General features: G+C 45.1%; 2 protein-coding genes across 2 annotated transcripts; one reads left to right on the top strand and one right to left on the bottom strand.

Moving 5' to 3' along the window:
• Positions 1-33,791: 33,791 nt before the first annotated feature.
• On the top strand, positions 33,792-42,310 carry LOC136466875 (serine/threonine-protein phosphatase PP2A-1 catalytic subunit-like). Its single transcript, XM_066465390.1, has 6 exons — positions 33,792-34,130; positions 35,114-35,228; positions 36,535-36,643; positions 36,730-36,807; positions 41,207-41,398; positions 41,701-42,310. The coding sequence occupies exons 1-6, from the start codon at positions 33,878-33,880 to the stop codon at positions 41,872-41,874; spliced, it is 921 nt and encodes a 306-aa protein (XP_066321487.1). The 5' UTR covers positions 33,792-33,877; the 3' UTR covers positions 41,875-42,310.
• On the bottom strand, positions 35,374-47,609 carry LOC136466874 (protein CLP1 homolog). Its single transcript, XM_066465389.1, has 11 exons — positions 47,363-47,609; positions 47,204-47,272; positions 46,989-47,090; positions 45,784-46,025; positions 45,533-45,671; positions 45,381-45,437; positions 44,368-44,502; positions 43,866-44,101; positions 43,044-43,088; positions 42,893-42,967; positions 35,374-35,410 (listed from the first exon to the last, which is right to left on the bottom strand). Exons 1-11 carry the CDS (start codon positions 47,567-47,569, stop codon positions 35,395-35,397), a joined length of 1,323 nt encoding a protein of 440 aa, XP_066321486.1. The 5' UTR covers positions 47,570-47,609; the 3' UTR covers positions 35,374-35,394.
• Positions 47,610-72,089: the final 24,480 nt, after the last annotated feature.

Below are 72,089 nucleotides of genomic sequence, written 5' to 3'. Positions count from 1 at the left end.
TAAGAAGAGGGTCAAGGACCATCTCGCCGCCCTCCAAATTCTAAAGGAGAGGGGCGTCAAGGGATCGGGGATCATCGGTGCCTACCATACGCGGAGGGTGGCACCATTGATGAGCCACGCACTTCCCCTGTACCTGATGGGGAGAAAGGTCCTTGTGTGGTTTTGGTAATTGAGTGACAACCCTAGGTGGACTAATTGTGTTTATTTGAGATACATAGGTGATTAGTCCATAAGTACATGTATGTGAGCAACATATGCCGTGAAGGTGAAAATGGTTTGGAGATGTTGCAAAGCTCACACATGTGATGATGAAGGAGCTTATTGCACATGAGACATGACATTGAATCATATGATCAAGGTGAAGAAGATCAAGATAAGACTTGGCTTGATGGACCGGTTGCAAGCGTGAAGGACAAGTCATAGGCTTTGGAGCGATGGACCGCGTGGCGGTGAAGTTTGAGCAAGACTTGGCGCCGATAGACGAAGGCAACGGTGAAAAGCAAGTGAAGTCAAGATCGATGAACCAATATGATCACGTGATGATATGAAGTGGATCATATCATCGTTGATCATGTTGGTGCATGTGTTGCATCGATATTGAGAAGATGGAATAGAATGCGGAAGGCAAAGGTATAACCTAGGGCATTTCATTTCATCGGTCATAGGTGTGTAGAGAAGTTTATGACCGGGTTTAGGATAGATGGCCATACTATCAAGAGAGGCAAACTTGTTTGCATATCGGTCATCTAGTGCCACTCGAGTGATCTAACTTTGCATCATCGCTAGGATTAAGTGGCGTGGCAAGTTGAGTGGCTAATCCTTTGAAAAATGATTGTGAAAATGCAAACACACATACACATGGTGGTGTACACTTGGTGGTGTTGGCACATTTATAAAGGAGATGAAGTTGGAGTTGATGTGGATCAACTCAGCGATGGAACGGAGGTGAGAAGGGTTCAAAACTCCACCGGCGGAGTGTCCGATGGTGCCATCGGTGCCCTATACAGAAAAGACACGGTCTCACAGAGTGCACCGGACACTGGTCACGTAGTGACCGGACACTAGGGTCCTACGTCTGATCAGTGGCAGCAGAGCGCGCATAGGCATCGATCTTCGACCAGACGCTGGCACTGAAAGTGATCGAACGCTGGCAGGGTGCGTCCGATCAGGCTGACATACGATGGCGTAGATGACAAAGAAAAGTTGGAGAAGGACCGAACACTGATGCTACATCCGATCGTGACCGACCGAACACGTCCGATCGCGACTGGAACCTTACTAGAAATGACCGGATGCTAGGGTCAGTGTCCGGTCACTTTGAGCAGCTGCGTCCGGTCATCACTTGACCGTTGAGATCAAGCGACTAAGGTTGAACGGAGGCGACACATGGCGAGCATCCATTGACCGGCGCGTCCGGTCAACCCAAAAAATGGCCAGTGAAGGGGTAACGGCTAGTTTAGCCTGTGGGGCTATAAATAGAAGGGGATCTCGGACATGGCTGGTGCTGAGCACCTCGGGGGACTTTGTGTCCATGCTTGAGAGTGCTTGGGAGCCCTCCATCTCACATATGCTTGATAGTGATCATCCGATTGTGTGAGAGAGCGATTCTAGTGCAATTGCATCATGAGGTTGCATCGAGTGACACTAGGTGATCGAGTTGTAAGCCAATGGTGCTTGTTACTCTTAGAGGTTGCCACCTCCTAGATGGCTTGGTGGTGGTCTCCGTCGAAGCCCGCAAGAAGCTTGTGCGGTGCTCCAGAGAAGAGCTTTGTGAGGGGCATTGTGCTCGCCCCGTGGGAGCCGCGAAGAGCAACTCTAGTAAAGCATGTCATTGAGCTACCATCACTTTTGGGGTAGGTTCTTGCGGTGCCCGACGTGCGGGCTTGGCAGGTGATGCCAATTAGCCACCGAACCACCAAGTGAGTGGTCGACACAACGGGGACTAGCGTGTTGGCAAGCACGTGAACCTCAGGAGAAAAATCATCATGTCAACCTTGTTCTTCCCGTTGGTTTGCAATCCTCTTTCACAAGCTTGTATTTATATTTCATATACATTGTGCTTGTGTAGTTGCTCTTGTAATTAGTTAGTTTGTGTAGCTTACTAGTTACCTTCTTGCTTGTGTAGCATAGAAGTAGCTCCCTTGCGTGGCTAATTTGGTTTGTGTAACCTTGTTAGTCACATTACTTAGTTTGTGTAGCTAAGTAATTGTGCTCTCTAATTTGGCATTGGTTGCCTTGTTATTGAGCATTGCTAGTGAGCTTAGGTGGCTTTGTGCTTTTGCTTACTAGCTTGTGTAGGGGTTCCCTTGTTGCTTGAAGTACTAGTGGCATAGGTTTGTGTGACCTTGCTTCTAGAATTGGTTAGGTGAGCTCTAGCTAGCCCGGCACCTTTGTTGCTTAATTAGTATCTTTGGAAGGTGCTAGAGAACATAAATAAAGGGGTGTAGTCTTGGCTAGACCGATAAATTTAATTCCACACTTGTTTCGCTTAGCCAACGTGATTAATTTTAGAAAGAACTATTCACCCCCCTCTAGTCCACCATCTCGACCTCACATGGGGCCCGGAGCATCGCTCGAAGGGACGGCGCTTGTCGACGAAGCGCTCCCCCCCTCCAAAGTGGCGCAGCACATTAAGGAGGCAATGGAGCCATTGAAGGACAACACCGATGTTGTCCTTGATTTCGTGTATCCAGTGCCTGGGCATCCCCCAATGTGGTCGGAACCGGGGTTCATCGACTTCGTAAGTTCTCTTTTCCCATGCCTCCTTTTCACTTGAATTTCTGACCCCTTGATGCTGACCTCGGGATAGCGGGACCAGTCGAAGAGACTCATCTTTAGGGATGGCCCGACTCCGCTGTAGAAGGACCAGATCATGGCGATGGCGCATTGCACCATGGTCGAGTGGGATAGGAAGATGAGGGAACTCAAGAGGAAGAAGATGCTATGGAAGCAATAAGCATGGGAGCAAGGAGAGGAGACAGGCAGTGACGACGACGATGAGGAGTTTAACAAGGTAGTTACCGATGTGGAGTGGGATATCATGGAGGGTGAGGATTCGCTGACATGCACCCACTCGTCCACATAGGGACCCTTCCTGTTCCATGCGGGGGGAAGGGAGTTCGTGAGGCTGGTGGAGACGGGCCAAATCATAGGCCCATCCTCAGGACCGATGGGAGTAGGTGGATCCGTTGCTGCGCTCGGGGTGCCGGTGGAGGGGGGTGGCTCCGCTACCGTGCCCCATGAGCTGATGGGGGTGGGTGGATCTGCCACCATGCCTGAGGTGCCGACAGAGAGGGGTGGCTCCGCCACCATGCCCTTGGAGACAAGGGAGATGAGCCCCTCTGCCTAGGAGCAGGGGGCAGGCTCAAAACGGTCCCGCCTAGATGAGTTGGAGCAGGAATCTAGGGGTTCATCCCCAAAACGTTCGTACCGTCCAACCGCGCCAGCGTAAGTCACCGACTTCTTTGTTTTTCCTGTTTTTCCTATTTTCTATTATTTAGTGTGACCTATGCCTTTTAACTCTTGCAGAGTCTTGAGATGGGGCCGCTCTTTGGCACTGGCACCCAAGAAGAGCATTGCTCTTCAGGCGGGAGGGACGTCATCGCCCAATGTCGCTCCTGTTTTGGGCAGCAGCGGTGCCGATGTTGCGGTCTTGTCAGCCGGTCAGGCACTGCCAGTGGTGGCGCCCGTGCCCTCGACGGGTCAGGCGGGCGCCGGGGCTGAAGAAGCACCCTCGGGGGTCACCGAGCAGACGACAGTGGAGGTGACTCCGCCACCTATGTTGGAGCGGACGGAGCCACCACCCGCACTTATGGCACCCTCTGTGGTGGGCGCAGCGCCGTAAGTCAAAGCCCCAGCATTGCAAGGGGAGGTGGCCACGACTGTGACAAGCCAAGCGCAGCTGGACATAGCCACGGTGTTGTCTGAGGGAGCAACACAATTCGTGCAACCGGCGGCCCAGGTGGTGGCACCCGAGGCAGGCCAGACAGAGGAGGACACGGTCGGAGGGTCCTCGGGCATCATGGCGGTGGTGGAGAGGATCAGCGGGGGGTTGCCCTTGGCCCTGATGTTGGGGGCAGCCACTCGCCCATGCGGGGTGAGCCGCGCGCTCCAATGGAGGGCTCCTCAAGACCCAACATCGACTCTCTTCTCGCTCGACGATGCTGCCGAGAGCATGGAGCGGGAGTGTCTCGATGTTGGGTTCTTGGCTATGATGGATGCCTTGAGCCAGGCTAGGGGCGTCCTGCGTGATGTCATCGTTCCCACTGGCCAGGTATCTACTTGATCTTTCCTCTCGCTTTCTTCTTTCTTCATGTATTTTTGTATTTTTGACACTGGTCTTCTATTCAGTCCCTCATTGCTCATAGCCAGGAAAAGTCCCGGTTCCTCCATGAGCAGAAGGTGGAATGGGACTGCCTCACTGAGGAAGCCCGACTGCAGGAAGCATGCTGCCGCCCAATAGCGGGAAGCCAAGGCAAGTCGGGACACGGAGGAGATCCATGGGATGTTCTAGGATCTATCGGCGAGGGTGCAACAGGACGAGAAGGCGGTCACCAGGGTCTGAAAGGAGCAGGATGAGCTGCTCTAGAAGGACGCCGAGGCTAGCCAGCGGGCCATCGAGCTCCTAGAGGAGATGGAGAGGGAGTGGGACCTCAAGCTGGAAGTCGAGGAAAGGTTCGTGGCCCTGCAGCAGAGGGTGAATCTAGACACCAAGGTGATTGCCCGGCTACGTAGGGAGCAAGACGAGCTATGCCAGACTGCAGAAAGACTCTGCTCGGAGCATGGCACGGTCTGCGAGGAGCGTGATCAGGCCATCCGAGAGCGCAACGAGGCGCGTTAGGTGGTCAGCTCCCTCCGGGTGGATCTTGGAGCCACGGTGACCCAAAGGCTGGAGGTCGAGAGCATCTCTGCTGGGCTAGGCATGGAGATTGCCGAGGTGCGGGGGATTATTCAGGCCGAGAGTGATGATCATGATCTTTTGTGTGCCGCCATCAAGGTGGTCTTTGATGACCTGGGGATGGCATGGCCGGAGGAAACCGGCTCACTCATGGTCCGTGCTGTCGATATCACGGCGCAGGTGCACCAGCTTGAGGAGGACGCCTTTCACGCTAGGATCACCCAAGCCTTTACTGTTGCCTGCTATCATTATGATCAGGAAATCAACTTGGAGGCAATGAGCCTTGGCTTTGTGCCTGGCTATAAAAACTTCGAGCTGGATGAGATTGAGAAGGCGGTGACTCCTATTGTGCGGAACCTGGCGAATAGGCTGAAAGACATAGTTCTCCCTCCGAGGAAGTAGTTAGTTGAATAAGTTTGATAAACATTTATCTGTAATATGTGGACAAGTGTTGGTGCTTTTGTGTCCAAGAACAGATTCATGATTTCGTTTAACAATTTTGTTTCGTTTGTTTGAGCTTACTTTCTTCCCTTTTGCATTCGAGAAAAAATGTTTATGCGATCCAATCTTTTTGTTCGTTAAGACTATAGGGCTCGAGGTGTATAAGGGGAAATTTCGATTATGCTGGTGAGCAAAGTTACCGTAGCCATCGAGGCATGGGTTTTTTTGTAGTCTTACCAGGCATGCTCATTTATCTGTTCCCACGAACCTTGCCGCTAACCTTAACGTGAGGAAGAGGTCTGACACAATGACTGTTTCGAAAAAGGAGGCATTCATACCTTTATTAGCCCCCGAGTGAGATCCAACCTCTTGCGGTTGGTGGGGCCAAATGTTACTGGAGACCAAAGTGAGGGTAGCGAACTTACTCTTGTATTCACATGTACCCCTTACTTAGGATTTTGGTGATCATTTCATGACCGTGCGTTTGGTCTTATTACTGGCCTGGCCTTACCCGAGCCCTTGCGCGTGGTGGGGGTTCGGTCAAGGATCGGCTTGTTTTGTGACTGTCGCCCCATCTATAGTTTCCACAACTAGGGGGTTGAGGTGACGTCACTTACCTTGACGGCTCGAGTGACGTGCCTGATGAGCTCGCTAATGGGGGTGTTCGAATGAAATCCGATCCTGTTGCTTTGCTACAGGGTTGGCAAAGCCCTCGGTTGGCGTTCCGTTGCTCCTTGACCTTCCTTCCAATAGATTCCCCCTCAATGGGGATTCTATGGGATCGGCTAAAGGCTGGATTGAACAAGAAGATTGAGATGACCCTATCCGTCTCAATGCGGGTTGGGAAAAGGCCGTTGAGGCTCATCTGTGTTTTCTCCCCTGGCTCTTGTTTAACGTGAGGTGGCCTCGGACCCTTCGTGGGTTAGTCTTCGAACCTCGGTCTCTTGATCTCGGATCAAGCGGTTCAAGCCCTCGAGCCCCTTAGGGTCTGATAGGGGTCGGCCGTGTTTCGCGTGTCACCCCGTCCTCGGTTTCCACAATCGGAGGGGCTGAGTCGATGACACTTGCCTCGATGGCTTGAATGTCGCGCTCAATGAGCTCGCTAACGGGTATGTTCATGTGGAATCCGGGTCCATCATTCACTGACGGGGTCGGTAGAGCCCTCATGTGGCATTCCACTACTTCTTAACCCGTCTCCCAGTAGATGCCCGAGCCGTTCGATAGGCTTAGGTGGCCCGTTGGCCTCTCCTCGACAGAGATTCTGTGGGTTTGGCTTGAGGTTAGAATTGAACGAGAAAGGTCAGGATGTCCCTGTCCGCTTCTGAGCAGGGTCGGGCAAGGTTGCTGGGGCTCATCTCAGTTTTTCTGCCCTGGCTTTGTTTGATGCAAGGCGGCCTCGAGCCCTTTGTGGGCCAGCCTTCAAACCTCGATTAGTTGCCGCTCATATCGAATGAGGTGGGCACCGCTTCATGACACGACACGAAGCGTTGAGATGCGACGATCGCATATGCAACGTTTGGATGTATGGGTTTAATGTATGATTTAATTGAAACAAAAGCGGGGGTTGGTAATGTAACCTTGGTGGTATGAGCGACGGGAAGCTCTTACCGGATGTTCATGCCAGGTTCAAGTTCGATGTTCATGACGGGGTAGGTGTAACCTGCACGAGCATCATAAATTTTTGTTTCTGTCTCTCGGTGGTGATTCGAGCCGTTCAATTGAGTTTAAGCGACCTGATAGCTTCTCCTTGAAGGAGATTCTACACATGAACCCCTCCAAACCCTTCTCAAGAAGGTGGATGCAAAAGCTTGGGGTACGGGGATCTGTGCATTTGATTATGCTGGTGAACAAAAACACCATAGCCGCCGGGGCGTAGGGTCTAGCGGTTCATCCAGTTTTACTCAAAGTTTTACACCCGCACCCCATGTCTCTGGTTTTTAAACATGAGGAGGGGTCAGGCGATGAGGATATCTAACCAAGTAGACACTCTTGGCAGCCCCTGAGCGATGTCCGTGCCCCTACCATTGCTGAGGTCGGAGGCTCGATAATGAAATTAACACGCAAAGTAAGTAAACAGAGGTGCTTATCTTTCAGCGATCGTTCGTTCATCATTTTACCTAGGCCGTCTGATCGACCTAGGAGGCCCATTAGGCCCCCTGAATGGGGGTTCTGTCGTCGGGTCATTCCATGGTCCTGCCTGGGAAAGTGGAGAGTCGCCTGCATGCGGGTGTGCCCTAATTCTCAGGCCTAGTGCGCGGTAGTGGTGGGCCATGCCCAGGCAACATCCTGTTTGACCAGGTGACGTCTTGTCAACCAGAGCCCATCCCGTCGGTCTAGGCGTGTCCCCTCGGATTCCTGTCAGCATCAATTTCTCATCTGCATTGAATAGAGGAAGGGAGAGAGTTTTTTGTCCCAACCTTTCGCCTTTCCTCAGTTGTTGCACCTCTTCCTTAAATAGGGAGGGGGAGGAGAGTTCTCATCCCTTTTCTTTGCCTATTCCTGAGCCGCTACCTCTCCTCCTTTATCCTTCTCGCCGAGCGCATTCGTATGTCACGGTGATTCCTAAGTGAGAGAGGGTAATGCGAAGGAGAGGAGAACTCATAGATCCGTTCGTGAGTCTAGAGTGCGATGTCGAGCTGGTGGTCATCCAACATAGATGAGATGGTGCTAGCCACCTTTATCGAGAAGGGGTCGCTGCTGCCGAAGGAGGAGGCACACTGGAGGGTGCTGAGCATCGTAGGCTTTGCCGTCGTCCATGAGGCCTTCGTCGGGATGGAGCCGTACGCGAAGCTCTTCCGGTGAAGCTTCTCCGAGCGAGTCTTGTTGGTGGGGAGGCCATCTAGGACTGCATCAATGGGGGGTTTTGCCCTTGCAGCTGCTCAGATCGGCCAGTTCATGAAGCCCGATGAGATGTTAGAGACATCCATCGGCCATGGCGGCCTTTCTTTGGCAGGGAGCGGCCCCCGTCTAGGTGCCGTTGTTAGGGTTGTGGTTGATCATGATGGTGTAGTCCCTGGATGCCCTAGCAAATTTACCACAGTCACCAACGCGGTGCTTGACGTTGTAGATGATGGTGCCCTCGAGGATCCCATGGAGCGGTAGGACGTCGCCGATGGAGAGCATGGCGCGGCGACCGTAGTAGTGTTCATAGTAGAACTGGTTAGAAACTATAATCGAATAAGTTGTGGGGGAGCCCCTGAGTGAACGATCTTTTGTATTTATGAATACATCAGTCCTTTTCGTGATGAAATCACTTTGTAAGCGATGAATTTGTGCGAAAAATGAACAAGTTTTCAACTTTCATTACGGCAAACAACTTTTCAGCTCTTCTCCCTCTTTTTGTAAAAGAGGTTTGGTGCCTTTCGACCCTTCTCATAGTTAAGGTCGCAAAAAACTCAGAGTGTGGGTGAGCCAATTCTGATCATGCTAGTGAACAAGGAGGCCATAGCCACTAGGGCATTGGTTTCCCACAGTCCTACCAGTTATACCCAGATTTTGTTTCCAAAATCCTAGTCCTTAGGACTTGCCATGATAAAAGGGGGGAAACTCAGAGAATGTTTACAAAGATAATACAGAGAGTGTTTGTAAGATAAACGTACTTATATCAGCCCCCGAGTGAGGTCTGACCCCTCGCACTTTGCAGGGGTCGGATGTCACTAAAGATCGATGATTTTTGAAGACAAAAACTGATAAGAAAAAGTATGTATTTATTTAAAGGTAAAAACGACGTAGCTGCTCAATATTTCAGGCGTTGGTGAAGACCTCGTCGTCGATGGTTTTCAACTTATAGGCGCCTGGCTGGAGTACTTCTGTGATGACGTATGGCCCCTCCTAGGGTGGGGAGAGCTTGTGACGGTCCTTGTTGCTCTGTACGAGGCGGAGAACCAGGTCCCCAACATTGAAGGCTCGGTCCCGCACCCATTGGCTGTGGTACCAACGCAACGCCTGTTGGTACTTGGCTGAATGGAGGAGGGCAATGTCGCAAGCTTCGTCTAGCTGGTCCATGGCATCTTGGTGGGATGCCTTGGCTCCCTGTTCGTCGTATGCTCTGATTCTTGGCACTCTATAGTTGAGGTCAGTTGTGAGGATGGCCTCGGAACCGTAGACCATGATGAAAGGCGTGTAGCCGGTGGCTCGGCTGGGAGTTGTCCTTAGGCTCCAGAGCACCGCAGGGAGCTCGGTGACCCAGTGTGCGCCGAACTTGTTCAACCGGTTGAGGATCCTAGGCTTGAGGCCTTGTAGGAGCATGCCGTTTGCGCGCTCGACCTACCTGTTCATTTGGGGGTGCGCGACGGTGGCCTAATCGACCCAAATGTGTTGTTCATCGCAGAATCAAAGGAATTTCTTATCGGTGAACTGTGTGCCATTGTCCGTGATGATGGAGTTCGGTACCCAAAAGCGATGGATGATATCGAGGAAGAATAGCACGGCTTGCTCGGATTTGATCATGGAGATTGGCCGAGCTTCGATCCATTTTGTGAACTTGTCTATGGTGACAAGCAAGTGAGTGTAGCCCCGGGCGCCTTTTTGAGAGGTCTAACCAGATCGAGCCCCCAAACCATGAAGGGCCATGTGATGGGGATCATCTAGAGTGCCTAGGCTAGGAGGTGAGTTTGCCGAGCATAGTACTGGCACCCTTCGTAGGTGCGTACGATCTGCTTGGCATCGGCTACTGCAGTGGGTCAATAGAAGCCCTATCAGAATGCGTTCCAATCAAGGTTCTAGGCGCAGCGTGGTGACCGTAGACCCCACCATGGATATCACTCAGCAGAAGCTTCCCCTATTTGATGGGGATTCAGAGCTGTATGATCCCAGTGTGGCTTCGTTTGTAGAGTTTGTCTTCTACAAGAATGAAGGACTTGGCACAACGTGCGAGCCGTCGTGCTTCCATCTTGTCCGTCGGTAGCGTGTCACAAAGGAGTTGTCAAGGTAGAGTGTTCTCCAGTCGTCTAGAGGGTCGGGCTCTGCCGCTGGATCCTCCTCAAGCTCCAAGACCTCAGGGCTGGACGGAGTTGTCGGTTGGTTAGCCCCCAGGGCTAGATTAGGCAGGCCATCATTGGCCCATTCTGACCCTTCGTAGCGCACCGAGGGTCTATGTTGGTCACTGGCAAAGACACCCATTGGCCCTGGCTCTCGACCGGACACCACTTTTGCAAGCGCGTCGGCCACCTCATTGAGGTGCCATGGGATGTGATTGAGTTCGAGGCCGTCGAACATATCATCCAGTCGTCAGACTTCTTGGCAGTACATAGCCATCTTGGTGTCATGGCAGCTTGACTCCTTCATGACTTGGTTGACGATCAGCTAAGAGTCGCCCCTGATGTTGAGGTGTCAGACACCCAACTCGATGGCGATGCGTAGGCCGTATGAGTGCTTCATACTCGGCCACATTATTTGATGAGGGGAAAAGGAGACAAACCATGTACCTCATGCGGACCTCGAGGGGTGATATGAAGACTAGCCCTATGTTGGCACCCTTCTTCATTAGTGATCTGTTGAAGTACATCATCTAGTACTCTTGATCGACGACCGCCGGTGGTGTTTGGACCTCGGTCCATTCCACGATGAAGTCAGCCAACACCTGGGACTTGATCGCTGTTCGGGAGGCATATGTGATGCCTTGATCCATCAACTTGAGTGCCCACTTCATGGTTCTTCCCATGGCATCCTGGCTCTGGACGACCTCATCGAGGGGGAACGATGTCACGACCGTCACGGGGTGTGACTCGAAGTAGTGGCGTAGCTTCCTCTTGGTGATGAGGACGGCGTATAGGAGCTTCTGGATTTGGGAGTAGCAGGTCTTGGAGTCGGATAGTACCTCGCTGGTGAAGTACATAGGGCACTGCACCTTGAGGGCAAGCCCCTCTTCCTCCCGCTCCACTACCAGAGCGGCGCTAACCACTTGTGTGGTGGCCGCTATGTATAGCAGGAGGGATTCTCCATTGCTTGGAGGAACTAGGATCAGGGGCCTTGTCAGAAGCAGTTTGACCATGTCAAGTGCCTCCTGGGCCTCAGATGTCTACTCGAAGCGGTTGACTTTCTTCAAGAGTTAATAAAGGGGGAGACCTCGTTTGCTGAGGCTCGAGATGAATCAGCTAAGGGCAACAAGGCACCCTGTGATTTGTTGAACCCCCATTATGTTCTGAATCGGGCCCATCCTTGTGATGGCTAAGATCTTCTCCAGGTTGGCTTCGATGCCACGCTCGGAGATGATGAAGCCGAGCAGCATGCCCCTCGGGACCCCGAAAACACATTTCTCTGGATTGAGTTTGATGCCATTCGCTCGGAGTTTCACAAAGTTTTGCTCAAGATCAGCAACGAGATGGTCAGCCTGCTTGGACTTAACCATGATGTCATCAACGTAGGCCTCAACGGTCCACCCGATGAGGCCCCCGTAGCATTTGAGCATACAACACTGGTACGTAGCCCTAGCGTTCTTCAGACCAAATGGCATTGAGACATAGCAGAATGATCCGAAGAGGGTGATGAAAGATGTCACAAGCTGGTCGGACTCTTTCATCGCGATTTGATGGTAGCTAGAGTACGCATCAAGGAAGCAAAGGGCTTTGCACCCCGAGGTAGAGTTGACTATTTGGTCTATGCGTGGCAAAGGGAACAGATCCTTTGGGCACGCCTTGTTGAGGCCCGTATAGTAAACACATATCCTCCATTTCCCGCTCTTTTTTTGTACAAGAACGGGATTAGCTAACCACTCTGGGTATTGTACTTCCCTGATGAATCTGGCTACCGAGAGTTTGCTTATTTCCTTGTTGATGGCCCTGCGTTTCTCCTCATCGAAGCGACGCAGGCGTTGCTTCACTGGTCTAGAGCCTGGATGGATCTTCAAGGTATGCTCGGCGACCTCCCTCAAAATGCCTGGTGTATCCGAGGGTTTTCACGTAAAGATGTCTTTGTTAACACCGAGGAAGTCGACGAACATGCTTTCCTATTTGGAGGAAAGCGTGGTAGCAATGCATACCGTTTTACCCTCAGAGCTGCTAGGATCTATGAGGACCCCCTTGGAGCCCTCTGTCGATTTGAAAGACCTGGTCGACTTCTTCGCGTCGGGCGCTTTTTCGATGACCTCCTCCTTAAGGGTAGCGAGTTCCCCGGAGGCGATGATTGCCGTGGCATGGTGAAAGGTCCTAATATGGCTAGAGGAGGGGTGAATAGCCTATTTAAAAATCTATAAATCAACTAGAGCAATTTGATTAGTATGACAAATAGCGTAATACAAACTTGCTCTAACTCTACAAGGGTTGCAAGCCATCTATCCAACAATTCTAGTTGCAATGATTACTTAGGCACACAAACTTGCTACTCTAAAGATCTCAACTAGATGAATGTAAATAATAAAGCAAGCTCTCAATTATAATTACACTAAAGAGCTTGTATCAACTAGTTTGTAAGAATGTAAATAAGTGAGTAGGGTGATTATACCGCCGTGTAGGGGATGAACCAATCACAAGATGAATATATAGCCAATCACCGGGAGAATGCCAAAGATAAGAGACAATCGATTTTCTCCCGAGGTTCACGTGCTTGCCAACACGCTATGTCCCCATTGTGTCGACCAACACTTGGTGGTTCGGCGGCTAAGAGGTGTTTCACAAACCTCGTCCACATGATAGGACACCGCAAGAACCGACCCACAAGTGAGGTAACTCAATGACATGAGCAATTTATTAGAGTTACCTTTCGGCACTCTGCCGGGGAAGGTACAACTCCCTTTACAATCACCAGAGATGGCCACGAACAATCACCAACTCGTGCCAATCCTCCACCGCTGCTCCAACCATCTAGGTGGTGGCAACCACCAAGAGAAACAAGCGAAATCCACAGCGCAACACGAATACCAAGTGCCTCTAAATGCAATCACTCAAGCAATGCACTTGGATTCTCTCCCAATCTCACAATGATGATGGATCAATGATGGAGATGAGTGGGAGGGCTTTGGCTAAGCTCACAAGGTTGCTATGTCAATGAAAATGTGCAAGAGTTATTGCTTGAGCCGGCCATGGGGCTTTAAATAGAAGCCCCCATCAAATAGAGCCATTGGTTCAAAAAACGGGCTGACTGCGCATCGACCGGATGCTCTGGTCACACTGCACCGAACGCAGCACCGGACACTCCGGTCGTGAATACCGGACGCATTCGGTCGGCATAGCGAACATGTCCTGTAGCTCCCAGACTGCCACGTGTCCTGTTCAAACCAGCCTAGCCGTTGCTGCTCATTTTGTCGACGACCAGACGCTCACACCGGACGCTGAAACACAAATGACCGGACGCTCAGCCGCTGCGTCCGGTCTAGTCTAGTAAGCCTCCTTGCTCGACCGAACGCATCCGGTGATACCGAACAGGATGCTGCCAGCGTCCGATTGGCTGTCCTCCGTATATTACTGTTTCTGATTCACACCAGACGTGTCCGGTGTGGCGACCAGACGCGTCCGATCGCTGAGTCTACCGCCGAATACCGGACGTGTCCGGTCATCATACTGGACACGTCCGGTCACTCTGTAACCAGCGCGACTATCTCCTCTTCAACTCTATCTTCTTCACCCTTGCTCAAATGTGCCAACCACCAAGTGTATCACCTTGTGCACATGTGTTAGCATATTTTCACAAATATTTTCAAGGGTGTTAGTACTCCACTAGATCCTAAATGCATATGCAATGAATTAGAGCATCTAGTGGCACTTTGATAACCGTATTTCGATATGAGTTTCACTCCTCTTAATAGTACGGCTATCTATCCTAAATGTGATCACACTCGCTAAGTGTCTTGATAATCGAAACAAAATGGCTCCTACAATTTTACCTTTGCCTTGAGCCTTTTGTTTTTCTCTTTCTTCTTTTCCAAGTTTAAGCATTTGATCATCACCATGCCATCACCATTGTCATGATCTTCGTCATTGCTTCATCACTTGGAGTAGTGCTACCTATCTCATAATCACTTTGATAAACTAGGTTAGCACTTAGGGTTTCATCAATTAACCAAAACCAAACTAGAGCTTTCAATCTCCCCCTTTTTGGTAATTGATGACAACCCTTTCACAAAGATATGAATTGAGATTTAATTGAATTCACGTTGCTTGCCCAAGCATATTTACCATGTGTAAAAGAATATGGACAAGTTTCATGAACTCCAAATGGTAGTAATTGCTCCCCCTATATATGTGCTAAGAGTTTGGATTGTAGCTTGCACATATGCTTAGATAGGAAATATAGGAGTCAATTTCTACCAAATGATGCTAAGGTATAAGAGATGGACCTTTGAAGCGTGATACCATTCGGAGTGCACCAATATACCATCCTTAGCATCATTAGTGACTAGACATACACAAAAACTAGAATACCCCGTGAGATCAACATTACATGCAAGGGTCTAGTTTCCATAGAATGAACATAAGTCTAGTTACTTTAGCCTAAGCATGCTAGTTTTTCATTTCATCATTCAAACCTATAACTAGCATACACCACACAAGCATGGATATTGAAATTAAGAACTTGTACTATGCAAGCAAATATATGAAATGTTCATTCAAATGCATCATACAAGTTTATGAGCTTGCTCCCCCTACTTGTGTGATCAAAATTTTTAATTGATCCCTTTCCTTTATCATATCTCTCCCCTTATGTCAAATACTCCCCTATCACTCATATCTTATCACTCATATCTTTGTTTCTCTCCCCCTTTATCAACAATTAGCACAAAAGGTGAGCTCAAATTATGGATAGGTTGGGGTGAAACCATGTGAAATGAGGATCATTTTTCCAATTTGGTTCAATCTAGATTACTTGCAAAAGATATTTAACTCGGTTTGATCCAAGGACAAGCTTCTTCACACCTCCAAATAAGGGTTATCTTGTACCATGTTGAGTTAAACACTTATAGCTCATTTTCTAAATCAAACACTAGGTTTATAAGCCCACAAACATGTCATATGCTACCATTAGATCATTTCAAACATACAAGCAATAGTGGTACCATACAAGCATCAAATTCATTTGATTTTCATGAATGAGCCTAGGACATGATAGGAATGACTAGATGCACTAAACAAGTCCTTAGCAATGGATGGATGACATGTCAATCAACTTTACCTTGCTTTGCTCGAAGGAGAGGCATGTCATATAGTGGGGGTGCATCAACACATATTGGAGAAGTCAAGTATGTTCAATTCATTCCTTAGCTTGCAAAACCTCTTCTCATCAAGTGGCTTGGTGAATATGTCGGCAAGTTGATCTTCGGTTCCCACACTCTCTATGCAAATGCCTCCTTTTTGTTGGTGATCTCTTATGAAGTGATGACAGACATCTATGTGCTTTGTTCTTGAGTGTTGAACCGGGTTGTTGGTGAGCTTTACGGCACTTTCATTGTCACATAGCAATGGCACTTGCTTGAACTTGATTCCAAAGTCACTCAAGGTAGCCTTCATCCAAAGTAATTGAGCACAACAACTACTGGCCGAAATGTACTCCGCTTCGGCGGTTGAAAGTGCTACACTATTTTGCTTCTTTGATGACCAAGATACAAGTGATCTTCCCAATAGTTGACATATGTCCAATGTGCTCTTTCTCTCAACTTTGCATCCCGCATAATTGGAATCCGAATATCCAATCAACTCAAATCTTGCTCCTTTGGGATACCATAATCCAACATGTTGTGTATGCTTCAAATACCTCAATATTCTCTTAGTTGCCTTCAAATGACTTTCTCTTGGTGAGGCTTGAAATCTAGCACACATGCATACACTAAACATCACATCCGGTCTTGATGCGGTCACATAGAGTAGGCTTCCAATCATAGACCGATACATCTTTTGATCCACCATGTTGCCACTAGCATCACTATCTAAGCTTCCACTTGTTCCCATTGGTGTACTAATAGCTTTACTCTCATCCATGTCAAACTTCTTGAGCATGTCCTTGATATACTTGCCTTGACTCACAAATGTGCCATTCTTCATTTTCTTGATTTGAAGACCAAGGAAGTAACTAAGCTCTCCAATCATAGACATCTCAAACTCACTTGCCATCATCTTGCCAAACTCCTCACAAAATTCTTGATTTGTTGATCCAAAGATGATATCATCAACATAGATTTGCATTACAAACAAGTCATTTCCAAGCTTCTTGGTGAAGAGAGTGGTGTCAACCTTTCCCATCTTGAATCCCTTAGAGAGTAGGAAATCCCTCAATCTCTCATACCATGCTCTAGGTGCTTGCTTCAATCCATACAAAGCCTTTCTCAACTTGTAGACATGGTTGGGTTTCTTCTCATCTTCAAAACCGGGAGGTTGCTCAACATACACAAGCTCATTGATGTACCCATTGAGAAATGAACTTTTCACATTCATTTGGTACAACTTGATGTTGTGGGCACAAGCATAGGCTAACAAGATCCTAATTGCTTCCAATCTTGCAACCAGGGCATATGTTTTTCCAAAGTCAAGACCTTCAACTTGAGTGTAACCTTGAGCAACTAATCTTGCTTTGTTCCTTATTACTATCCCATCTTGATCTTGCTTGTTCCGAAAGACCCACTTAGTTCCAATCACATTATGATCCTTAGGCCTCTCAACTAAATCCCATACTTGGTTTCTTGTGAAGTTGTTTAGCTCTTCATGCATAGCATTGATCCAATCAACATCCCTCAAAGCTTCATCTATCTTCTTAGGTTCAATGGATGACACAAATGAGAAATGCTCACAAAATGAAGCCAATCTTGATCTTGTTTGCACACCTCTTGAAATATCACCAATAATAGTGTCCAATAGATGATCTCTTGCAACATTGGTTGGTTGAAGCACTTGCACTTGATTGCTAGCATTTGATTGATCACTTGGTTGAGATGATGAACTAGCCATTTGTTGATCTTGCATATTGCCATCACTAGTGCTTGCTTGGATTTGATCATGAGAGCCACTAACTTGCACATTTGAGTTAGAGAGTACTTGATTCTTGTCATCTTCAATATCAATCACCTCCCTAGGCCTTATATCACCAGTGTCTATGTTCTTCATTGCATTGACCAATTGAGTGCCTTTCACATCATCTAGATTCTCATCTTCCTCTTAGAAACCATTTGTTTCATCAAACTCCACATCATGAACCTCCTCAAGAGTACCACTAGCCAAATTCCAAACTCTATAAGCCTTGCTAGTAGTGGAGTAACCAAGCAAGAAACCTTCATCACATTTCTTTTTAAACTTGCTCAATCTAGTGCCTTTCTTCAATATATAGCATTTACAACCAAAAACCTAAAAGTATGCTATGTTGGGCTTTTTTCCATTCAAAAGCTCATAAGGTGTCTTCTCCATCATGCGGTGACAATAGAGTCAGTTGCTATAATAGCAAGCCGTGTTGATTGCTTCAGCCCAAAATGAATGACTCACATTGTACTCACTCAACATTGATCTTGCCATATCAATTAAGGTTATATTCTTTCTTTCAACTAGCCCATTTGATTGAGGAGTATACTTGGCCGAGAATTGATGACTAATTCCAAATTCATCACACAACTCATCAACTCTAGTGTTCTTGAATTCACTACCATTGTCACTTCTAACTTTCTTGATTGTGGTTTCAAACTCATTGTGAATGCCTTTGACAAATGATTTGAATGTTGCAAACACATCACTCTTATCAACAAGAAAGAACACCCATGTGTATTTAGTGAAATCATCCACAATCACAAATCCATATTTGTTTCCTCCAATGCTAGTGTATGTAGTTGGTCCAAACAAGTCCATGTGCATTAACTCAAATGCCTTAGATGTGCTCATCATGCTCTTCTTAGGATGTGTGTTACCAACTTGTTTTCCAGCTTGACATGCACTACATAGCTTATCCTTCTCAAATGTAACATCTTTCAAGCCTCTAACCAAGTCATGCTTAATCAATTTATTCAATTGTTTCATTCCAACATGACCAAGCCTTCTATGCCATAACCAACCCATGCTAGACTTAGTGATCAAACATGTTGACAATTGAGCTTCTCTAGCATTGAAATCAACTAAGTATAGATTCTCATATCTAAATCCTTTGAATATTAAGTTAGAGCCATCTACACTTATGATCTCTACATCATCCACACCAAATATGCACTTGAAACCAAGATCACACAATTGAGCTACCGACAATAAGTTGAAGTTCAAGCTCTCTACTAGTAGCATATTGGAAATGCTCAAGTCATTAGATATTGCAATCTTACCAAGCCCTTTGACCTTGCCTTTGCCATTGTCACCAAATGTGATACTATCAATCCCATTGCTCTTGTTTTCATTGATTGAATTGAACATTCTTGAATCACCGGTCATGTGTTGTGTGCACCCACTATCAAGCACCCAATGCCTTCCTCCGGTTTTATAATTTACCTATAAAAGAAGATCAATTCTTTTTAGGTACCCAAACTTGCTTGGGTCCTTGTAGGTTAGTCACCAAGGACTTTGGTACCCAAATGGCCTTCTTCTTTGGGCCCACAATTGGTGTACCAATGAGCTTAGCCTTCACACCATTGGCACCTTTATAAAGCATGTAACAAGAATCAATTTTGATTGAGGATATATTAGGTAGCTTGTTCTTGTTAGTCTTGCAATTTTGCTCTATATGCCCAACTTGCTTGCATCTATTGCAAAACTGACCATTGCCCTTCACAAAGCTAACTTTGGGAGTGACAAAGGCCGCCTTGCCTTTCTTGGGGGTATAACATAATCCCTCTTTGTTGAGAGAAAACCTTTGGCTACCCAAGCACTTTAGCAAGTGGGCATCTCCACCATAGGCATTGCCCAAGGCACAAGTGAGCTCATTCACCTCCTTCTTGAGGGTTTTATTTTCCACCATTAGTGATGTATCATTCATAGGTGGAGTGGTGATGGTTGTGCTATAAGAAGTGTTAGTAGGAGCAACAAAAATATATTCATCAATAAGATCACATGTTAGTCCCACATCACATGTTATGATCACTTGCTCCTTCTTGGCTTCCTCCACTTTGACTTGCTCAATGAGAGAGGAGTGAGCCTTTCCAAGCTTAGAGTGAGCTTTGCCAAGCTTCTCATGGGCTTCCATTAGCCTCTCATGAGTGGCATTGAGTTCATCAAGGGATTGCTCAAGAAATTTGACTTTCTTGTTCAATTCCTTGCACTCCTTTCTCTTCATCTCAAAGCAAGTATGCACTTGCTCACACATGTCCATGAGCTCCTCCTTGGAGTACTCCTCATCATCATCATCACTCCTACAAGCATCACTTTCACATTCATCATCATCACTCACATCATATTTTACCTTGGTAGGTTTTGCCATGAGGCATGTCGATGGAGTGTCGAAGATGGAGAGCTTCTTGTTGATGGCAATGCTTGCTAGTGCTCTCTTGATGGATTTCTTGTCATCATCACTAGAGCTATCACCATCCGAGGAACCATCACTATCCCAAGTGACTACATAGCCTCCACCCTTCTTCTTCTTTTGGAAGGTCATTCTCTTCTCCTTCTTCTCCTTCTTTTCATTCTTATTTTTCTTGTGCTTCTTCTTCTCATCTTTATCATTATCACTATTGTAGGGACAATTTGCTACAACATGATTGGGGCTCTTGCAATTGTAGCACCTTCTCACATATTCTTTGCTCTTGGTGTGATCTCTTCTCTTTCTTGCACCATAGCCCTTCTTCTTCATGAATTTGCCCATCTTGCGCACAAATAGGGCTATAGCTTCATCATCAATATCACTAAGATCATCATCATCACTTGATTCTTTCTTGGACTTGCCCTTGGTTTTTGATGATGATGAGCTAGCCTTGAATGCTATGCTTTTCTTCTTCTTGTCTTCTTCTTCCTTCTTATCATCCTTGTCATCCCCCTCCCTTTCCACACGGTATGTCTCTTGTGTCATGACATCACCTAGTACTTGGTTGGGGGTAATATCCTTCAATCCTCCTCTTATGATTAGCAATCTTAACATTTCAAATCTTGGAGGTAGGCACATCAAGAACCAATGAGAGACATCATCATCCTTGATCTTTTCTCCCAAAGCCTTCAAGTCATTGACAATTACTTGTAGCCGATGGAACATCTCCGGAATGCTCTCATCATCCTTCATCTTGAAACTTGTCAACTTGTCCTTAAGGATGTACAACTTGGCACTCTTCACCGCCGGTGTGCCCTCATATGTTTCCTCCAATCTTGTCCACACCTCATTTGCTCTTTCACAATCCTTGATTTGCTCAAACACTTTGAAATTAATGGCATTGTATATGGTGTTGAGGGCCATTGTGTTGCATTGCTTGTTGGTCTTATCTTGGTTGGTGGGATTGTCGGGATCAATGATAGCATAATCATTTTCAGTCACTTCCCAAACTTGATCATTGATTGAACCAAGATATATCCTCATCTTTCTCTTCCAATAATCATAGCATGTGCCATCAAAGAACGGTGGTTTGCCCCCCACATGGTTGAACACAACTTGAGCCATAATTTGACATCGAGGTTGTTAAGCCTTTAATCAAACGGTGACCATGGCTCTGATACCACTTGAAAGGTCCTAATATGGCTAGAGGGGGGTGAATAGCCTATTTAAAAATCTACAAATCAACTAGAGCAATTTGATTAGTATGACAAATAGCATAATACAAACTTGCTCTAGCTCTACAAGGGTTGCAAGCCACCTATCCAACAATTCTAGTTGCAATGATTACTTAGGCACATAAACTTGCTACTCTAAAGAGCTCAACTAGATGAATGTAAATAATAAAGCAAGCTCTCAATTCTAATTACACTAAAGAGCTTGTATCAACTAGTTTGCAAGAATGTAAATAAGTGAGTAGGGTGATTATACCGCCGTATAGGGGATGAACCAATCACAAGATGAATATATAGCCAATCACCGGGAGAATGCCAAAGACAAGAGACAATCGATTTTCTCCCGAGGTTCACGTGCTTGCCAATACGCTACGTCCTCGTTGTGTTGACCAACACTTGGTGGTTTGGCGGCTAAGAGGTGTTTCACAAACCTCATCCACATGATAGGACACCGCAAGAACTGACCCACAAGTGAGGTAACTCAATGACATGAGCAATTTACTAGAGTTACCTTTTGGCACTCTGTTGGGGAAGGTACAACTCCCCTTACAATCACCAGAGATGGCCACGAACAATCACCAACTCGTTCTAATCCTCCACCGCTGCTCCAACCGTCTAGGTGGTGGCAACCACCAAGAGAAACAAGCAAAATCCGCAGCGCAACACGAATACCAAGTGCCTCTAGATGCAATCACTCAAGCAATGCACTTGGATTCTCTCCCAATCTCACAATGATGATGGATCAATGATGGAGATGAGTGGGAGGGCTTTGGCTAAGCTCACAAGGTTGCTATGTCAATGAAAAGGTGCAAGAGTTATTGCTTGAGCCGGCCATGGGGCTTTAAATAGAAGCCCCCATCAAATAGAGCTGTTGGTTCAAAAAACGGGCTGACTGCGCATCGACCAGACGCTCCGGTCACACTGCACCGGATGCAGCACCGGACGCTCCGGTCATGAATACCAGACACGTTCGGTCAGCATACCAGACGTGTCTGGTAGCTCCCAGACTGCCACGTGTCCTGTTCAAACCAGCCTAGCCGTTACTGCTCATTTTGCCGACGACCGGACGCTCACACTGGACGCTGAAACACAAATGACCGGACGCTCAGCCGCTGCGTCTGGTCGAGTCTAGTAAGCCTCCTTGCTTGACCGGACGCTGCCAGCATCTGATCGGCTGTCCTCCGTATACTACTGTTTTTGATTCACACCGGACGTGTCCGGTGTGGCGACCGGACGCGTCCGGTCGCTGAGTTTGTCGCTGAATACCGGACGTGTTCGGTCATCATACCGGACGCGTCCGGTTACTCTGTAACCAGCGTGACTATCTCCTCTTCAACTCTATCTTCTTCACCCTTGCTCAAATGTGCCAACCACCAAGTGTATCACCTTGTGCACATGTGTTAGCATATTTTCACAAACATTTTCAAGGGTGTTAGTACTCCACTAGATCCTAAATGCATATGCAATGAATTAGAGCATCTAGTGGCACTTTGATAACCGTATTTCGATACGAGTTTCACTCCTCTTAATAGTATGGCTATCTATCCTAAATATGATCACACTCGCTAAGTGTCTTGATCACCGAAACAAAATGGCTCCTACAATTTTACCTTTGCCTTGAGCCTTTTGTTTTTCTCTTTCTTCTTTTCCAAGTTTAAGCATTTGATCATCACCATGCCATCACCATTGTCATGATCTTCGTCATTGCTTCATCACTTGGAGTAGTGCTACCTATCTCATAATCACTTTGATAAACTAGGTTAGCACTTAGGGTTTTATCAATTAACCAAAACCAAACTAGAGCTTTCACATGGCCACAACACTCGACCTCGCACTCGTAGGCGCGCTAGAAGGAGGTGCCGACGGTGATGACCCTATGGGGGACCGGCATCTTCAGCTTGAGGTATGTATAGTTGGGGACGGCTATGAACTTCGCGTAGCATGGACGTCCTAGGATGGCGTGGAAGGTTCCGAGGAACCCAACCACCTCGAAGGTGAGGGTCTCAGTCTTGTAATTGAACTGATCCCCAAAGGTAATGGGCAGATCAATCTGCCTGAGTGGCATGGCCTATTTCCTGGGCATGATGCCGTGGAAAGGTGCTCGGGTTGGGTGGAGGCACGTTCGGTCAACGCCCATCACGCCGAGTGTCTTGGCGTACATGATGTTGAGGCCACTGCCTCCGTCCATCAGTACTTTAGTGAGTCACTTTGGGCCGATGATTAGGTCGACCATAAGCGGATATCTCCCCGGGTGCAGGACAGTATCCGGATGGTTGGTCTAATTGAAGGTTATGGTGGATTCCGACCACCGGAGGAAGGGAGGTGTGGCCGGTTGGGCCGTGTAGACTTCGCGGCGTGAGACCTTCTGACGACGTTTGGAGTCATAGGCCACTGATCCTCCAAATATCATAAGGCAGCCGTCCAGCGTCGGAAAGCTATCATCCTTCTCCTCAGCGTTGTCTGTAGTGGGGGCAGGTTCCTTCCCCTGCTCCCCTTTGTTGGAGCCTCTAGACAAGAACCACCGCATGACGCTACAGTCCTTGAGCAGATGCTTAACGAGAAAGGCGTGGTTCGGGCACGGCCCCTTGAGTAATTTTTCGAAGTGGTTCGGAGTGCCCTCCGTGGGCTTCTAACCACCCTTGCGGTCAGCAGCAGCCAAGAGCGAGTCCTTGCGCCGTTGCTTCTTATTCTTCCTTTTGGTGGAACGATTGGAGGTGCCTTCGCCGGCACCCTCGTCCCACCTTGCCTTGCCCTCAAGATGATCGAAGATCGCTCTGACCGCCTCTTCTCCTGAGGTGTGGCTGGTGGTGATGTCTAGGAGTTTCTTGGTGGTTCATAGGCCCTTGCATCCTAGCTTATGAACCAACAACTCGCAGGTCATCCTGGACAGGAAGGCTCCTATCATGTCTGCATCGCTGATGTTAGGGAGCTCGTTGCACTATCGGGAGAAGCATCGGATGTACCCGCAGAGGGTCTCACTAACCTTCTGATGGTAGTTCTTGAGGTCCCATGGGTTCCCAGGGCGCTTGTATATGCCCTGGAAGTTTCCCACAAAGATCTCCTTCAAATCCGCTCAACTCTAGATTGCGTTGGACGGTAGGTGTTCCAACCACGCTCGTGCTGAATCAGCCAAGAACAATGGAAGGTTGCGGATAATGAAGTTGTCATTATCCGTAGCATCGGCTTGACAGACAAGTCGGTAGTCTTCGAGCTAGAGTCTGGGGTTTGTCTCCCTAGAGTACTTAGGGATATTGGTAGGTGGTCGGTACCTTGGCGGGAAAGCAGCGTTGAGGATGTGCCGGCTAAAGGACTAAGGCCCCGGTAGGCCGAGGCTCAGGTTCCGGTCTTCGCCGCTATTGGAGCATCCACCATGATGAGGATGATAGCCACGATGGGCTCCTTCCCTTAGGTCGCTGTAGGTGCATCTACGGGCATCGAGGGTGCTGCGTGCGTCGCGGTTGCGGGCGAGGCATTGATGTATCGAGATCGCAGCGCTCTGCCTGCCACCTTGTGGACTGATGCGTCCCTGGCGGGACACACCGGGCGTGCACTGTCTGGTGTCTAGTTTGCATCACCGAGACAACGAGCTCTCTGCCTGCTGCGCCGCCGCATGCTCAAGCAACATGTGAATTTCGCGGTGGGCCCGGCGATCCTTAGGTGTCGTAGCCTCTAGAAGGCCATGAAGCAAGGCCATTGCGGCGACGATGTTCTGGCTTGCTCGAGCGAATTGAGGAAGGGTTTCATCATCGGTGATGATCCTTCGGTTTACATCATGGGCCACGGCGTGTGCATGCCCACCGTCTCCACGGCGTTCGAGCTCCCGATCGACCTCTGCGTATTCCTGAACAAGCTGTTGTCTGGCTTCATTGATCTCCCGCTTTCGAGCTCTCAGCTGTTCCACCCCTACGCGAGGTGGGGCCATTGTATCCCCTTTGGTTTTGCCACCAAGGTTGGCTATCGGGGTAGCCTCCTCCGCGGAGATGCTTTCAACGTGTCCCTCGGGGGTACTCGCCATGAAACATTCTCGGGAGGGGTGGTGGCTCCCTCTACTAGAGTCAGAGCTAGAGTCCGACCCTAACCCCTCTACGAGGAGGCCGTGGAGGGATTCTGTGATGCTCTCGATCATCCCCACGAACTCATTGTTCACGGGGAACGGGATCATGCACTATGCCACAAGGTGGCTTACGGTCGCCGCGGCATTGCGGAGACCGAACGGAAGTGCCATCGGGGAGCTCCGTGTGGCGTGTTCTAGAGAGAGGGTGAGGCAGCATGGGTCCTCCTTGGACGGCTGGGGTCCAAGGGAGACGTCAGGCTGACGCTCAAGCCTCCCGTAGTTGAAGTCGATGGAGGGGAGAGATTGGATGGCGACGTGGGCCAACGCCAACTCTCCTCCCACCATGACGATGAAGTCCAGGTCACCAAAGCGCACGTGTGCGCTTGGGACTCAGCTGATTGCATGGCTAGCCATCCAAGGCTTGATTTGGAACGCGCAAATGCCCCTACCTGGCGCGCCAACTATCGGTGTTTCGAACAAACACCGACTAGTAAATTTATAATTGTTGCGCGTTAGGCTCGAATGGTGTACTAAAGGACACAAAGTTTATACTGGTTCGGGTAGAATGTCCCTACGTCCAGTTTGCTGCTGCTCATGTTATTAGTACCGAAAAAGGTTCATAGTAGGGGGTACAAACGGTCGAGAGAGGAACATGTCCCAAATCTCTGATGGAGAGGTCGAAAGGACGTCAAGAGCTCGGTTGCTGCTTGGCTGTATGTTGTCTATGGAATTGATCCGTCCCTTTAGTGGGGCGTCCTGCCCTCCCTTTTATAGACCACGGGGGGAGTAGGGGTTACAGATGGGAGAAAGAGGAAAAAACCAAAGGTAGAGAAGGTCCTTTGAGGGTACTGGGTCTTCCTTTTCCCTTGAGTCTGCCCTGTTGTCATGGCAGACCATGCTAGGGATAGCATGCCTCGCTGATCCAGATAGGGCTGGGCTCTGGCTTCGTTCCAGCAAGTGGTCACGTCCCATCCCCCCCGACGAACGGTGTGGTGTGTCAAGGTGCCGAGCCATGACTCTACAGGGAGTAGACGGGGAGGTGACTATACGCCTTTTACTGTTGATGACGCGAGTTCTCTCTTGGACTATAGTGGTTGCTGTATGCCTATGTTAGTATCCGCGCCCGAGGGCTGATGGCGGTGTCTACAACATTGTGGGACAAAAGTCGGCGCCTACAACACTGTTCGGGCTCTGCCAGGTCGGAAAAGGCTTAAAGCGCCCGTCCCGTCGTATCCTGACGGTACCTTCCTGCAGGCATGCAGGGCATGGCCCTCGGTACTGCGGTTGACTCGAATGTCATGTCGTACCTTGTGCTCGTCATTATGAAGGAGCAGGGTGCAGTCGTCGGGCGAAGCGGAGCCTGCCCTCAGACGTTGGGCGAGGCGGAGCCTACCCTCAACCGTCGGGCACGAGGCGGAGCCTGCCCTCAGACGTTGGGCGAGGCGGAGCCTGCCCTTGGCCGTCGGGCGAGGCGAAGCCAGCCCTCAGCCGTCGGGCGAGGCGGAGTTTTAGCCCTTGGGGGTCGAGCGAGGCGGAACCAATATTCCGTCATCGGGCAAGAAGTGTAGTAGCGTTCTTGTCTGACCGGAAGCGTCAACGTTCGATGTTTATTAATTCCATCTCATTAGGTACCCCGGTATTAGATTCCCGACAGTATGTCTAGATACATAGCAAATTGGTTGTATTAAATCAGTCAAAGCGACTTATAATTTGGAACGAACGGAGTATTTCTTACTCCTCGGTCTTCTTAAAATAAATGGACATCTCAATCTTAAATTTAACTAGATTTATAAAAAATGATATAAATATTTACATCTCTAAATAAGTTTATTATAGAAATATTTGACGAATCTAATACGTCTATTGATATCATAAGCATTAGCAACTTTTGTATATATTAGTTAAATTTAAAATTTTTTACTCCCCGAAGTACGAAATGTGCACTTATTTTGAGAATGAAGAAGTATGTAGTGATACTTTCATGTCTACCAAATACGATAGTTAGTTTGTGTTGAGTAAGATCTACTCAACTAGGAGACGATGAGAAGACGACTTGAGTCGAGTGAAATCATGTTCCTATTTCATGTCTGACACTGCACATTGAGGAGTATTTATAGGGATTGAAATCTTCGATGACACTATATTTTATCCATATAAATGGCTTTATACATTCGATAGCGATTATTACATTCGCTGAGGACACCTAATCAATTACACACCAAGCTACATCCTTCACGACGTCAAATGGAGCCTTCATATAAACAAGGGGCTCTTACGTTTGTACCCTTGTTTTGTATCGAAATTATGATTTTGTCTCTTTTTTTTTACTTTGTGAATTTACCCTTACGGTGCCATTCACGAAGCACCAGTTTGCCCCTGCTCCGTCATCCACCCCTAACGGTGTTAAACTTTGTACAAAAGACATGAATGCCCATGCAATTTTGCCCTTTGTTTTTATGCCTAATTATGATTTTGCCCCTGTCTGGCCGAGGCTCGGTTGCGCGGCGCGGGGTCGACCATCCGGCCATGGCGCGGCCACCGGAGATGCGGTGTTGGGGCCAAGCCACTGGGGCGCAGGGTTAGGCTATGGCCGCTGGGGGTACGGGGACGGGGTGCGCGGGGAGCGGGGCCAGGCCGCCTGTGCGTCGTGTCGAGGATGCGAACGGCGCCGGGGGAGGCGCGTGGATAGCGCACGGGTAGCTCTCGCTCTCGTGCTCCGGTCCACGAAAGCGCGAGCAGGGCGGCTCTACAGCACCAGGGCGACGTCGCGAACTCGGTTGGCCGGTTCTTGGCGGCGGGAAGTTGGCAACGGCGGCGGTCCATGGCATCAAGAAAAACGGCGGCGGTCCAGGGCACTAGCACAACCGCGGGGAAGGCAAGGGGGCACAGCTCGCCGGAGCAGGCTCGCAGCCACGTGCACGAGCCGGCAGGTCAGCCCCGTGGTGGCTCCTCGCCGTCGGCGCGTGCACGGGCGCGGGAGGGCGACAGCTCCGGGTCGTAGGTAGCACCAGCACGAGGAAGGAGGAGCGGCGCCATCCGATAGAGATATATACCAAACTGGTAGAGTTATATACCAAGAATTCGATCTCTGCCCTTGAACCAAACTGGTAGAGTTATATACCAAGAATAAATTTGATTAGGGTCGACTAAAATTTTTACATGCAAAATTCAGAGAAATTTGGCAAAGAACAGAGCTACTCCAATCAAACACAAGGCTCTGCTGAACTCGTTAGCTGGCTGCTCTGCTGGCCTGAAGAAATAGCGGCGCAAGCGGAAACTGCACATCGGGCGGGGACGGAGCTCCGTGGGTGGCCGGGGATAAGAGGAGGGCCATGGCCGGGGATGAGAGGAGGGGCGGAGGAGAGGCGCGGCCGGCCCTGGCAGCCGGCGGCGGGGACACGCTGGCGGAGAATGGGAGCCACGGGGATCTGCTTGTCCATCGAGATGCTCGGAGACGCCAGCGCCAGGCTGCTCGTCCATCGAGCACACATCGGAGCCAGGGACGTCGGCGAGGAAGCGTCGTCGCTGAGTTGCTCGTCCACCGCGGACTCCTTTCTCGCTCAGATCCTAGGCGAGAGCGCGAGCAGGATGGGCGGTCCTCATGGATCCCAGGCAGGACAGATCCAAGGCAGGGCGGTGGAGGGCTGCGGCGGCCTGGGGGACGGCAACGAGCAGCCGACCTCGTGGCCCCGCGGAGCAGCGCCTGGGTGGAGGGCGGCGGCGCCTGGGGTGGAGGGCGCGCCTGGAGGAGGGTGTCAGCGCCTGGGGTGGAGAGCGCCTCGCGCTTGCCGGAGGAAGCCGCCTAGAGAGGAGCTTGCCGGAGGAAGCTCGCGCTCGCGTGGAGGGGAGCTCGCCGGAGGAAGCTCGCGCAACCCTAGCCGGCAACGTCGGGACGAGCGGGAACCAGAGTGTGGCGGAGGGAGGAGGAGACGCGCCGGGGGGAGCGGGAAGGAGGGAGGATGAGCCACGTCGGGGGGAGCGGGAAGGAGGGAGGAGGAGCTGCCCCGCGCGCGACGAGCCCCGCCGCCGGGAGCCGTTGCCGCACCGTGCGCCGTGCGCTGCCAACGCCGCCTCTGCCGGATGCCCCCGACGCCCCGGTCGATGTAGCCGGCCCGTGAGAAAGGCACAGTTTCCTTATGGAGGCTGAATATAAGGATAAGGGGCAATTTGGTCTTTTCGCCTTTGTTTTTTCAGATTTTGAATTTTTTAATTCATTTATTCCATGACCATCTGACGGCATCCAAACCAGGGGCAAACAGATGATTCAATTCAAAATAGCAAGGGCAAAATCACAAAGTTAAGAAAACAAAGGCAAAATCACAATTAAACTCCTACATAAGGGCAAGAACACCATTTTCCCTATAAACAAAGCTTCTTTGTTACTCTTCCGCCCTTAGTCCATGTTAATTTTTTCCCTCGTTCGTCGTTCCCTTGAACGGTACATCATTTGTGTCTTCGTTCTAACTTCGAATGTTCTTGCGAAACCTTAAACGCTTCTACAAAGGTTTTAATTTGAAAGGTTTCCTTCTTGAAATATGGGTCGTTGGACAAAGGCTATTTTATTATGCTATTTGGGATTGAGTTCATCGAGGTCGAATTTCCAATAGATTGAAATATATTTTCTAAATCATTTGAAACAGTTCTTTTACTCATGAGGTATTTATTAGAGTAGCAATCATCGCCTGTTTCGATCCACCCCTCTACACTTTAAACCTCTAAATTTTAGGGCCAAAGTCTCCAAACATGTGCTTTAAAGTTAACTCTAAACTTTATGCCACATCACATTATCTAAACTCTAGGGCTAAAGTCTCCAAACATGGAGTTTAAAGTTAGCTCTAAACTTTAGCTCACATCAAAATTAGAGCTTTAGAGCTCAAAAGTGAGTTAAAGTGCTCTAAAGTAGAGGAGAAGATCCAAGCAGGCCATTGTTTACAGAAAGCCATCTTATATTCTTTTGTACGATAAAATATCATAGCATATTGCTACTTAAAAGAATTTTGACATATGACTATTGCAAATATTACCAACGCTTATTTTTAAAGTTTTTGCTCCATATTATTTTATTTCTTTTATTACTTATATTATTATTATGATTCATAACTCCAAAATCCTATGAGCTATGATGACGACGTGACCTTGACAACTCATGTAACGAATGTTGTTTCGAAAAGGTGTATAGTAAAAAACATGGGATAACTATTTAATTTCAAGTGTAATTTTGAAGATATGGTAGCATGAAAATAAAATACTTATCTATTTGGAGTATTCAAGAAATAAAGAAAAAATAACCAGGACCAACTACATCTTTCTATGTTATTCTATTTGTCTCTTTTTTTTTTGAACCTGGCGGATTTCATTACTTAGCTGACAAATCGTCAGACACAATTACAAGGACGTCATTAGAGATCGAGCTAGTGATAAGCGCTTCCCCTTCGACACACTCATAACCTAAACCAACCAAAGCATGAGCAGCTTTGCTGCCAGCTCTACCCAAAAATTTACAAGAGAACTCAATGAAATTCAAACTACACAAGTACTTAAGTTCTTGAATCAAGCCTCCCTCCATACTTGAATCATAGCTTCAGGACGTGAGTGCTTGTTGCACCAACAGGGCGTCGGTCTCCAAAATGAGTCTTCCAATTCCCAGATTAGTAGCCACCTGAATGCCCTGTAAGCAAGCAACCAGCTTGGCCTGAAAAGCACTTAGAGCATGGTTAATTCTTCCTCTTCCCGACATAATCACATCGCCATCATGGTCACGGATCAGAAAACCCCAACTCCCCTCCATGGTCTCCTTGACAACAGAAGCATCACAAATTAGTTTCAGAACCCCTATCGGGGGTTTGCTCCACTGAATTTTACTACTCATCATTTGCGGTGGTTGAGTCTGCTGGGGGATCTTTGATTCATAAGCATTTGACCTGATAGCACGAGCCAGGTCCTCTCCACTTCTTCCTCGCCCTTCTTCTCGGATAGCATTCCGGTTTGCCCAGATAAACCATCGTGTGGTCACCAACAGGTTTTAAATCTCTTCATCCTTCGACAGAATCACCGACATAACATCTCTTGGAGAGTTCTGCAGCGCCATTGTTTGTCTCATTCCTTCTAAGCCCATAAAGTTCCATGCTTGTTTTGCAAGGCGGCACTTGAAGAAGAGGTGACCGCCACACTCGTCATCTCTCATGCACACAGGACATATTGGATCAATTTTCATGCCCCGACGCACCAAGTTACGTCTTAGCAGGTGACTGTAATGAACAAAACGCCGCATGAAGTGTTTCACTTTATTTGGGCATGTCAATTTCCAGATTCTTTTCCACACCGGGTCTGGAGTAATCCTGCTGCTCCCTTGGTTAGTTCTGCTGTTCTGGCTTCTTACAGTATCATTGCGGCAAACTTTGTAGGCACTTCTCACGCTGAATCTGCCCTTTGTGTCATACTGCCAGGCCAAAGAGTTCCCCCTGCCCTCGAACACTGGTAGAGCCAGAATGAGTCGATGGTCCTCCTCCTAAAAAGTGTCTTGCATGAGCACCACATCCTAGGAACCCGTTAAAGGAATTATTAGCTCGTCAACATCAGTGATCAGATTTGCACCCCTTGGGGTAATTGGTCGCCTAGTGTGATCTCGTGGCAGCCAAGGGTCTGTCCAGATTTTTAGCCCTCTCCCATCCCACACACACCACACCATACCTTTCTTGACCAACTCGACCCCCTTCAAAATGCACCTCCAAGTATAAGACATACATGCTTTTGGTTTGGCTTCCAGGACAGAGGATTTACTGTACTACTTAGCTTTCAAGATACGTGCACACAATGACCCTGGATTCTCCCAAAGGCGCCAAGCTTGCTTCGCCAACATGGCAATATTAAAGGAATGAATATCTCTAAACCCATGAATCTTGTGTTTGCCTTCTTGTTGATTCCACCAATATCTACACACAATTGAGCTCACTTGGTCACAAAAAGAATTGGTTAAATCAAAGCAGCCCATATCATATGTTGGAATGGCCTGAGCCACCGCCTTAATTAGGATCTCCTTCCCTGCCCATGACAAAAACTTCTCCTTCTAACCTTATATACGACTCCAGACTCTGTCTTTTATATATGCAAAAGTTCCTTATTTGGATCTGCCGACATGCATAGGTAACCCCAGGTACTTCTCATTCAAAGTTTCCCGTGTGATCTGTAGAGTGGAACATACCTCTCCTTTCCTCTGTGGCTTAGTATTTTGGCTAAAAAGAACAACAGACTTAGCGTTGTTGATCATCTGCCCCGAACAACTCTCATAAAAGTTCAAGATGTCTTGAAGCTGTTTAGCATCCCCCTCCGTCGCACGAATCATAATCAAAGAGTCATCGGCGAACAAAAGGTGTGAGACACTAGGTGCATTCAGACATACACGCACCCCCGCAATCCGTTGCTCCCTCTCCGCCTGCTGAAGAAGAGCTGAGAAACCCTCTGCACAAAGGAGAAACAAATATGGCGAAAGAGGATCCCCTTGGCGCAGACCCCTCTCTGGTGCAAACCTCTCAGTCAACTCACCATTACTTTGATTCTATAACTGACAGAAGATACACACTCCATGATCAGCTGGACCCAACGTTCATCAAATCCCAGTCTCCGCATAATATCCCGTAGAAAATGCTACTCCACCCTATCATAAGTTTTGGACATATCCAATTTAAGTGCTGCATGTCCAATCTCACCCTCCCTTTTATTCATGAGGTAACGAGTTATCTCATATGCTACGAGGACATTGTCTGAGATCAGCCGACTCGGAACAAAGGCGCTCTGGTTTGGAGTGATAATCTCAGGTAAAATATCTCGGAGACGCCTGGACAGAACCTTCGAGATAACTTTGTATAGCACATTACATAAGCTTAATTATAGGGCGTAAATCAGTCACCTTTTTTGGTTTCTCAACTTTCGGAATTAGAGCCATGATCGTGTCATTCCACCCATCAGGGATCTTCCCACCATTGAGCGCATCCAAAACTTGGTGCGTGAGTTTCCTGCCCACAACATCCCAAAATGATTTGAAGAAAATCAATGGGAGTCCATCAGGGCCGGGTGCCTTGAGATCCCCAATTGAATCCAGGGCACTCACCGTCTCTTCTATTTTATTTTTGAGATGGTCATCATCACCTGCTCTGCTTTGTTATAAAGCAAACTATTATATGAGCACCAATAAGACCATGTAATAGTTTAAGATGCAGCTAGAACTTAAGATTGTGATTGTGTCACCCTACAAAATAAAATTAGGTTTTACTACCTTAGCCAGTTCCAATAAGAATACATACAATTGTGACATAATGTTGACTCAGACGTCCTCAAATTTGATCAAAATCACACATTCACCGTGCAATATATTTTATAGTATATCAATTTAAAGTTACAAATATTTTTATAATATAAATAATGTCGAGAGTTTGATTCGATCAAACATAAAATTACATTCTTTTTTTTTGAACGGAGGCAGCACACGTAACAATTGCCCTCTTTGAAAAATTGAAACGCTGGCAAGAGCATGGCCAACCTACGACTACGAAGTCTTCGTTGACCAGCTCCCCTGGGCCCCTGCCAAATTACAATTCCATCCCTCCAAAACTACCAAACCACACACGAACCCCAGCCCGACCTGCCCTGCCCGCTCTCTGCACACCTGGAACGAGGTGTTCCCCGTCCCGAGAAAGAAGAGCCGAGGAAAAAATCTCGCATTCGCAAAACAAACAAAGCAGCGTGCCCCCCAAAAAATGGAGGCATGAGCTCCGCCTCCTCCCCGTCTCTCGCCGATCTCCCCCAAACCCTAGCCCCGACCTGACCGCCGGCGGGCCCGCCGGCCGGCCGGAGAAGGACCCCCCCTCCCCCCCAACCTCTGCCGCGGGGCGGGGGGAGCGGGCGGCGGACGAGATGCCGTCGCACGGGGATCTGGACCGGCAGATCGCGCAGCTGCGCGACTGCAAGTACCTGCCCGAGGCGGAGGTCAAGGCGCTCTGCGAGCAGGCCAAGGCCATCCTCATGGAGGAGTGGAACGTGCAGCCCGTGCGCTGCCCCGTCACCGTCTGCGGCGACATCCACGGCCAGTTCTATGACCTCATCGAGCTCTTCCGCATCGGCGGCGACGCTCCCGACACCAACTATCTCTTCATGGGCGACTACGTCGGTGCGTGTCTACGCTCCCCCGCCCTAGCTTCCCCCCACGCGGCTCTGTCCTGCTCACGGTTTCTCTCCCCTTAGCTGCTCGCGCGCGGAGCTGTGCTGATGCCTGACTCGGCCGATCTGTTATATGCGGGGCTTGGTGCGGCGGAGTAGGGGAGTTTTAGATCATGCGGTAAACCTGAAAGGTCGTTGGTTTTCGTGCGTCTGGCCGGATTGTTGGAAGAATCTGGTTATCGGGAAATTAGGGAACGTCTTTACTGCTTAACATAGTCTACTGGAGCGTCTCAAAAAAAAAAAACATAGTCTACTAGAGTTCTTGTAGTTTGTCTTGTTATTCGTCGCTTTTGGGTCTAGCCTGCTAGGATCTTGTTGTTGCCTTTTAGCTCATTTCGTTACCGAGAAGACAATAATTCTCATCTATTAGCATTTAGATTCCTCCAGCAGTTTCATAAGAATTGTGAGTGTGCTTTGGATTTTGGAGAGTGTAGTTGATTTGTTGGCCTGTTGTTTTCGAGCTGATCTTTATTAAATAAGACAAAAAAGTGAACAGTTGCCATGTCATTTGGTAATTTAGATGTGCAAAGAGTTAAATGCATGAGCGGCCCCTGAACTTGTCAAAGGGCGCCACTTAGGTCCACAAACTTTGAAAACGTATGGGTCTCTAAACTTGTTAAGTGGTGCACCGCACGGCCTAAACTTCTAAGTGGTGCACCGCACGGCCTCCACTGTGGTGCATCACTTAACAAGTTCAAGGCAGAAATGTGTTTTCAAAGTCCATGAACTAAGTGGCACCCCATAACAAGTTCAGGGGCTGCTCACGCATGTAGCTCATATGCAAATGCCATACGATATGCTGTTTATTTGAATGCTTGAAGGTAATTTTATAATTTCATTTTGTGTTTAGGGGATAAATAATTTAGTAGACGTTCATTACTTTATTTCCATGTGTCAGTTTTGTTAAATTGATTATGTGTCTCTTGACTGCAGATCGTGGTTACTATTCAGTTGAAACAGTTTCTCTGTTAGTGGCTTTGAAAGTCCGTTACAGAGATAGAATTACAATACTTAGAGGAAATCATGAGAGCAGACAAATCACTCAAGTGTGAGTTTACGTCTACTAGTATTTGGATTTTGTATTGCAACTCGTAATTGCTACTCCCACTTTCATTATTAGTACTTCCACAGCAGCTACAAGTGTTTGAGATGGATCCCCCCCACCCCCACCACACAACACACACACAAACAGCATACTTGATCATTTTGTCTTCTTATTCCTCAAGTAACCTGTCAACAATAGTAAATGTTTAATAATTTGGAAATGGATAGTTCCATGTAAAGCTAACGTTCGTGTAGATAAGGCTTCAGAAACACTCGTTTGACAAGTTATCTTCTGTATGCTGGACTAGGACAGTGAAATTGCGTTGATTTAGCGTGGTAAACTATAATGTTAGTGTTCTGTCAACATGCTTGGCATTGTCAACTACAAGGTTACATTAGGCGCTAGGTGATCTCTAGGCGGCGACCTTCCGCATAGAGCTTAGGTGAGCCTAGGCGTTCCACAAATATACATGTGTACACATATTAACTTAAAAGAAAAGAAGAAACAGGAGACTGCAGGCCTAGGTTGGATAGAAAGGCCCATCAAAAGCAGTCCACCTCACCTTATACATCCACCCTCTGACCTCCCAGCCGCACCTGCCTCCTCCCTGCCGCCTCCACTGCCGCCCGCCTCTTCCTGGCCTGCCACCTCTACCACTGCCCGCTTCTTCCTGGCCGCGCCTGCCACCTCCACCACCGCCCGCCTCCTTCTGGCCGTGCCTGCTTCCTCCGCCATCACCCGCTGTCCCCGCCTCCTCCGCTGCCACCGGCACCCGATGTCCCTGCCTTCTCCTCTGCCTGCGCTCACTGCTCCCGCCTCGTCTTGTCGCTGCCCTCTTTTCATCTATTCCTGCCTCCTTCCCTGCCGCTCAACATCCCTGCCTGCAGGAATCTGCATGTATGGACACCGGGTTTCCACCGAGGGCCCGCCTGCACCCCAAGGTGCCGCGGTACCCCTCCGCCTCGCCTACTTGCACATAAGCGGCCCCGGAATACCGTCTTTTGGAACACTATGTTGCTGCATGAAGACATCCAGCTAGGTCTGTGGCCACCTGATTGCCATCAATTTTGTGCCATAACAAGGCACTGCTAACTGTCTCCTGTGTTCTTCCTTAAACCTTCCATGGGTTTTACTACTGTTATTATGTCTCTACGCAATGCTCTAGGTCATTGAAATGAACTCCACTTGTTTGCATGACACATGCACGATGGACCTGTACACCATTGTGTTTCCAAGCTATTCTGTGAACTTTGTAGTGTATGCCTGTAGTGCAACCACACAATTGTTGACCTTGATTGGTTTGTTTCAGGTATGGCTTCTATGATGAATGCTTAAGAAAATATGGAAATGCAAATGTATGGAAGTATTTTACAGACTTGTTCGATTATTTGCCTCTCACGGCTCTTATAGAAAATCAGGTATGCATCTCAATTTGTTATGGTTGATGCTACTATAGGCTTGCCGAATATATGCCTTTGACGTTTGAGAAACGTCCATTTTGCAGGTCTTCTGTCTTCATGGTGGCCTCTCTCCGTCATTGGACACATTGGATAACATTCGTTCTCTTGATCGCATACAGGAGGTAGGCACAACATTGCACTGCTTTCATTATGAACCAGGTTTTCTTCCTTGCCTCCAGTATATCATGCTGTGACTTATGGATGTCTTGTATGCTGCAATGGTTTTAAATTGCCTAGTTGAGCCTAGTCATATGGGTAGCGGTTAGGTTCAATTGGTCGGTGGCTAGTCAGCTAGTCGGGCAGTATAATTCTCCTGCCTACCTGCACTGCTTGTGCGAAGAAATTAAAAATGCCATCCTTAATCTATTGCTTGCTATTGGAGAAGTGAACATCATTCAGTGCAAACTCTATTCCAACAATTTAGACAGATTCAGTGAATCCCTATCCTCCCAGTATAAATTATACTAAGACATCCTATAGATATAAATCAAACATAATCCTATTCATGATTAGGCAAAAAACATATCTAATTCTTGGACTCTCACATGCATAATAAAAATAAAACATTTGGGCACATGAAACTACAAATAGGAAATAGCCTACGATTATCTTGCTGCTTGGAAACAAGAAGTGCCAATTGATCTTTCCTACTGAGGCACAAATAGCGGATTTGGTGGATGAGGATGAATATCCGAAGTAATATTTCAAAGGTTCATAAGAGTCGCTGACCCTTGCCAAAGAAACGTGGGGCATAGAAGAAGTCCAATATATTTTACTCTTGTTGGCGTAGCTGTTACAGAAGTGAAGGAAAGTTAATGCACGTTCATTACTGATATACTACTTTGTTTAGCCTTAATGGGAAGTGGGAGTGGTGATACCACCGTGAATGTGAAAAGATGTTCGATGCAAGCTAAATTGATTAATTAATATATGAGAGCAATGGGGTAAATGGCTTGTACGGTTGAGGAGCTAGGAATGCAATTTATTTGGAGTTCATCGTTGTCTCTTCATTCTGATTATATTTAGTGGGATTGTAATTTAGTGACCGAGCTTAGTAACTTGGTGGGGCTTGTGGGATGACGTGGCTTCATGAAATTGCAGAGAAATCTGCTAGTGGGGGGTTTCCTATTTAGGTATAGTAGATTCTAATATTGTTATATCGGTCCTAAATATACAGGATTACTATGACCGACTAGGCTTGACTAATCAGGCTGGTTGACGACTAATCATGATTAGTCGCCTGTCGGTCCCATGGCAACTAGGGTCGACTAAATGATTTGATAAAATTGCTTAATAACACTGATATGCTGTAGGTAGTTTTGTGATGTTGGGAGAATTAACATATTTATGTATTTTTGGGTATGTGCAAATAGTAGATCAGCCATGTTTGATGTGGTCGTAATGTTTAATGTTTATGTACAGAACTGTGGATCCTTAATACCGATTAAGGTACAAACATGGTGCTCTAACCATGATACAGTTATTTATCTAGACAAATGCCACCATATTTGATTATCTCAAGTCATGCTGATACAATTTTGTAACGACATTTGATTTTAGAGGGACGCTCAACATCGTTTAATCTTCTCATGTAATGGGCTTACCTAAGGAAGTAAGGAGAACTAAAGCACAGCAAATAAAAATCAGCAACTTTAGGCATGTGATTGAATCATGAAAGCTTATATTGAAAGCTGACATTTTCCAACACTTATTCTGTCACTTTGCACTTGCACTTAGCAATACAAGGGATTTACCTTGATCTATACTTGATACCATTTAGTGTTAATCGGTGACTGATTTGAGGTCTCATTTTTCTCAAACAAGCTGCGTGTCATTTCATTAAGAGAGGAAAAAGGTATACGGGCAAGTTAAAACAGCCCCACCTGAAGACACCACACAACTGGCTATCTACCCAAAAAAAAAAAAAACACTCGCCACTGACTGAAGTAGAGATCACAACCAAGGGTTTTAGCCTACCAACCAGAACCTAAAGTTCTGGGGTAAATAACCTAAAGAGCAGATCCTGGAGATTAGAAGCACCTGCCATGCACCATATACTACACTCATCAATCACTGTTTTTAGGAGACCCAGAATATTTGGCAAATCTCCATCGAACACACGGGCATTCCTATGTTTACTTCCTAGGCCACTAGAAGGGTCAAGGCGTCAAGCCCTGGTGGCATCTCCTTGGGAACATTTCTGATAGTGTTCCTTACCATCTAATAGCCTGTTTGGTTTGGAGATTGAATCCATTCCGATGGGCTGGTCAGGCACCAAAAGGATTCAGCTTGTCTGACGTTTTTTGCGGAATGACTTTGCCTGAGAGATGAGCTCGCTGTTGGTTCGTGGGGACGCCGCACGTGGAACAATTCCATGATGAACGAGTTGATGACGCAACGCAAACCAAATGTCTCAGCTAGGCTTGAATTTTGGATCGGATTATTCCAAACTGCTTCATGACGTAAACCAAACATGCTGCAAAGAAGTGAGTTGCATCAACTGGAGGTGCAACTGCAGCCATGGAAACTTTCTTAAAAACCATAGTCAAGACCTGCTGGCTGAACACACAAGAGATTAAGATGTTCTAAATTGTTTCCTCAGCCTGATCACAAAACAGGTAGGCAGGCTGGTGAGGCAATCTGTGCTTTGCAATGCGATCAGCCGTCCGATACCGGTATTGATGACCAACAAAAGAAGAATTTGCATCTTAGAGCCCCCCCTAGCTCTTCCAAATTCTTTTCCAAGGACCAAACATGATAGTTCCCAAGAAAGAAAGGCAGCATGGGATGTTTTGCTAGTGTAGGAGCCAGATTGGGTCAGCTTTCGTCGGTGCTGGTTAGGAGTATCTGGTTGCAAAACCATATCATCCACTAAGTCCCAAATATATAGATACTCGACCAGCACTTGACTGTTTTGGCTCCTTTGGTATCAGGCACCCAAGTGCATTTTTGAAGTGCCTGAAGTACTGTCTGGGTCTTGACTGTCCTTTTGAAATCATCTTGTCATCTTGTGCAAGTTAGGAGCTAGTTCTGCTATGTTCCTTGTAGCCATGGGTCAGCCTAGAACTGTATCTTGTCTCCATTTCCAACTATAGAGCCTAAAACCACATCAAAGAGACCTTGGGCATTTTCCGGCACTTGAACTGACAGCAGCTGATGGACACAAAGGGTCTGTCCTTTGTGCCCACAACCAACAGATGCATAAAGCCCAACCCAGAGTTTCAAGACTGTATACCCAAGCCGCCATATTCTAGTGGTCGCTGTACTCTTCCCAGGACACCAAGCAGTTACCTCCTGACCTCCATTGGCTTGTTCCTTGACCTTTCCAAAGAGGGCCTCTGCGTTTTTGTCGTTGGCTTTGGTCAACCATTTGGAAGACCCAAAGCGATCTTAAGAGAAATGGGAGTGACCGTCATCACCACTCGGACCATAATAAGAAGCCCAGCTCTATTCATTAGGGAAGCCTTCCACCCCAGAAAATTGTCAGCAATCTTCTCAAACAGGTAGCAATTCAGTCTTGAAACATTGCGGACAGTAAGGAGAAAGCCTAGGTAGGTGCAAGGAAATTCCTTTACTGTACAAGCCAAAATTTCAGATGTATGCAAAGTCTTCATCAGAGCAATGAATGGGAATTGCAGAACTCTTTGCCAAATTAGTTCTCAGATCCAAGACATGTTCAAACCTATCCAGAAGCTTGATAACATTGACATCATTGCAAGACGGCCATAGAAAAATCACAGCATCATTGGCATAGAAAGATACCCAGTGCTTGAAGTGGTTTGTTTTTTCTCTTTCCCTTTTTTTTTGTTTTTTTTTTGGGGTGGGGGGTGGGGGGGCCTTGAGGCTGGCATAGTGACATCTCACTATTAGTGAAGTGACCAACCGGTAGCCATTTGCAATGAGGTTTGCTTATGTTAATTATAATCTGCCAGCACATGAATACTCCCTCTGTCTCAAAAAGAATGAAGCTATGGGATGCGTGCTGAGTTTGACTAGTTTTATCGAAAATATTATCAACATTTATATCACTAAATAAATATATTGTGAAAATATATTCAATGATTTGTTTAATGATACTATTTATGCATTATAAATATTAATATTCTTTTATATATAATTGGTCAAAGTTAAAAATGATTGTTTCTCGAGAAGTGCGAATGGCATTCTTTATGGGACGGAGGGAGTATTTGTTTGTGAAACATTTGCATCTGATAGTGAACTATTTTAAGAAGGTACTTTGAATTTCTGTTACTATGATTACAGGGTTTGTTAGAGACCTATTTCTTTTTTAGATCACCGTACTTTGTTATGCACATTATTATGCATATAACTAAAAATAATTGAGCTGATAGTGCCCCTTGCCCTGAATGTTGAGGTGATGCTTATAGATGCTAGGAAATGGTGCCCGTTGTGATGGGTCTTGAATTGATAGCTTGCTAATTCTTGCGCTGTATTAATTGAATGCATTATACGTCTAATCTTTTTAATCCTCAACTCCTATACCTAAAAAAATGTGTGCAGGTTCCTCATGAAGGACCCATGTGTGATCTTTTGTGGTCTGACCCAGACGACCGATGTGGATGGGGAATTTCACCAAGAGGAGCAGGTTACACATTTGGGCAAGACATTGCGCAGCAGTTCAACCATACAAATGGTCTCTCTCTCATTTCAAGGGCCCATCAACTTGTAATGGAAGGATTTAATTGGTGCCAGGTAGGTCTTCAGAATGTAGCGTCGCATTTTCAATTTGTTTATATGCTCAACCAATTGGATTGGTATCGTGAAAAAGTATACTAAATTATGAATATAACCTTTGTAGTTCCTTTCTAGCTCAGCTTGCAGTTACAATATGGCCATTGTGGATTCCTTTCTCATAGAACTTACTACCACAGTACCACCCTTGTGGTTGCAACTTGCTGATTATGTATCTTTGGTGTGCTCTGCCCTTTGAATGTTATTTTGCCCAGATATTATCCCACTGGAAGCTTAAATGGTTATTGTTATAATTTATGCAGGATAAGAATGTAGTCACAGTCTTCAGTGCGCCTAATTATTGTTACCGATGTGGTAACATGGCTGCTATTCTTGAAATCGGGGAAAACATGGACCAGAACTTCCTTCAATTTGATCCGGCACCTCGGCAAATTGAGCCAGACACAACTCGCAAAACCCCAGACTACTTTTTGTAATTGTGGCGGTGACCTTAACTTACTGGTGTTGATGCTCCTCTCTTCCGCAGCATCAGGGCCTGTAGATCTTCTGTCCTTAGATATGGGTTCCATGAGCCCGACCTGTACGTCTCCCAATTCTTTTGTTTGGAGATTTTGTTGCTGCTTCTCGATCTTTATACAAGATGTTAAAAGTGCCAGTGGATGTTTTTTTTCCTTTCTGTTGTACGTCGACTTTGTATTATTTGTAGACAGTGAATGGAAGTTGCAGTGGGAACGCCCCTGCTATGTTTTTATTTCGGCTTAGAGATGTATCATCCGCGGGGCTGAATAAATTCCGTCCAGATGGGGAGGATCTGGTTTGGGTTTGCAGCATCCCAATCTGATGTGCCGTAGTGCTGTATAATGTTGGTGCCTTGCAGCTTCATTCTACATAAATGTGATGGCTAGAATGGTTTCACGGTGTTTCTTGTACCATTTTTACATTTTAGCTATTCATGCCTACGTTGGTTTCATGGTGTTTCTTATACGTGGTATCATTTATGGTACATCCAGATCATTCACTATGTACGGATGGCGCGTAATTTTGTGACGGATCACCTGGGCATGGCATATTGCAATGCAAGGACAAAAAATTCACAGCTAGGCCATGTTTAGATTGCAAAAAATTTCAACCTAATGAATAGTAGCACTTTCATCTTATTTGGTAAATATTGTCTAATCGTGGACCAACTAAGCTCAAAAGATTCATCTCGTGATTTCAAACTAAACTGTGCAATTAGTTATTTTTTTTAACTACATTTAATGCTCCATGCAAGCGGCTAAAAATTGATGTGATGGAGAGAGAGTGAAAAAACTTGGAATTTGGAGGTGATCTAAACAAGGCCCTAGACAAGAATTTTGTTATCTCAACCGCACAGTAGATGTTGGCGTTTAATCACGAGAAGAAATCAGAACACAGAAAGCTCTTGCATCGTTTCTCTTGGTTAGTAGTGAGACATAGAACGCTTAGCTCATGCGTACTGATCAGGCTTCGTACCATGTTAGTGAACTCGCGATCAACAGCCTGCTTGGTAAGTCCCCCGGGCAAGGAGCAATGTACGTCAGCTTCTTCCTAGAATGTAGAATGTTAGTTCTTGGTGCACGCAGATAATCTAAACTCACATATTAGCGCTGTCTCCTAAGCATACCTTTGGATGTCAACATCAGTAACATGAATGAATCCGGCAATATTGCTGCAATGTATCGTGTAGCAGGTGTCAAACGTATATCAAGAAAGGTAATGCAACTTCTGATGGAATGAAAGCTGAAAATTTTGTGGGTCTTGCTAAATAGTAAAGGAAGAGTTCAAAGAAAGTTGTACGGAAAAATTAAAAAAAAAAGTAATCTAGCAGCAACCACACAAGTAAATTTTCATCATGCCCAATATGAACACACTAAAAGAAGAATATCATCCATACTATCTTTGTCCAAACTCCAAAGCATGACAACTAAAATCATTCCTAAGAAAATATTTATTGCCAGGATTTGAGCCACTTGACAGACGAAAACCTTGCTGCAAGATAGACTAGTCAGAAGACTTTGGCTTCTCATATCTATATCTAAATATGACTTACTGCTGACGACACTCAAAAGAGTATAGCAGTAACATAAGCAAGATGGAATTGCCATGAACTTAGCAGTAACATAAGGAAGATGGAATTGCCATGAACTTACGAGAGCTTATGGCTAGGCTAAGCTACTGGTGAATTGGATAATAACAAAATCGATAACTCCTGAGAAAGGAAAATAAACTGGGTGCCTAAAGATGTGGTAGAACAACGATGCAAGCAAATCCAAGGCTCAATTACTTGCACCATGTATTTTAATTTTCTGAAGGCTGGCGTATCAGCTGTACTCTATAAATAATGTAGCCCTTTGTGATCTACTACCTCTAATCCGAGTTACTTTTGCATAAAAGCTATCTTATTGGACCAAGCCTACATAAGTTAAACCTGGTATGAAATTATTACCTAGAAATTATTTCATCAGGTTCCTTAGCATAGGAAACGGCAAGCACTGTATGGATCATATCCGTGCTGATGTTGACAGCAACAAGTCGAGTGGGATCTGCCACAGGCTCTGCACCGATAGGTAATGCTGAACGGGGAGCTTGATGGCCACCACCGATTTTGTACACCGAGACATCACTGAAATTCACAATGTTTGAGTGCGGTGCAAGATCATTTGCAATCCCATAAAAGTATTCCTGCAAGAGCACATTAGGACTTGGCTTTAACAAGACAGATCAAAACATAAGGTTGAGACAGTGAAACATTACCCCATAAAGGTAGTAAGGGCAACATTAGAAGAGGGGAAAAAGAAAGAGGCTACTAAGACTGTGACGGTGTACAATGATGACAACTATGCTATCATCAATAAAATTTCACATTAGATAACAAACAAAGCCTTTTTAGTTTAAACCAATGTTTGAGGGCATAGCTGGTCACTTTCTACTCCAGAAAAATAGCTTACCCTGATTCGGAAGCTTCTCGTTTTTTGCCGATATTTTGAATTTCTGAGGACAACACCCTCTGATTTATGAAGTTTTACAACATCAATGTTGGACTTGCTTTGAACTGCATCTTTTAACATTTTCCAGAGTTTCTCCTGCAAGCCATAAGATAGATCAGATAATACCCAGAAGAGCTTCATTATCATATGGTTTCATAATTATACATGATTTTACATTCAAGATAAAATGACTAATATTACAGAGCTCTCTAGAGCACTTTATATCATATCACGCTATGTGTGCCAATATGACAAATCATATATGCTAATAGTTGCAGTTGTTAGCGACATCTGCCATTTTTCCTACTTGACACATGTGCTTATATGCACTTTTTCTCTCTTCATCATTCTGAATTATCAGTTGTTGCAGCCTGAGTACTCTTTTGACTATTATCTAGAATTAGACATGTCAGTAGAAAGCTTTATTTTCAGCAGCTGAGGTTTCTTCATATGGCCCAGATTTTCTTTTGGCTTATTTGAAAAGAAATATCTCAATTAACTTCAATATAGCACACTTGATGCATCAATGAAGCATAATGATACTGATGATCTGTTTATAAGAAAACATGCCGAAAGGGATACTGCTAGCAGAGTATGTTTTGTTTCTACTTGAGATTAGCTGCTACTTACTGCTGCAACACATTCCTACTTGTGTCCAAGATGTCTCTACCAGCCCCAAAAACAAATATCATCTTACTCAATAGGGTCTAAATTCTTTTATGAATGATTTTATAGGGAACATTTACTTTTAATTTTAAAATGATTAACATGGAACCTTGATTATAGCATACTGGCATACTGCTATAATGAAATGTTTGGATACCTATGACATTTGGCTATAAGTTGAACAAATAATATAGTCTATGTTTGAGCAGTTATGAGTGTGAAATGAAACACAGGATGAGTCATCTACAGCATAAACCTTCTGAAAAAAACCAGTAATGTTCACATGAACAAAACAATGCAGAACTTGCCTGTCCCAGTACCAGTACTACATTGGCCTTGAAGGTTTCAATTGCATTGAGAAGTAACTGCAGAGCGTAAAAATGAATTATCACTTACTACACAAAGGGGAACAGTATGAATCTGAAAAATGACCATTAGTTACTTGAAGCCAACCACTAACCTCATACCCAAGGCCTTCAACCCACCCCATTGTATTGATAACCATTCCTGCTGCCCTAGACTCAGCATTGCCAGAGAACTGTTTCTCCAATGTTTTAGCTAGCTCCTTCATAAGAACTTTGTAAACATCCGCATTAATACTGTTGGTAACACAAGCAACGGTTAAGGTGCCAAAGCAGTAGACAAAAGAACAGTGTTAATGCAGAAAGCTCCAAGTAGTATCAACTGCCAAAGAATAAAGTGGAGAGATACCTTGGATTTGGGTGGCCATAGAAGTATACCAGTGGCATCTCCAAGGGAATCCCATCAACTATATCTATAGGTTTCTCAATTGGTGAGGCAGAAATACATCCAGGGATTGTTATAGACCCCTGGCCAATATCTAAATCGACATAAGTAGGCTTCCAGCCCAGTTTGGCAGCCCAGCTAAGGAGCATCTTGCAGAGAGTACTTTTTCCGGAATCTGTTGGCCCCACAACAATCACTCTAGGTCCCTAAGCCAGATATAGCGAGAAAACTTCAGTGAAATAGTCCAGGGAAAAGGAGATAAATATAGGGTCTGGTTGGTTGCTTGTATAAGCCTCAGCCTAAGTCAACATAAACGTATGCAGTGTCTTGGTGTTTGGTTGTTCTGCACAAGCAAGCCGCATTTGATAAAACTGTATTTGATTGTTTACATTTTGTTGCATGTAGTCACATCCATGTTATAGTTGAGGTCTCATGTTTCTATTAGAGGTACGAGGATGAGAATATTTCTTTTTTTTTGTCTGTGCATCGGCTTGTACAAATCTGTATCGTCTAATACGACTAAATCTGGCGTACTAGCTAATCTAGCATTAGGCCTGCTTTGAGCACTGGGCAAGCCTGCATAAGAGCCTACCAAACACGAGCAAACTGCACTGCAAAAAGCCTAAATAAAATGCTAATGCTAATATAGGCAACCAATCAGACCCATAAGCACAAAAGTCCCGTGCCAAGAACAGCTCACTATTCATGTTCAAGTTCAATCTGTGATGATGTTCTGCCACACTCGTACCCTGTTAGGGTTCCAGTAAAATTTATTCCTACACAATCATATGGAACATAGAACCATATTGCAATCTAGATGTTATCATCAACACAGAGCTACATATGATAATTACATTCTGATTTGTCTTTTGAAAATAATGTCAGAATCACACAGGACAATATCACTTGTAGGCTTGCTTATGTCTTTGAACATTAATAAAGAATTAAAAGTGGCACTATGTCAAATTTCACATTGTTTTACACTCACTCTGACTATCTCTAGGAATATACTAAACTAGCATTCCACACAATTGACCAAAAATTGAGAAACTAACAAGCTGACTAACTAATTGTTCTGAGATAAAGCTTTGCATCTCCTACAGATCCTTAGCTATGCAACAATCCTACAATTGAATGGTCATGAGATGGATTGAATCAGGATAACTCACCTGTGAGGCTTCCATATCGCCCCCCTGAGCTGCAGCAGCCCTCGCCCTTGCCCTACGGGCATCCAGAATGGCGTGCGTGTTGACATAAATTACCATTGGAGTCTGTAACCCACAATAACAAAATCATCTCACCACAGCATCACCCCCAATAACCTCATTATTCCCAAATTTACACAGAAACGATGCCAAAAAAGAGAAGGCCACCGAGCGCTCACCTCGTCAGACGTGTACTCGCTCTCGCTCACCCCGTCCAGTTCCACTGTCGCGCCGTGCCAGGTGAAAACCTGAGCAAACAAACACAAACAGCGACTGAAATCAACACCGACGAACAATGACCGCAAAAGTAGGATGAGGGGCCAACTGGGTTTGCTTACGGCGATCTTGGATCGGGGAGGGACGGGGACCCAGCCCTCCGGGGGCATTTCGGTGCCGAAGATCTCCGCCGTGCCGGTGACGAGGCGCACTCGGAGGGGCGCGTCGGGGAGCACCTCCACACGCAGCTCGCTCTGCGGAGCTAGCTTGTACTGCCGTGGCGGCTGCGGGGTCGCGGCTCCGGCCCCCGCGGTTGTCGCGGCGGCCATGGTAAGGGGGTTTTGGACACGGCGCGACGGCGAGGGTTTGGGCGTGTAACGCCAGAGGTACCTCTATTTAGTATTCAACAGTTGAGGCTGTGTCTAGTTGGCTCAAATTTGGGAATTTGGTTACGGTAGCACTTTCGTTTTTATTTAGCAATTAGTATTCAATCATAGACTAATTAGGTTCAAAACGTTCGTCTCGCGATTTCCAACTAAATTATGCAATTAGTTTTTTTTCGTCTATATTTAATGCTCCATACACGTATCGCAAGATTCGATGTGATGGCTACTGTAGCATTTTTTGGGAAAACTTTTTGGAACTAAACAAGGCCTGAGTGGCTGGATAGGCGGCCGCAGCTCGCCGCCTAAGTCCGACGCCAACTAAGATAAAACGAACCAGCTTTCCTCCCTCTCCTTTTCTACTCCTCGCTTACAGCTGTTGTGGGAACAACGGACTCACCCGACACAACGGGACTGCTGGTCACCCATTTCGAACCCGCATATCTTGTACTAGGCCTCCTCTCCCTCTTAAACTTTGGGCTTTTCAAGCTTGGCAACTTGTCAGCGGGCCGGACCATGACATCACCCCCTCCATTAGCAACGGCTTGTCCCCAAGCCGTGAACTCCGGGAACCTCTGGAGCCAATCGTCTTCATCTTCCCAGGTGGCCATCTTAGCTAGGGACTCCACCCACTTGATCAATAATTGATGGTAGATACAGTTGTTTCTTGTAATGTCCCGATGATCCAAGACCAAATGTGGAGTCTACACAGGAGGGATATCTGCAGGTAATGGTGAAAAGGAAACAACACCGGTACCTTTGACAGGCTTCAGGAGTGAAACATGGAAGGCATTATGCACTGAAGAGCCTGGAGGGAGTTTCAGCTTGTAGGCAACAACACCAATTTTAGATTCCACTTCATATGGCCCGAAGTATCTGAAAGAAAGTTTGGGGCTAACCCGAGAGGCAACTGATCCTTGAGCATATGGTTGAAGCTTGAGCCAGACACGGTCACCCACCTGAAACTCACGTTCACTATGATTTTTATCAGCTTGGTGCTTCATCCGTTGCTGGGCACGCAACAGTTGTTGCTGAAGGATGGAGTTAACAGATTTCCTCTGTTGAAGCCACTGGTCAAGATCAGGAATGACACAGTCTTGATCCGGGTCAATGCCGAAGTGGTTTGGTTGATGACCATACGATACTTCAAACGGTGAATGTTGCAGAGAAGAATGGTGGCAGGTATTATACCAGAATTCTGCCAAGTGCAACCACTGTGACCATTTGTGAGGGCAGGCTTGTATAAAGCATCGGAGATAAGTTTCAATACACTGATTGACCCGCTCGGTTTGTCCATCACTTTGCGGATGGTAAGCTGAACTCATGCAGAGTTGAGTACCAGTGAGCTTGAATAACTCCTTCCACAGAAGACTGGTGAAAATTTTATCCCCGTCCGAGACTATGGCTGTAGGCATACCATGTAGCTTGTAAATATGTTCCATGTACTGTTGAGCCACAATGAGTGCAAAAAAAGGATGTTTCAGCTTCACGAAGTGGGAATACTTTGAGAACTTGTCAACCACCACTAAGATACAGTTATAGCCTGATGAAATTGGGAGACCTTCAATAAAGTCCTTGGTGACCACAGTCCATGCCTGATATGGCACATGCAAAGGTTGGAGCAACCCTGGATAAGGAACACGTTCAGTTTTTGCCTGTTGACAGACAACACATTCAGATACAAAGACTTTGATGGTGGTCTTCATATGTGGCCAGTAGAACAATTTGCTCACTCTATGGTAAGTGACCAAGAACCTAGAATGACCACCTATGGGGGTGGCATGCAATTGTTCAATAACCTTAGTCTGAAACTCAGGAGAGTATCCCAACCAGATAACCCCTTTGTATTTAATGATACCCTAATGCAGACTGAAGTTGCCTAAGGGGTTATGTAAAGCTAGTGAGCTTAACATCTTTTGTGCAACTGCATTTGAGTCATAACTGAGCTGTAAGTTTTGAAGCCACAGAGGTTGAGCCACAGTAATAGCGTTGAGATAGCATCAGGATGTGGAGCTCGTGACAAGGTGTCGGCGGCAGAATTGGTGGTGCCCTTCTTGTAACTGATCTTATATTGGTAACTCATCAATTTTTTCAAAACTTTTTGTTGCCAATATGTATAGAGTCTCTGATCAGAAAGGTGGGTGAGGCTCTTGTGATCGGTATTGATGACAAACTCTGCAGGTTGCAAATAAGCCTTCCACTGATCTATGGCCAGCAAAATTGCCAAACTTTCCTTCTCATATGTGGACAACCCTTGTGTCTTGGACCCCAAAGCTTTGCTGATGTAAGCGATTGGATGTCCATCCTGTCATAGAACTGCCCCTATGCCTATTTCAGATGCGTCCGTTTCAATGACAAATGGTTTTGCAAAATTGGGAAGTGCAAGAACTGGAGCAGACACCAGAGACTTCTTTAACAGTTGAAAAGCCTCTTCACAGATAGTAGTCTAGAGAAAAACCTTGCCCTTTTTAAGAAGATCAGTAAGTGGCCTGGCTATCATACCGAAGTTCTTCACAAATCGCCTATAATAGCCGGCTAAACCCAGAAAGCTCCTGACATCTTTGACAGATTGTGGTGAAGGCCAAATCTGAACATCTCTAATTTTGCCTGGGTCAGTAGAAACTCCATTAGGACTAAGAACATGACCCAAATAAGAGAGTTTTTTGCTGGGCAAATGAGCACTTATATAGTCTGACTTTGAACTGATTGGCCTAGAGCAACTAGAAAACCAGATGTACATGTTGTACATGATCTGCATATGTCTTGCTATAAATCAATATGTCATCAATTAATACCACGACACATTTTCTCTGTAGTGGAGCCAAAACATGATTCATAATAGATTGGAAGGTGGCTGGTGCACCTGTGAGACCATATGGCATGACCAAGTATTCATAGTGGCCATGATGTGTTTGAAATGCCGTCTTGTACTAATCTTCAGGAGTGACTAAAATTTGGTGGAACCCAGACCTTAAGTCTAATGTGGTGAACCATGCAGCTCCATAAAGCTCCTCAAAAAGTTCTTCAATAATGGGCATAGGAAACTTATTTTTGACTGTATAAGCATTGAGCCTTCTATAGTCGACATAGAGTCGCCATTCACTAGATTTCTTTTTGACCAAAAGGGCAGGAGAGGCAAATGACTGGTACTTTCTTGTATCATGTTGGATTTCAGCAAATGAGCCACTTGCTTTTCAATCTTGTCCTTCTGAGATGGAGTGTATCTGTATGGCTTAAGCCTGAAGGGTTGAATGCCAGAAACCAAAGGAATAGAATGTGTGAGAGTGCTGTTGAGAGGAGTACCAGAAGGCTCGTTAAATAAGTTAGCAAACTGAGTAACTAACTCTCGAATTTCAGGGTGTAATGCCTGTGCAACTAGTTCAGCAGGCTGTTCAATAGAATATAGCTCCACAATACCCCAAACTAAATCTTGTTTCTCCATTGCTATGAGCTGATTCAAAGTTATCTCATTAACATTAGCCACAACATCTTGAACCCCATGTAGCCAAATAGTAGAATTTTGGTGGTTGAAACTAAACCACTTCTCCTTCCATTGAATTTGCATAGGACTAAAAGTTTCAAGCCACTCCATGCCTAATATAGCATCATAGCACTGCAGAGGAAGAATTTTGAAGGTTGTAGTAAACATGACTCCTTGTGCTGTCCAAGGGCAATTGACCACCTCATGGGAGCAGGCAAGGGTGGCACCATCAGCTACCTTGACTGACATAGAGTGTTTTAAGAGAGTCTAGGGATGTAAATCAGCGGCCATGTGCTCACTAATGAAGTTGTGAGAACTACCAGAGTCCACAAGAATAATAGCAGGTTTCTGATGAATGTAAGCATGAATCTTAAGTGTGTGAGCTACACAGGTGCCTTTAACAACCTGGTCAGAAAGAGCCATCAATTCATCAGGATCTAAATCAGAATTGGATTCATTAGAATAGTCAGCAGAGTTTCCCAAGAATTGCCAAACTTCTTCTATGACGTTTAAGGGAACAGTAGCTGAACACTTGTGTTGTGGTCCCCATTTGCCACCACACTTGAAACAGAGTCCTCTAGCTTTCCTGTAAGTCATCAGTGCAGATAGCTTCTCATCAGGCTTGGAAATTGGTTCGGAAGTTGGTGGTTTAGCAATCAAAGACTGAGCTAGAACTATCCCAGAAGTTGTTGTGGTCCTAATTGCAGCTTTGTGAGAGACATAACTGTCCAGTTTTTTGAAATCTCGGACGACAGGTCTAGCCAGTACTTCTTCCTGCAAAATGGCAAGAGAGCTCGCAGTATCAAGGTCATTTGGTTTGTGTAATAAAAGAGCTGTTCTAATTTCAGGTTTCAGACCATCTATGAATTTGCCAGTGAGTATAGCAGGATTAACGAGTGGGTCATGGGCAAGCAACTAGTGCATGAGATCATCAAATAGAGTGATATACTGTGGCAGAACCTTCTAAATTATATGACCCACATGCACCTGTCACTGTCCAACAACCTTTGACATCTATGTATATGTGCCTGGTAACTTAAGAAGACTGTCGGGTGTCCTCGGAGAACCCCGAATCATCCATGATTTCCGAGCAGGATCACATTACAGAGTCATTGCAGTATTACAACGGTTTATTCAAATATATATACATCAGAGTAAAAGTAGTGGAAGACTTACAATACCATAATTTACAAACCATCTGTTTCAAACCATACAACTAAGTTCGATAATTAATACAAAACGAAGTAGTGGAGTGGCATTATACATAATACAAAACACACAAATGGATTGCCCGGCCCAAGGGCCACGCATTTACTTATTGTCATCGCTTTGAACAACAGTCATGCAGCATGGCCCAAAACAGACCTGCTCATGAGCCTCACCTGCAACAAGGGTCAATGAACCCTGAGTATAAAAGTACTCAACAAGGCTTAACCGAAATAGAAACTGATAGAACTCAGGAATACAGGCTCAGGGATTCAAGGTATGGCTTTAGCAATAATCAAAGTTCTTTTGTGTAAAATCTCTTTAACAAAATTCTTTATATCAACATTTAAAACTTCATAAAGATCATATACAAAGCTAACATGACCCGTATTGAGATCATGAAACTTCATATCCAACACCTTCACAAACCATTCTCAAGTTTTAGTTATTAAACTACGATGATGAACAGTGAGTTGAGTCTCCATAACCAAGGAGCAACGATGATACGTACCGATTAAACCCAGCTGGGAATTCCAGACCACACGACATATGTAGGTCCCCGACCTACATATACCAACCTACCCTCAGGTCCTCTAAAACAAGAACGGGTCTGCGCCACCCGAGAATACAATACTCCACCAATCCAGCCTATTGCCACGTGGCTACACGCTATTCCCGCCATCTCTCCACTCCCAGTGCGCGAGTAGCCATTCTTGTAATAGAATCGCCAAGTTAAGGCTTACCGGAGTATGTGGTTAGTACTACAAAGTCTCACCTCATGCAATTCAACAACGAACGGACCTTAATCGACACAGGCGAAAAGAACCCGCTCATAAGACCTCCATGTCTTGTGGCTCTCACAGACCAAGTCCGCCCGGTCGAGATTTATTACTCCACATTCCCATATCACATGATAACATAAGTAACCAAAGTTCCATTTAAAACTTGTAGGTGACAGGAAATTCCCCGACTTTCACCGTTCTAAGCATAGCTAAGCATAACTAGGCATATACCAATTAAAATTGGTAACAAGGTAGATATGGAAAAATAAGGTTGGTAATGCACCAATTAGGTTTTCACTTAACTTCTAATCACTTAATGCAATAAAGAAAAGCAAAATCGAAATCAATTTGTAAATCACAAGGTAGGTTAAATGCATCCGGGGCTTGCCTTCGTTGATGGAAAAGTTAGGATCCGGAGTCGTTCCACAATTATCAAACTCGACCTCAACAGGCGGATTAACTTACTCAACCACTTGATTAACTACCACGTGCTCACCTTCGTTCACTATACATAGTAACAATGCCATGTTTAACATGATGCGAGATACAAAATATGATGCTCGATGATGGATGCAAAATTAACAACTTGAATACAACTTTCCTTCGTGGTACAGTTACAAGTCAAACTAACTAAACTTTTTTTGTAACACTTAATTCCATTGCCAAGGATCATTATCAACTAATGACCCAAGGTCATCACTCAATCCAAAATTCAATCAAAACCTAAATCATTAAAGGTTACTATTTGCTTTTATGAATTAATTATTTAATTACAAATTATGAAATAAATCAACTTGTTCCAATTAGCCTCAAATTTTTTGTAAATGTTCATCTCATGATAACTAAGTGGCAAAACAATTTTCATAATTTTTGGATAAAGAAATAAGCCTAGAAAAATCATGGAAACTCATTTATTAATTAATTGAGCAATTTTTATCATATTCAAAAAGTACTGAAAATCAACATTTCGTATTTTTCCTAAATAATATATATCACAGAGAAGTCACACAAAAATTTTCATAATTTTTGGAGCTCTAAATAATTCTACACAAAAATAACAAAAACATACACTATTCATTCATCTCTGAAAATAGAAAAATTCATTTTCAAACCGCTGAGTCACTGATAGCCCGACCCCACATACACTATTCATTCCTCCCGCACTGACCACGGCGGCAGTAGCTTTGATCGGCGAAATCTCGCCGACGGCGAGGTCACCGGCGACGGCCAAGGTACTTACATGACCACAACACCACGGCGCATCGATTTGTGACACTAACTAGACCTAACACGAACTGGACTGAGCATGACATCGGCCATGGCGGCCACGACGGTGCGGCGACACTACGCCGGCGAAACAAGTGCGGTAGCGGTTAAACAAACAGGTTGGGAAGAACCAGAAGCTCACCCCGAACACGTTGAAGGCGATGGACGAGCCGGAGGAACAGCGGATAGGCGGTCGACGGTCACAGCGATCACGACGGAGCAATCTTCGACGACGACGATGCTTCGGTGGCTGCGATGGACAAAATGGTCAACCAACCAGGCACAAAGCACCATGGCATCATGGCGAAGCTGAAGGCATGCTCATCAAGGGCAGAAACACACCGAAGAACGCTAGCCACGGTGATGCGGACTCGACCGCGGTACTGCCGGCCGCGGGGAAGAAAGCGACGCACAGCGAGTTCCCGGCGAAGTCAGGTGACCAGAGCTGGCTGGCTAGGTGCGCAAGGACTAGGCGAAGCTATGAAATGCTTTGCTGAGACAGTACAGTCGCTAGATCGACGGCGAGAGCTCAACGGAGGTGATCGGCGATGTCGAAAAAAACAGAGCAAGGGAACGGGGATGAACGGCGACGACCAAGGCTAAATAGCATGGCTCAGAAGTGCAAGGAAGCCATGCCATGGCCTTTCCCGTGCCAGCACGACGCGCGAAGATGGCCATGACTGGAACCGAGAAGAAAGTCGCCGGCGATGTAGCTTAAGCGGCGAGCACTGTTCCACTTAATTACAGAATTGTCATTCGTCTAAATTTCCAAATTACTCCCAAATTTGTATAACAACTCAAAAATCTCCAAAAATAAAAGTTGTTCAAAATGCAAAGTTCTACAACTTTTCTTTTATAACCACCCCCTAATTTGGTCTACATTTTGAAATGAAAATTTGAATTCAAATAGGGAACATTTAAAGAATTACGCCTTTTCAAATTACTTCAAATTTTTTAAACAACTTTGAAAATTCCAAAAACAAACTTTGTACAACTTGACAAGCTTTACATTTTTGCTTTAAGACTCAACCCCAAAATGTGCTTCGATTTTGAATTAGGTTTTTCGGGGTAAAACAAATCGCTGGAAATCAGGGTTTTCGGAAATTCAAATCCAAACAAAACTTTGAACTTGATCCAAACCTTACAAGGCAACACATATAACATAAATGTAAACTTGTTTTAGTGTATGCATATCAAAGTTTTCACTAAGGCCAAATGCTTTGCAATGCATATGATGACATGGCCGGTTTTAGTATTTAAAACACCCGAGGTGTTACAATCCTTCCCCCTAAAAGAAATCTCGTCCCGAGATTCAAAGTCATAGGATAAGTAATGAAAAAGGAAATGTGTCAATCCAAAAATACCCAAAACTTGTTCATAAAACAGCTAAAATCCCTTTACAAACATGGTTCGTATCAACAGAGCAAAACTAACATTCTTCTATATTGACGCAAGAAACTCTGGAAATTTTTCTAACAAGTAATCTTCAGATTCCCAAGTAGCTTCTTCTTCTGAATGTTGATTCCATTGTATTTTGTAGAATTTGATTGTCCTTCTTCGAGTAACATGATCTTTCTGATCCAAAACTCGGATAGGATATTCGAAATAAGTCAAATCCGGTTCAAGTTCCACTCCTTCAACCTCAACATTCTGCTCAGGCACTCGGAGACACTTCTTCAATTGAGAAACATGGAACACATCATGTACAGCTGATAGATGTTCTAGTAATTTCAAGCGATATGCCACTTTTCCATACCTCTCTAAAATTTGAAATGGTCTAATATATCGAGGTGCCAACTTGCCTTTAACACCAAAACGGGTAACTCCCTTCATTGGTGATACTTTCAAATATACAAAATCTCCCTTGTTAAACACCAATGGTCTACGTCATTTATCCGCGTAACTCTTTTGTCGAGACTGAGCTATCTTCAAATTACTCTGTATTTGCCTAACCTTGTCTTCTATTTCTTTCACTAGGTCAACTCCAAAGAACCTTCTTTATTCGGGCTCAGACCAACTCAGTGATGTTCTGCATCTACGACCATAGAGTGCTTCAAATGGAGCCATTCTAATGCTTTCCTGATAACTATTATTGTATGAAAACTTAGCCAAAGGTAAGCATTCATCCCACTTATTGGAATAGTTAAGGACACAACACCTTAACATATCTTCAAGTACTTGATTGACTCTTTCGGTCTGACCATCAGTCTGTGGATGATAAGCTGTACTATATAGTAGTTTGGTACCCAATGAAGAATGCAATTGTTTCCAAAAGCTGGAGACAAAATGTGTACCCCTATCGGACACAATGGTCTTTGGTACCCCATGGAGGCTCATGATTCTTGCTAAATATATCTTGGCATATTGGACAGTGGGGTATATACTCTTAACTGGAAGAAAATGTGCTGATTTGGTTAGGCGATCTACAATCACCCATATTGAGTCAAATCCCTTTGATGTCTTGGGTAGACCAACAATAAAGTCCATACTAATGTCCTCCCACTTCCAAGTTGGAATAGGTAATGGTTGTAACTCTCCAGCGGATCTCAAATGTATAGCTTTCACCTTTTGACAAGTATCACACTTAGCTATATATCTAGCAATCTCTATTTTCATTTTAGTCCACCAAAATTTTTGTTTCAAGTCATGGTACATCTTGTTGCTTCCTGGATGGATAGATAACCTAGTAGCATGTGCCTCTTCAAGAATTGACTGTCGCAACTCAGGGACTTTTGGTACCACCAGGCGATCCTTGAACCATAGCACACCTTCATCATCATTACTGAAGCATTCCGCTTTTGCATTCCTAACTCTTTCCTTGATATGGGCTATACCCTTATTTTCCTTCTGAGCAGCAATAATCTGGTCTCGAATATTGGCTTCAATAATAATGTTGGTCAAGCTACCTTGTTGAATTACCTCTACATTCAACTTCTCCATCTCTTGACATAAGGTCAGACCCATTATTCTTACTGTCAGGCAATTGTAATAACTTTTGCGACTAAGGGCATCTGCAACCACATTTGCTTTACCCGGGTGATAATGTACCTCCAAGTCATAATCTTTAATCAGTTCTAACCATCTTCTTTATCGCGTATTCAATTTTGATTGAGTAAAAATATACTTCAAACTCTTGTGGTCTGTATAAATATGACACGTATTACTAAGTAGGTAATGCCGCCAAATCTTCAGAGCATGGACCACAGCTTCTAATTCCAGATCATGAGTCGGCTAGTGTTCTTCATGTTGCTTAAGTTGCCTGGATGCATAGGCAATAACTCGGCCTTCTTGCATCAATACACATCCAATACCAATACCCGAAGCATCACAATAAACATCAAACGGCTTCTCGATATCAGGTTGGGCTAATACTGGTGCAGTGGTCAATAGTCTCTTCAAAGTCTGGAAAGCCTCTTCATAATCCGATAACCAGACAAACTTGACTTGGTTCTTCAACAACTCAGTTATGGACTTTGATACTCTAGAGAAATCTAGAATAAAACGACGGTAATACCTCGCCAATCCCAGAAAACTCCAAACTTGATGAACTATGGTTGGCGGTTTCTAATCAAGCACATCCTTAACTTTACTTGGATCAACAGCAACTCCTTCAGCTGACAAGACATGTCCAAGAAACTGTACTTCCTTAAGCCAAAAATCACACTTGCTGAACTCGGCATATAGTTGATGTTCTCTCAAGCGGGTCAGAATAATTTTGAGATGTTTAGCATGTTCTGTCTTGTTCTTGGAATACACTAAGATGTCATCAATAAACACCACTACAAACTTGTCTAGCTTAGGCATGAATACTAAATTCATCAGATACATGAAATGAGCTGGAGCATTTGTCAAACCAAAAGACATTACCAAGTATTCATATAATCCATATATTGTGGTAAATGCCGTTTTGGGAATATCCTCATGCTTTATCTTGATTTGGTGATATCCTGACCTCAAATCTATCTTGGAGAAAACTTTGGCTCCAGCTAGTTGATCAAAAAGCAAATCTATCCGAGGTAAGGGATACTTATTCTTGATGGTCACTTCATTCAATGGACGATAGTCGACACATAACCTCAGGGTCTCATCTTTCTTTTTCACAAAAATTGTTGGACATCCCCAAGGTGATGAACTAGGTTGGATAAACCCCTTCTCAATCAATTCTTGCAACTGAGTCTTCAACTCGGCTAATTCCTTGGGTGGCATCCTATAAGCTCTTCGAGAAATCGGAGCTGTTTCAGGTTTCAACTCTATGTTAAATTAGACATCCCTATCAGGTGGTAGACCAGGTAAATCTTCAGGAAACACATCAGGAAATTCACACACTACCAGGATATCTATAATCTCTTTGACGACAGTTGCACAAAGTTTGCCCACTGATCTTCTTAAGGTTGGAAGTTGGATAAGAAGTTGAGAATTACTATCTGGCAAACTCACCCTTATAGTTCTATTCAAAGCATCTATAACAGCCTTATGCTGATACATCCAATTCATTCCCAAAATTACATCTATATCCTGATCCTTTAGGATAATCATGGTAGTGGGAAAAATATGCCCACCCAGGTTTATGGGTACCTGGTATACCATTTTCTTAGTACACAGACGTCCCCCGGGCGACTGTATAAAGAAATTTTCCTTTGTTGCCCCAATAGGAATTTCATGCTTCATGACAAATGTTCTATTGATGAATGAATGAGATGCACCAGAATCAAAAAGCATGACTACAGAATGATTGGCAACAGGAAACATACCCATCATCACTGGCTCTCCTTTAGGAATCTCCTAGCTTGAATACAGAAAACCCTTCCTGTCTTCCTTTCATCTTTGCCCTTCTAAGCATTCTAATTGTTATTCTTATTCTATGCTTGACCTTGTGGTTGATTGACAGGAGCCTTCTGATAATTTGGATTAGACTGCCTTGGATACGGACATTCTCTCGAGAAATGACCAGGCTTGCCACAATTGAAATAGGGATACTTGTGACCCTAGGGCGTTGAAGCAAGAACCCTAGAAGTATATGTCTATTGTGGATTCTGATAAGTTGTAGCAGGACATACATTTGATTGTTGCCTGGCTTGAAACTGTGGCGGATGATAAGGAGGATGATAATGGTTTACTGGATGATAAATCACCCTCTGCCTCTTTTGATTTCCACCAAAAGATCCTGACGGCACACTCTTTTTCTTTTTGATCTCCTTATGTTGCCGATACTTTTCTTCTGTAGCAATTGCAATATTCATGGCCTCATGATAAGTGACATTGGTACAAATAGTCATCATTGTCTACAGCTTGGTATTCAGACCTCTCATAAACCACCTCTTCTTCTTGGCATCAGTATTGACATGTTCAGATGCATACTATGACAGGTGATGGAATCTTCCCACATACTGCATCACAGTTTGGTCCCCTTGCTTCAAAGCAAGGAACTCATCTAGCTTCATAGCCATCACTCCTTTCAGAATATAGTGGGCTCTAAAGGCAGTATGGAACTCAGCCCAAGTTATTGGAATGCTAGCTGGTTGCATAGCCACTAAGTTTGCCCACCAAGCACTTGCTGCTCCTCGAAGTTGCTGGGCGGCAAATGCAGGTTTCTGATACTCTGTGCATGGAATAAGATCAAATTTTTGCTCCATAGTCCAAAGCCAATCATCAGCCTCTAGTGGTTCATCTGCCTTGGTGAACACCGATGGTCTTGTATCTGTAAAATCAACATATGTAGCCTCCTGCCTGTTGTGATGGTGACCACGGTTTCCTTGCACCATATTCTGATTACTCTGAGCTATCTCTCGAAGCAATCGAGCATTTTCAATATTCACATTGACAAGGGCGGCGATAGCATCAGCTAGATTTGGTGGAACTAGTGGCGGATCAGGAATGCCGCCCTCATCTTGTGAAGTACCAGGAATATGCGAACCTCGCGTACGACGCATCTGTTCATAACAAACCAAACTTTACTCACAAGTCTTTATTGAACTGCAACAAGAGCTTACTCCAAAACACATTACGTAGGGTTTACTAATTTGTACACAAGACCGCATCTAAACAAGACTACTTAACTTTAACTAGAACTAACTATTATACAACTCTACTCCTTTCCTCGATCACTTCAAACTTTGGGCTCAGTATCCATTCCAGAAATATTTCCGCCCTCATTATCACTTTCATCGATCATCACTAATTCTTCCAGATCTTCTTCTTCTTCTTCTTCTGATTCACTATCATCGGCAAGGATAACACCTAGGTCCATTGCATCAGCTTGAGGTTCATGATTAGGGTCCAGGAGATTGCTTAGCCTATGAACAACTTCATGCAGAGTAGTATTATGTTCTTCTAAATCTTCCACATAAAATTCTAGCTCATGAGTTCTAGCTCTAGCTACATCTTCTCTATGCCATGCTTTATTCCTTCCCTCCACCATACGAACTAACATACGTTCGCAGTTCCTGTGAGCGGTGGTGAGATGCCTCAATTGATCCTGTAATTCTCCTACCTAGATGGCATCTAAGGCCCTATCCCTAGTAGCTTATGCTAACTCTGCAGAAATCCTCTGTATCTCTGCCTGGGGATTAGGCCTAGAGCTGCTACTGCTAGCACCGTCATTCCTAGGGGCAAGTTGGTGGCGAGGAACTCCTTTGGGTCCAATGGACTTACGGGGTGTCATCTTGGTATGAGCCATACTGTAGGGAGCAAGATTAGTCCAAGTAAGACAATCTGACAACAGTCTCAATAACAGCAGGGTGGACTACACAACTCAACCTAGACTCACTATTCAACCCAGACTCAGAGGCGAAGGAAGTAACACGTGAATTAATTATGATGCATGAATTGTTCTTATGAACAAAAACATCAAAGCTCATGAAGTACATAAACAACAGTTGTTTTTATATAGGGCATAATAATATTACTACTCCACCACACAAAGCCTTTTTAATCAAATGAGGAATGGTGAGAAAGAAATAAGACAAGTCAGAAGCAATTTGGACCAAATTAACAAGTTAAGTTTAGTCATCCCAAATCCTTTTGAAGTTTTTGTAAAACAATACAATAAAGACTTTGTAACCATCGCTCTGATACCATTCTGTGGTAGAACCTTCTAAATTATAGGACCCACATGCACCTGTCACTGTTCAACGACCTTTGACATCTATGCATATGTGCCCGGTAACTTAAGAAGACTGTCGGGTGTCCTCGGAGAACCCTGAATCATCCATGATTTCCGAGCAGGATCACATTACAGAGTCATTACAGTATTACAACGGTTTATTCAAATATATATACATCAGAGTAAAAGTAGCGGAAGACTTACAATAACATAATTTACAAACCATCTGTTTCAAACCATACAACTAAGTTCGATAATTAATACAAAACGAAGTAGTGGAGTGGCATTATACATAATACAAAACACACAAATGGATTGCCCTACCCAAGGGCCACTCATTTACTTATCGTCATCGCTTTGAACAATAAGCATGCAGCACGGCCCAAAACAGACCTGCTCATGAGCCTCACCTGCAACAAGGGTCAACGAACCCTGAGTACAAAAGTACTCAACAAGGCTTAATCGAAATAGAAACTGATAGAACTCAGGAATGCAGGCTCAGGGATTCAAGGTATGGCTTTAGCAATAATCAAAGTTCTTTTGCATAAAAGCTCTTTAACAAAATTCTTTATATCAACATTTAAAACTTCATAAAGATCATATACAAAGCTGACATGACCCGTATTGAGATCATGAAACTTCATATCCAACACCTTCACAAACCATTCTCAAGTTTCAGTTATTAAACTACGATGATGAACAGTGAGTTGAGTCTCCATAACCGAGGAGCAACGACGATTCGAACCGATTAAACCCAGCTAGGAATTCCAGACCACACGACATATGCAGGTCCCTGACCTACATATACCAACCTACCCTCAGGTCCTCTAAAATAAGAATGGGTCCATGCCACCCGAGAATACAGTACTCCACCAATCCAGCCAATTGCCACGTGGGTACACGCTATTCCCGCCATCTCTCCACTCCTAGTGCGCGAGTAGCCATTCTTGTAATAGAATCGCCAAGTTAAGGCTTACCAGAGTATGTGGCTAGTACTACAAAGTCTCACCTTATGCTATTCAACAACAGACAGACCTTAATCGACACAGGCGGAAAGAACCCGCTCACAAGACCTCCATGTCTTGTGGCTCTCACACACCGAGTCTGCCCGGTCTAGATTTATTACTCCACATTCCCATATCACATGATAACATAAGTAACCAAAGTTCCATTTAAAACTTGCAGGTGACAGGAAATCCCCCGACTTTCATCGTTCTAAGCATAGCTAAGCATAACTAGGCATATACGAATTAAAATTGGTAACAAGGTAGATTTGGAAAAACAAGGTTGGTAATGCACCAATTAGGTTTTCACTTAACTCCTAATCACTTAATGCAATAAAGAAAAGCAAACGCGAAATCAATTTGTAAATCACAAGGTAGGTTAAATGCATCCGGGGCTTGCCTTCGTTGACAGAAAAGTTAGGATCCGAAGTCGTTCCACAATTATCAAACTCGACCTCAACAGGCGGATTAACTTCCTCAACCACTTGATTAACTACCACGTGCTCACCTTCGTTCACTACACGTAGTAACAATGCTATGTTTAACATGATGCGAGATACAAAATATGATGCTCGATGATGGATGCAAAATTAACAACTTGAATATAACTTTTCTTCGCGGTACAGTTACAAGTCAAACTAACTAAACCTTTTTCGTAACACTTAATTCCATTGCCAAGGATCATTATCAACTAATGACCCAAGGTCATCACTCAATCCAAAATTCAATCAAAACCTAAATCATTAAAGGTTACTATTTGCTTTTATGAATTAATTATTTAATTACAAATTATGAAATAAATCAACTTGTTCCAATTGACCTCAAAATTTTTGTAAATGTTCATCTCATGATAACTAAGTGGCAAAACAAGTTTCATAATTTTTGGATAAAGAAATAAGCCTAGAAAAATCATGGAAACTCATTTATTAATTAATTGAGCAATTTTTATCACATTCAAAAATTACTGAAAATCAACATTTCATATTTTTCCTAAATAATATACATCACGGAGCAGTCACACAAAAATCTTCATAATTTTTGGAGCTCTAAATAATTCTACAAAAAAATAACAAAAACATACACTATTCATTCATCTCTGAAAATAGAAAAATTCATTTTCAAACCACTGAGTCACTGACAGCCCGACCCCACATGTCATCTCCTTCCTCCCGCGCTGACCACGGTGGCAGCAGCTTTGACCGGCAAAATCTCACCGACGGCGAGGTCACCGGCAACGGCCAAGGTACTTACATGACCACAACATCACGACGCATCGATTTGTGACACTAACTAGACCTAACACGAACTGGACTGAGCACGACGCCGGCCATGGTGGCCACGACGGTGCGGCGACACTACGCCGGCGAAACAAGTGCGGTAGCGGTTAAACAAATAGCTCGGGAAGAACCAGAAGCTCACCCTGAACACGTTGAAGGTGATGGACGAGCCGGAGGAACAACGGATAGGCGGGTCGACAGTCACAGCGATCACGGCGGAGTAATCTTCGACGACAACGATGCTCCGGTGGCTGCGATGGACAAAATGGTCAACCAACCGGGTATAGAGCACCACGACATTATGGCGAAGCTGAAGGCATGCTCATCAAGGGCAGAAACGCACCGAAGAAAGCTGGCCACGGTGATGCAGACTCGACCGCGGTACTACCGGCCGCGGGGAAGAAAGCGACGCACAGCGAGTTCCCGGCGAAGTCAGGTGACCAGAGCTAGCGGGCTGGGTGCGCAAGGACTAGGCGAAGCTGTGAAATGCTTTGTTGAGACGGTACAGTCGCTAGATCGACGGCGAGAGCTCAACGGAGGTGATCGGCGATGTCGGGAAAAACAGAGCAAGGGAACGGGGATGAACGGCGACGGCCAAGGCTAAATAGCGCGGCTCAGAAGCGCAAGGAAGCCACGCCACGGCCTTTCCCGCGCCAGTGCGACGCCGAAGATGGCCACGACCGTGACTGGAACTGAGAAGAAAGTCACCGGCGATGTAGCTTAAGCGGCGAGCACTGTTCCACTTAATTACAGAATTGCCATTCATCTAAATTTCCAAATTACTCCCTAATTTGTATAACAACTCAAAAATCTCCAAAAATAAAAGTTGTTCAAAATGCAAAGTTCTTCAACTTTGCTTTTATAACCACCCCCTAATTCGGTCTACATTTTGAAATGAAAATTTGAATTCAAATAGGGAACATTTAAAGAATTACGCCTTTTCAAATTACTTCAAATTTTTTAAACAACTTTGAAAACTCCAAAAACAAACTTTGTACAACTCGACAAGCTTTACATTTTTGCTTTAAGACTCAACCCCAAAATGTGCTTCGATTTTGAATTAGGTTTTTCGGGGTAAAACAAATCGCTGGAAATCAGGGTTTTCAGAAATTCAAATCCAAACAAAACTTTGAACTTGATCCAAACTTTACAAGGCAACACATATAACATAAATGTAAACTTGTTTTAGTGTATGCATATCAAAGTTTTCACTAAGGCCAAATGCTTTGCAATGCATATGATGACTTGGCCTGTTTTAGTATTTAAAACACCCGAGGTGTTACATATACTCTACCACAGTTCCAGTTTGCTTGAAATGGAAAAATTGGCGAATAAAATGATTAAACTGATCCCTGTCAAATCAGTCCACTACCAATTGACAGAGATGCTCCTAGGTGCATTTCTTAAGATTAAGCTCTATGGTTTGCATCCAAAAAGCAGCGGTACCAGTGAAATTTATGGTGGCTAACTTGACCCAATTTTCAGGAGGGACCTCATACAGATCAAAATAGGTATCACATTGCTTAATCTAGAACTTGGGACCGATACCGCTAAATTTAGGAAAATCTAACTGAGGCATAGCAGGACTCATATGAGAACATGAGCCGCACGAAGTATGATGATGGAATTCAAAACCAGAGTGAGGATGAGGATGAGGATGAGGGGATCCATTTTTTGTACCATTGGCCTGAGGTGGTTCGAGGGTGTAGATGACCCCTGAACCATCGCTCCAGTGGTGGGTTTCATCGCCGTGGCCAAGTGGCCCATATGCCGCCTTCAGAGAGGATGGGTCCAGATGAGCGGACCCCGACACCTTGAGGGAAGCGGATCCAGTGTGAGTGTGATGAGGAGTGGCCGGAGTCGAAGTAGACTTGAGCTCATCGAGTTGCTGGCAAAGGTTGTCGACGCAGTCGTGCAGATCCGCAACCTGGCCATCGACCTTGGGCCACCAGTGCTCGAACTCGGCCTTCGCGGCGGTAAGCTCGGCCACCGACTCATGAACCTCATGGAGGCAATGGTTGTTCTCGGAAATCCCCTTCGATTGCGCATCAAGCTTGGTGAGAATCAACGCGAGCTGATCTTCAACCTTCATCGTCACTTGCAGGCGGGTGTGGTGCTCGTGAGCCAGTGTTTCCGATTGCCAAAAATTGATTTGCTGACCCGACAGACCTCGGCTTGGACCTATGAATTCACACAATCGACACCGAGGTGGATCGTGGAAGTCTGTCGACGGGATTATAGTCGCGATCAAGGCAGCTCGAATCCGACAGATCGAAACGCGAAACAGGGTGGATTAGGGTGGGAACGAGATGGATCGAACTGAGTCTGATACCAGATGTAACGACAGAGGTAGCTATGATAGTTCTATATAGGATTCAACAGTTGAGTGGCTGGATATAGAGATCAGCGGTAATGGAGGTCGCCGGCGTTCTCGAGCCGTAGCTCGCCGCCTAAGTCCGACGTCAACCAAGACAAAACGAACCAGCTTTCCTCCCTCTCCTTTTCTACTCCTCGCTTACAGCTGTTGTGGGAACAACGGACTCACCCGATGCAACGGGCCTACTGGTCACCCATTCTGGGCCAGCATATCTTGTACTAGGCCTCCTCTCCCTCTTCAACTTTGGGCTTCTCAAGCTTGGCAACTTGTCAGCGGGTCGGACTGTGACAGGGCGTCGTCGGGGCCAGAGGGCTGAGGGATTTGGGGGTGTCTTGGCTGGAGGCTGGGCACGACCTGGGTGGTTAGAGTGTCCAGGGAGTGGTTTGGCTACTTGTGGCCAGCTGGGGCAGCCAGAGAAGGCTGTCAAGTGGTTGTGGTTGGTCGTGGCCGCCTGCAACATTAGTATGAAGGACGTCATGGCTAGCCAAGGATGAGCTAGGGATAGCTACCTGCAACTGGGAGCAACCTAGGGCGGCTAGGGGGTGCATGGAGTAGCTAGATGAAAGAATTTATGGATGGATTTTGGGAGATGAATAGTCTAATTTAATTCTACAAAGCACAAGGCAAAGCGTTAGGTAATAAGAAGGTCCTAATAAGCACTACTCTAGCTAAGATCTTGCAAGCCTAGGATGACGAAGACTACATACATAATCCTAGATTGAATTGAGTAACTAAGGTAAGTAACTAGGATTGGTAAACTAGCTCGGTGAGCACCCTGGGATTACTAAGTTCTACTGTCTCTATTTCTATGAATTGTAAGAACACAATTAAATGCACAAGTAGAGAGTGATCAAACGAATAACACAAGATATATTTCACGGTTCTTGACTCCACGTTGAGACAAGTTCAAGAATCACCGCTCCTCTACAAGCTCAACAACCCCTCAAGGTTGGCTCCTATGTGAGCACTGTTTATAAGCTGGCTCGATCACAAGGTGTGATCTATGCACAAAGACCGAATTGCCGCCAACAAACTTTCCACATGGGATATATTTTTATTTCTTAGGAGAGAGATTTTAGGAACCATCGGAGAAACCAAGTAAACGTGCTCCTAACATTTTTAGTGACTTGAAAACTCATTGATTTATCAGTTTCTTTTTTTTAACTATTGGAGATATTCAAAAATCAAAATAGCTTATAATTTAGAACGAAGGGAGTAAAATTCAAACATGAGCTATTTTATTTGGATTAGACATCGTAGTTTTTGTAGCGTTGAAACTAGAATTCTCTCTGAAATGGTTTTGGCACGATTGGCCGTCGGTGCTACGCCGGTCGCCGGAGATGGAGAGCACGTGGTCGGTACTTGTCTTTTTTCTTCATCACAACTCTTAGGAAGCTAAAACAAACAGGGCCTTAGAGATCAATGTCCAAACATGCCTAAGGACAAGAAGAAGGGAAGGACAAGAAAATGTCAAACCCTCACAACCATCAAGACATGAAACCTGTTTAGTAGAAATTCAGATTCTCCCAGAAACATTTCTAATTTGGATTTTCTCGAAAAATAATTCTATGCTAAAATACAATTACTTGCCCAATTGATTTAGCTAACGATCTCCTTTAGAATTAGTGTAAAACACCTTTTTGGGTGATTCTTGCTCCTAGTGTTAAAATGAGAAACATTTCAAGATGATTCGTGAAACGTTTCTAGTTTGCACCATTTGGTAGAGATTCAAATGATTCTTTCCAAAATTAGAAACATTTCACCCATCCAAACAGGCTCTTAAGAAACAAAAATTAATTGGTCATAGGATGAAGGGGTGGCCTAGTGTTTTATGTCGCCAATATATATTGTTCTCCATCTTGCATGTTCATTACACGCCACTACGGTCAAATTTGCCCGAAATGCCAATAATCAAACTTAATGTATTTATAACATGTTATTTGTTTGTTTATACGATTATATTAGATATCTAATTTGTCTAGGTATTGATCAAGTGCCTGAATAGGCTGCATATATATAGAAACAAGTATTTGTTCGTTGAATGATCTTATCTTACACATAGTATTCTTATTTAAAAACTCAACCTAAAGGGGTTAAGACTGTCCCCACAACATTCGAAATAAGAAGAAGACCTTCTCAACAGGCCGAGAAAACCCCCGCCCCAAATAAGAAGAAGACCTTCTCACCAGGCCGAGAAAAACCCCGCCCCACCCTTACACAGTGACTTTCCGTTGCCCAAGTGAGAAATGGGCCGGTGCCCCCCAGTGCTTTGGATATGGGACGAACGAGGGGATTTTTTAACCTCAGCCTAAAATTCGCTCACACAGGGAGTCGAACCCAGAACCTAAGGAGTGCTGCCAGGGTACTCTGACCAACTGGACTACAGGCCCTTTGGCAGTATTCTTATTTCACTTGATAATTAATTTTATTTGCCATACATATAATTTATATGTACCTTTTTTTTGAGGAAACTGGAAGGGCTTGCGCCCTTATGGTGCAATTTTATTGAAGCAATTGAAAAGTTGAAGTAAAGTACAAGGCACGAGCACCGACAAAAGTTTAGGAAACAAAAAAAAAGGAAATATAAAAGATGAGGCTTAGCCTACAAGTTAAACCAGAGAAAGACTCCATTGTTCAAAGGCTTGTGCTCTTCTGCTGTTAATTGTTGTTGAGAAGCTGAAGCTCTCTAAGGAAGGTTGCTTTGCAGGCTGGGAGGCTTGGCTATACTCCTTTAAATGCCCTGTTCGCTTGGCTTATAAGCCATACTTTTTCAGCCAATGAATAATATTTTCTCTCACAATAAATCAGCCAATAGTACTTTCAACCATGGCTTATTAGCCAAGCGAACATGACAAAAGATAAGGTCATTCCTTGTAGACTGTAACATCCTAGATGTTAAAAAGCAACTAAAATTTTGATCATGAGCATTATCAAGCATAAGCATCAAGTGTCATGCCATAAATGCATTTCATGTTGCAATAATAGCTTTCATATGTTGCATATGTTCAGTTTTATATATGTTGCGTGAAATGTATCAATAATGCTAATTAAGGAACTTTATGAATTTATATATATGAAATTGCTTAAACAATTAAAGTTTGGTTAAAGTAAACTTTATGGTTCAAAGTGTGCTTTATAATATAGGATCAAACATTGATGATGTTTCTAAATCAAACATGTGTAAATTTGATCTTAAAGATTGGATTTAATAGCTATTTCTCATACTAAGCCATTTTGACTAAGTCCCTGATTTTTGGTTGTTAAGCTCAATCTTTGGAGAATTAATAAATGGATTTTCATAAATAAAATTTGTCAAACTTTTGATCCATTAATTGGAGTGATGTTTGAGCTATGTTACCATGTAAGTGGTTGTGATGTTTGACTAGTAATTAGTGTTAATTAATTGCTCAAAGTTTCTTAAACAAATCAATTTTCCAAAACCCTAACTGAACTTCTGTTTCAGTTTCAAAGTACCCTCTTCTGAGTTCAAAAACTTCAAAAGCAGTGATCTTTTGAGTTTGATCCTTTAAGCAATATTGAAGATCTTATATAGATGGACAGCTTTGCTTAAGGTCAATCAGTGAGTCGTTTTGCAAAATCGAGAGAGAAAGGGGGCAGAAGAAGAGGGTTTCAGTCTACTACAGTACATGACACCGGTAGTAGTCTGCCTGCCTCCTCGCCGACGTCCGCCACCCTCGCTTGTCGCTTTCTCTTGCGCAAGCACGTAGCTGCTTCGCCAGCCGCATCACAAGCAGGTGCTGGCTCATCTCGATGCTTCGCCCTCGCCCTTATAATGCCGAGTCGGTCGCCGTCTTCCTTCTTTTCTTTTCCCCACTGCCGCCAAGCTCCTTCCCTCGCCGGTGCAATTCATCGCAACCGCACCACCATCGCCCAATTGCTCGCGCCTCCAACTCTTCCTGATTCTCGCGCTTCTCCCTGAGCCGCTCGCGCCACCTCTCACCACCAGAATTGGCCATGCACCCGATTCCTATCACGGTGGTCCGCCATGGCCACCGAGGCCACCTCGTCGTGGCCAGCTCCCTCTGTTGTAGATCCCTTCCTCCCAACGCTTGTTCTGGTTTCCTTGATTTTCCCGTGATGCTGACCGGCCCTTCCTTTTCCTTGTGCCACCGCAGGACACGCTGAAACGCCACAGAGATGCAGTCCGCGCCGTTGCTATCGCTCTCTCCGCCAGTGGCCCTGTCCAAGCCTCCTCTGTTTCGCCCGCGCGCATCACCATGTCTCGGTGAGCCTTCCGCACCTGTAGGACACTCTATATGGACCGATTAGGAGCCATAGTGGCCAGCCACCATCGTGTTGCCACGCCGAGCATCGCCGCACCACCATGGCTATGGCCAAGCTCACGTGGAGCCCTAATCCAATCAACTTATAGCGCCAACATGATCGCAGGTGTGTGGGGAATGCGTGGGTGCCCTTACTGTGGCTGGTAGCCTCACCGTCGGCCATTGCTGTAACAGAACCGACTAAATCATAAGAACATAAGTACAAAAACAATCACCGAAGCGATCAAATTCCTGTACTTAAGCTCCCATAATCCCGGTAGTCCAGAAATCATGAAGGATTTCAACCAACTCTCGACATGCAAACTAAGATCATAGTGATTCAACACAACACATCATCCGTTACAACATTTCATAATAAGCATTCGGATTACATCCATCAGAGTTTAAATAGAATATTACAAACCAAGTTAGAGTGTGCGGAAGCAACACAGTTTAGTACAAAACATCATAGTTTTCAATTACATTGCCAAGTCTGAGTCATGTCCCACAAAAGCATTATCAGGTACAAAAACTAGTAGAGACCGCGCCCAACGGTCTAGTCTTCATCCCTAGCTGGGAGAAGGCAGTACTTGCAGCAACCAAAGTAGAGCTGGTCATCTGCAACAGGTGGGAGATAAACCCTGAGTACGAGAAGGTACTCAGCTAGACTTATCCATCAAAACCAGAAATAAAAGACACCAAGGGTCATGCAAGGCTTTTGAGGTGGGCTAGCTTGACACAGTTGCATAAAAGAGCTTATGATTATAGTAATCAATTTAAACTTAGCATCAAGCTTATCATTATTTACCTGTCCACTAGATTTGCACCTGTACTAGAGCACTCACTTATTAGGAGCAAACAATATTAACCACAGCAGGTATAATAAGGCTGTCATCATCATATCATTATTTTTGAACCATTATGTTATTTAGTGTATCTACTTTGGAGATAAGCCCATCAAGTTCTCACTAACCGGGAGAGACGGTGACTCGAATCGAATTACAACTCAGCTGAGGGGGTATTCCTAACTCTCACCCTGGCATACTTAGCAAGGGTAGCCGTGGGTCACCTTTGGGACAACTCAGGAACCAAATTCGTGGGTTCGATCAGCGCCAGCACTCTTAGGGATTACCCTTCTGCCAGGACGATCAGGACTTTTAAATCACCTGCCCTTGGACTCACGCCTACGGCTCCCTTCCGAGGCATACTTTATACTTATCGACTCCCGGCCTGAGGTGAGCTACTCGGCTTCGTGGTTGGTCTCTAGACCCGACCAACTAAGAGAGAGGCATGCGTTCAACATGAACAGGAAAGGCTCCAAGATTCAGTCCTTAATCGACACAGACGGAGTCACTGCAAATCGGCAAGCCTCCATCCGGTCTTCATTTCTCATTAAGACTGGTTCTTTTCCACAATAGCAAATATAGCCAACCGTGCCATATGTATCTTCCTATATCTCGCAGGTGATAGGAAATCACCTGACTTCTACCGTGTTAAAGCAGGGCTAAGCACTACACGAGCCTGAGCTACATAGGATTCAGGGTATCAATATCTGGACAAGGATCGGATAACCAATGCAGCAAGTGTTTGCATCCAACACCTAAACTTAATGCAACAATATATATATGTATAATAATAATATTGTAACTGTGTTTCAGAAATTAGGAGGCTTAATATGCTCCGGGGCT

This window comes from Miscanthus floridulus, chromosome 7, assembly GCF_019320115.1.
Source record: "Miscanthus floridulus cultivar M001 chromosome 7, ASM1932011v1, whole genome shotgun sequence".
In the NCBI taxonomy this organism is placed as follows: domain Eukaryota; kingdom Viridiplantae; phylum Streptophyta; class Magnoliopsida; order Poales; family Poaceae; genus Miscanthus; species Miscanthus floridulus.
This window is presented reverse-complemented; position numbering and strand designations above follow the sequence as displayed.

Coding starts and splice junctions, on each gene's coding strand:
- LOC136466875 (XM_066465390.1), top strand. CDS start 33,878: ATGCCGTCGCACGGGGATCTGGACCGGCAGATCGCGCAGCTGCGCGAC. Junction 34,131..35,113: donor CTTCATGGGCGACTACGTCG/GTGCGTGTCTAC, acceptor TCTTGACTGCAG/ATCGTGGTTACTATTCAGTT. Junction 36,808..41,206: donor CTCTTGATCGCATACAGGAG/GTAGGCACAACA, acceptor AAATGTGTGCAG/GTTCCTCATGAAGGACCCAT.
- LOC136466874 (XM_066465389.1), bottom strand. CDS start 47,569: ATGGCCGCCGCGACAACCGCGGGGGCCGGAGCCGCGACCCCGCAGCCG. Junction 46,026..46,988: donor GCGATATGGAAGCCTCACAG/GTGAGTTATCCT, acceptor TATCTGGCTTAG/GGACCTAGAGTGATTGTTGT. Junction 43,089..43,865: donor CCTGATGAAATAATTTCTAG/GTAATAATTTCA, acceptor GATACATTGCAG/CAATATTGCCGGATTCATTC.